Source organism: Capsicum annuum, chromosome 9 (assembly GCF_002878395.1).
Source record: "Capsicum annuum cultivar UCD-10X-F1 chromosome 9, UCD10Xv1.1, whole genome shotgun sequence".
NCBI classification, from domain to species: domain Eukaryota; kingdom Viridiplantae; phylum Streptophyta; class Magnoliopsida; order Solanales; family Solanaceae; genus Capsicum; species Capsicum annuum.
The window spans coordinates 200976606-201048694 of record NC_061119.1 but is presented as its reverse complement, the minus strand read 5'-3'; the positions used below and the strand labels follow the sequence as shown (position 1 = coordinate 201048694).

The window sequence follows — 72089 nt, the reverse complement described above, 5'->3', positions numbered from 1 at the left end:
CCTGCTTCAGCTGCTTGTTCAGTGATTTTACTATATTACCCTAATTAATTATTAGACGTTATTTAAATATTAAAAAATTAATAATATTTAATAAGAAAAAAGTAAAATGGATATTTATGATATGTCTGCTTCAACTGCTTCAATCGTAATTTTACTTAATATCACCCTAATTAATTATTATAAATCATCTAAATATTAAAAAAATAATATTTAATAAAAAAATAAAATAGATATAAAATGATAAGTTAACTCTTGATGTTTTAAATTAACTTCACGCCTTACATGAAACCCACTTAAATTTTTTCACAAGTATTTTTTATAGTAATTTTGCTATATCAATAGTTGTTGTGAGCCATTTAAGACATGTCTGCTTCGGTGCTTCAATTTACTATATCACCTCTAATTAATTATTATGGTAATCTAAGTATTATGCCACTTAAATTGAATAGACGATAAAATTTTATAAATCACAATAATTAAAAACTTACATTATTTAAAAAATATTATTAACTATCAATGTCACAAAAGTTTGGACAAGGAAAGTAACATATATTATTTAAAAATTATAAATTCTAATTGTGTTGCATAAATTGAAATAAATAAATAATAGATATTGAGCCCGTATTATCAGAAAAACTATAATATAGGCCCATCGAATTTTTCTTTTCATCCTCTTTATTAATTCATACATTTGTAGAGTTTAATTTTGACAGAAAATTAAATTTTTGAAATAAAATTATATATTTAAATAATAAATCACAATCATTGATAATTTAAAATATTTTAAGAATATATGTAAAAATTATCCTAAAAAATAAATTTATTTAAATTTTAAAATTTAAAAAATATCATACTAATTGATATGGTTATTGTTATAATATTAATATAGGATAGATATTGGATCGGTGCTTTGCACAAGCTTTTTCTAGCTAGTTTTATAATAATTGGCACTTGTCATACATAATTGTTTTTCTATTTTTTGATTCTATATAGATTTTATGATATTAACAGTTTTGTTATATTCTTTTTTTTGTTTCAAAATTTGGAATTGTGATTCATATAAATCAATTTAACTTTATATAGCTTTTTAAGTTTTCTATTCAAATTTAAAAATTAGTAGCTCAAAATTTGAAATAGACATAAAATATATTATTATTATTATATAATTTCTTTGTTATATTTGTTAGACAAAAATTAATAGATTTGTACATTAAAAAACAAGATTTTTATAAATAATAATATGTTAGAAAAAACACAAAGACCAATTGGGTAAAGAAAAATCTTTTCACACACTATTCCTCCTGCCACCACACCCTTCTCCATTTAGATCAAAACCTCAAAATTTCCCCCAATTAAAAATTGCAAAAATCTAAAATTTCCCTCCAATATTTTAAATCCCCATTAAATAACCTTCCCTCTTTCTCACTTAACAAATACCTACAACACTTTCTCCCTTTTTCCTATTCCTTTTCTTCCGCCCCTTACCCATCCAAATTTATAATTTTTTGTTCAATTTGAGTTCTTATTTGTGATGTTTTGTTAATTAATTTATTTTCATTTTTGTAGGTTTTTAAACATGAAATTCTTCAAGCAAATGAGATAAGTTGTTACAATATGAATATTATATTGGATTGTATATGTATTTTTATTAATGTTAAGGTTATTTTCTGCTCACGTAGGCTTTAAAATTGATATTGAACTTTGAGAATTATATTTATCAATTTTAAGAAGTTCTAAACATCTACAAGTTTGTTTACGTCATTGATTGTTTTGCATTTTTTAGGTTTTCATCTTAAAGATTTTAGTGAATTTCTTTTCTCATTGTTCTATATATGCAGATACTTATCTTTTGGTGATAAAATATCTTACTTTTATTGACAGGTGTAGTAGTGGAATAAAAACATTTAAATGACGAACTAAGATGTAGATATTGATCAAGTTAAGGTGCGATTGAAGACCATGGAAGGAGAGATAAGAGACCACTATGTTTTTTTGACCCAAACAAAATGTAGTCTTAAAAGAATTATATATTTTAACTATTATTAAATTATAAAATGCAATTATATGTAAATCTTGTTACTAGCAATACTTATGGAAAGTTCTTTAATAAGTAGTAATATAATGGTTGAAATCTATTTAAAAAATATTTAGTGATATTATAGAAATTTTTGTAATTAATAAATTAATAATGTTTATGACATTTTCTTCACTTTGTGGCAACAAATTATTGTAGCTGTGGCAAAACCGATGTATAATTATCAAAAATTGGCTTGATACACTTTTACTGTCAATAGCAAATTCAAGTAATAAACTATAACTAATTTATTTTGTGGCAGAAAAAAATAAATTCTTACCCATGTATAAAAATATTTGTGGCAATTTTTTAGTTAATAGAGGTAGCTTTGGTCAGAACAAGTTGGTACGAAGGCAAGCCAACACCCAGTTTTCGGCAAGTTCCAGAGGACACTCCGACGTCATTCCGGTGACTCTTTTGTAGACTTGTTCCGACGACCTATTCCAGCAGCACACAGGAGTATTCCGGAGAGAGATAGTGGCACCATTTCCTGTCTACCGTCGAGCACTATAACCAGATCAAAAATCACCAAAGTATCATTGAGATCTTGCCGTCCTGACCAGGTTCCAACATTTCTCTTGTTCGTGATTTGGGTTTATATTTTCTGAAATCTTTCTTGTCCGTCTTTTTTCTTTCTTATTCTTTAGTTGTATTCTACCTTGTTATCCATCTCTAAATTCTTAAATCTTTCTTATTGGTAGTATATTTCTTTTTGTTAATTTTTGGCTATCGGATTTTGGACTCAAGTAAATTGGTTGTACAGTTTCTTATTCCTTGTTTTGTCCACTGTTTCTGGTGTGTTTTGATAATCTGTTGTGCATCTGGTTTGCGTTAGCATATATTCAATTGTTGTACTTGTAAGAAGCTAGAGGTACAAGAATTTAGGAATAGATTTCTTGATTAATTTCTACTAGTCTGTTGCTTAAAAGTTTTGTAGAAATTTGTATTATTTTTCCAATTTGATTTTTAGCTTCTAACCGGTAGTGGTGACTACTGCACATTGAGCCCTAACTTTAGATTTCTGGTTCCCTTCTTGCTATTATAGTGGTGATTGGCTGCTTTGCTTGTTGGCAGATTATTGTTGTGTTGTTCTAGCTGTTGGGCTGGATTGTATACTTTGTGTGTGCCTTCTTTTACTATTTTCGTACTATTGTTGTGTTCGTTTGTTTGTTGGTTTAGAGGATTCGCGTTGGTTTTTGAGTAGTGACAGGGGGGCTTGATGGTGGATTAGCATCATGTCCGAGTGGGTTGGGGGCGAGGGCTATTTTAGAAGGTGGTGAGGAGGGAAGAGCAGGGGTGGGTGTGGGGTATAAGTTGAGCGTTAGGGCTGGGGCGGTGAGGGGTGTTAGAGGTAGGCGAGAGGTAAGAGAATATAGGTTAAGGGTATGGTCTTGGAACATTGGGACCCTTCAGGGCAAGTTCGTAGAGTTGGTTAAGATTATTAAGAAGATGAGCATTAATATTGCTTGTGTTCAGGAGACTAGGTGGGTTGGTTATAAGGCTAGGGATGTGGATGGGTACAAGCTGTGGTACTTAGAAAGAGAGAGGCGTCGAAATGGTATAGGCATCTTAGTAGATGAGGAGCTTTGAGGATAAGTGGTAGAGGTTAAGAGGGTCAGTAATAGGATGATGAAGATTAAGTTGGTTATTGGGGGTTTTATGCTGCATGTGTGTAGTGTTTATGTGCCGCAGGTGGGCTTGGAAGAGGAGGTGAAAGTGAAATTTTGGGAGGATTAGGATGAGGTGGTGAGAAGCGTGCCTAACTCAGAGAATATTATCATAGAAGGGGACTTCAATGGGCACATTGGGGTCTTACCGGGAGGCTATGACGATGTGCATGGAGGATTTAGTTTCTGTAATACCCCGAGAATTTCAACCGATAGTATAACCATGCTTCAAACTCATGAGAAATAAATTTTAGTGATTTGGTAGTTTTATGATCAAGTTTGATGTTTATGAAGGCCTCAAATATGTCCGAGCTTTTAGGCGAATCAAAACATCCCTTACCGATTGAATTCTTGAGAAGGATATTGGTACAGTCATCTTCAAACAAGCATATCTTTTGTTATACTACGAATTTTTTAGCTCATAACCTACCAACAGATAGATAATTGAATTAGCTTTCCAAAGATACCAATTTCTCCAAAATCTTGTATCGGGCAAAAAAGTTATGACTGTTTTACAATGAGCTATTCGGACTGCCAAAGTGGGACGGGAAGGCCGACCGACCGTCGCCCAAAGCATTGCAACTAAGGCAGTAAGCCTATTTTCTGGCCAAAAAGCGACGGGTTGAAGGGACGGTCCGTCCCTAGGGCGACGGTTCATCTCCCAAACCATCGGGGATCTCTGTTTAACGATTTTAAGCCATTTTTAAAAGGATTTGTTGGTATTTTCCACCTTTTTTAACACCTAATTACATCAAATCAAAGCACATAACTTCATATTTATCAATAACATCAAAATTAGGGTTTCTTTCAAGATCAACCCTCAAGAACAAGGTTCAAACCCTTATTCAAGAAAACTCAAGAATCAAAATATCATCATTCAAGAACCTCCAAGAACTTTCTCAAGGCTTCAAAAGTCAACTTGTTCCATTGAATCAAGCCAAATAAGGTATGTGGGATTTGAACAAGAATAATTATTTCGTTCTTGTGCCCAAAAGCTTACTTTAAGTTACAAATTTTTGAATTTTGATATGATTTCCATGAAATTAAAGTTAGGGTTTATACCCCATGTTACTAATTGCATGATTTTGAGATTTTAAGTGGTTTGGATATTGAGTTACATGTCTACTTTTGAATATTTATGCACATGATCATATTTTCTAGATTTTAAGTTGAATTATGAATAATTGTGTTATAAAGCTTGAGCCTTATGGTATTTGATATGAAATTGAAGCATGGTTCATTAAGCTCTAGTTAGTATATAGAAACTTCAAGAATGATCATGATTTAAGCATTCCATGATTAGCTATTTTCAGATTTTGATAAAGAAAGTTGATCCTTTGAACCAAGCTAAGATAGGAATCCACATTATTCATACAGTTTATGATTTAAAGCAAAGATAAGCATAATTGGTTTTCTTTATAAACCCTTGTGCTATTTTAAGGTGGATTTCCTAAAATTTCTAAGCCTAAGTATGGGAGTAGTATTAACACCGAGTTGGATATGATTCCAAGGTCTCATGCCCCAGAACTACGTGCCACCGTAGGTTTCTGATTTGCCCATAGTGGGCTAAGATAGTGATCACTAAAGTTAAAGGTTCTATTCCGATGGCAAAGGTAGAACAACTCTCCCCAATGTGGGCAAGACATTGGACTCCATGTTAGCTCACATGGTTTATATCGGTTAGAAGAAACTTTCAAAGTTCTATAATCCCTAAGTTTCAAAAGAAGTCCCCTATTCTCCTTAAGATGAATGTGTATGTTTTGAAAGCTATTGTTTTAAGATTTTCCAAGTTCCCAGAGTCTCCAAAGTCTTATATTTCTAAAGTTCCCAAGTCCTTGAGTTCTCAAAGTCCTATCCTCCTCAAGATAAAAACATAAGTTTTGAAAGTTATTGTTTTAAGATTTCTTTTTGCTTACAAGCTTTGATAAAAAGAGCAGAATACAGATTTTAGAACTAAGTATAATAAATCATGAGATTTATGCTACACGTTTCATTATTCATGATTTATGATATTTAGATTTTAGATTTATTCAAGCTACGTGAGTCATTTATATCAGCATGCATTGTTTTATAAAGAGTAATAATATTGTTGATTTAATGTATACACCCCCATATACTCAGTACATCCTCAAAGTACTGATCCACATATATGTTTATGTGATATATTATCTCATAATGTAGGTACAAGATCTAGTAGGCACATTCAGACTCAGACAGTTGCAGATTCCAGCCAGCAAGGTGATGACTCCTCCTACTTCGGGGACTTCAGTTGGATTTATTTATGTTGTGTCTTTTTTTCTTTATATGTATTGATTAGTGATAGTTGGAGTAGCTTCCCAACTATTTATAGTCAGTATAGTAGAGGCTTCACAGATGTCAGCTAGAGTCAGTATTGTAATTTTAGTCCCTCTCCTCAAACTTTATTAGAATGTAAAAGTGGTATCAGTATTGTGTTTTACAGATTTCAACATTTCTCTATGTTTCCACACCGTAAACTCCATTATTCATTCATATTTAATCAGTTGCTACCCAAGAAGCTTATGCGCCCTTCACTATTCCACTGGGTACCTAATGTCTCCCACCAACACAGGTACCATGTTGGCTTAGGCAGATGGGAAGCTAGGCTTTGAACCCGAAACCTCATTTTCTTCTCCCACTTCATTGACCACTAAGCCACACCCTTGGGTGCCACTTTGGTTTAGTGTTAATGTTTACATCCTTTTAATTTCTTCAACAACAACATACTCAGTGTATTCCCACAAATTGGGGTCTGGATCCTTTTAATTTCTTAACTTTAGATTTTTGATTACATTTTATCATTAAATGTGTATAATTTTAGACACAAGTTTAGTAGTTTTATTCAAGTGTCCTAGGGTATCTGTGAAGCCATGTCTAGTAGAGTCTTGAGGAATGGTATGGAGACGCCTGTACTTTTCTTTGAGAGGCTACAAGGCATTTAGGAAATGTCTCCCTTCTTTTAAGTCTCAGATCGTGCTATAGAAAGGTTCTCTAAGAAACTTAAACAACTTCTCATCCTATTATATTCAGGCCATCTCTGCCTCATTTTCAAGGTACCAAAAATAGTTAAGTTTAATTCTCCACAGATAGTTATGGGATTATAAGAAGGCTAGAGATTATCCCATCAGTGCTTTTGAGTTCTGAAGATTGAAGTATTTATTGTTTACTAAGCCCAACTCATATGTGCTTTCAGATTCCTCCTCATAATCCATAATGTTAATCTATACTTCTCTATCTATATAATGTTCTGGAGATAACATGATCGGCAAGTTCTAATTTCTTTCCCTGATAATGCTCTCAAATTTGCTAGCAAAAAGTTTTAAAATTTACTCAAAGGGTTTGAGAAGAGCTCTTTAGTATGTCATAAGTCCCTCAAGATAAAAGTTATGTCCTCATTCTTATGTGTTGTTCAGTTGATGCAGAATTACATATATATTCAGATTGCCCATTGACCCTTTTAATATAGATAATGCTCATGAGAAGATATGGTATAAACCTAGACTGTTAAGTATAGTGTAAATTCGAGGGATATTATGAACTTCAGTGTTATGATTTATGAATAGTAGAACCTTATTAAAATTGGAAGTATGGGTATAGAAGAGTAGTGTCAAGAAGATGTGGGAATGATGATTGGTAGGAAGTATAGATGTAAGCTTATTCATGTTATCGAGATGTTTTAAGGTGATATGTCCTTGTGTGTTAGTTTAGTGGAAGGTAGAGACGGAGTGATTAGTAAGGTGAATTGTTGTTGCTTGAAGTACGGGAAGAGTTATTGATAGTATTTATTGTGTCTAAAAAGTATAGGATATTAATAACGCGTCTGGTAGTCTAGTGGCATTAATTTAGGTTTCCCTTGAGGCGGCAAAGAGGGTGTTTAGTTGAGACTTATAGAGCTATAATAGTAATTCAGATGTATAAAAGGGTAAATAGTAATGAGATGTAGAAGGAGGATATGTTAATGGATTATGATAAGATAGGCCATATGATTTTCACAATTATTGTTGCTCGAAAATTCTAATGAAAGTGTTTCTAGAGGTTATATTTTATAGTTTTCAAGGGAAAATTATATGTAAGGTGAGTTGTCAAATCATGCTTGACACTAGACATTAAGTTTGAACAGTGGATGGTTACCAAGGTGGGTGTAATGATTCCCTGGTTAGTGAGGCTAATTTTATGGGAGTGATCTTGTAGGATTAAACCATGTATGAAAGAGTTTGAGTTTAGTTATTCTTCATTAAGTATGGTGTTGCAAGTATAATATGCAAATGTATGCTCAAGGTAATATAGTGTTGCTTTATCTTTCTAAGGTTATTACATGTTGTGTATGGTTGGTAATACCCTTCAGTTGATAAGTATGAATGAGGTTGTGTAGTATATGGTGTTCTCGTCAGTTAACTTATGGGTTACAGGTCGGGGATATGGTAAGTTAGAGATGTGATATTAGCAGAGTATGAGGGAAGTTCAACAAAGGTTTAGAGATATCCATGTTTAGTGTTACAATCTAAGTTGGAAAGTGTTTAAGCTCTTATATGATGGCTTATGAGGCTATAGAAATCTAAGAGTTGAATCTTAGAAGGAGGTTTTAGCATTAAGTGTTATATGTGAAGATACAGTCCTTCAGGGTAATTTTAGTTTTATGTGTTTGATTTTATCCCAGACTCTAGAATAAAGTGATTGCGGTTTAGATTAAAGTTATATAGTGGTTCACAGACTGAGAGTGATGTATTAAGTCTAAGAGGGAGATGACAGAAGGAGTAACCGAGTCAGACTTCTAGATTCTTGTTGAAATGCCTGTGTAGTGTAGAAAACCCGTAAGAGAGGATGATGCCTGACCCATTCTTATTTTAGTATTTCCAGTTATCCCAATACCTACTCATGCCTTATGTTTCAGTTCCATGATCATAGTTTTTGTTCATGCATATGAGAGAGAATCATGTACCCTCCTAGTTCTCAAAATGAGGAGTTCTAGTTCTTTCAGCAGTTAGAATCACATTCCATAAGTAATGAACTCCAAATTTAGGTCATGCAGATCATGACTCATGTACTTAAGCTTTATAGTATGTTCAGTTCAAGCACATAAGCAATACTCTTAATGTTCAGCGAAATTTAGATTTAGATCATGCATGTCCTCAGATCAGACCTCTTTGATGAGTTCATGATGTTAAATATTCTATTACTCAAGCCTCAGTTGAGTGTCAAGTTATACACTGTATCCCTTCATGTTTTAGGTCCTCATACTCTAACCTGTTATTACCTTTTCTTAGGTTAAAATAATAATGACGAATAGTTGTCTGGATGGGAGAGAGTAAACATTTCTTGTTAATAAAAGATTGTTGTATACTTAATTTAGCTAAGGCTATAAGTGTGAAGTAGGATAGAGGCCAAGTTGTCGATACACGTCATGGTTAGTTAAAGTTTTATATGCTATTATGAGTAGTTGAAATTTTATGTATGTCTTCTTAAGAAAGTGCATGGAAGTTGTTCTTAATAAAGGTTTGTAGGACATAGAAAAGATGTTTTATGAGCGTTTGTTTAGAAGTGCATATGGGGTCATGAAGATAGGATTGAATTTCATATTTGTATACACGCGGAGGGATGCATTGAGCGTTAGTGTATGTCTAGTACTAGGTGGATTGTAGTTGTAGGAGTGGTAATGAGGATTATTCAGGAAATAAAAAGTTGTGAAAAATGCAGATGTGTGTGAATTCATGATTCCGACTGGTGTTATGTTATGCTATTATGTTATGGTGTTATGTGTGATACCTTCTAATTTCTAGTTAGGCTTTACCATAACAAGAGAGTTGGGTTCAGTTAGACTTTGGTAGATGGATTTGCCAACGGCCATGTGAGATAAGTTGAGTCAATGATTATGTTGCATTGCTTGAGGCCTAGTACTTTTATCCCGACTTATGATTCATAGGTCTATGTTCCATGCTATATTTGGAGCAATGTTGTAATTCCTTATTCTGAGGTCTTGTTCAGATCATGCCCAGAGTCCCTTACTCCCTAATGGCCTTAGAAATTTCTTAGAAATGTGTTGAAGAAATACCCTATTTGGGGGAGAGCATTCAGCATGATTCAGTCTGTGCAGCCAGAAATCTAGTTTACATCTTCTGATTTAGTCTAGTTTCACTACCTAAAATTTTGTGAGTATGGCCATTTCAAGAGATAGTTTGTTCGCATCCAAGTAGATTGCGAAATTTAGTTCAGTACATGCATCATGCATCAGTTTTAGATTTTGATTATAGTTTGTTCGCATCCAAGTAGATTGCGAAATTTAGTTCAGTACATGCATCATGCATCAGTTTTAGATTTTGATATTAAGTCATGGTTCAGTCTGTACGTATCCTGTATATCATCTTAGACTTTTATAGATTTCAACCAAATCAGTATCATTCGGGAACGAATAATCCCAAGGAGGGGGTGTTGTAATACTCCGAGTTTTAATGTCACAAACCTCTTATCTCTTCTCTGCAAACTCAGATCCAGCCGAAGGTGATAGTCTTCCTTAATTCAGTTCTTTTATAATCAAAGATTCAACTATATAGCTATTCTTATTATAAGTTCATGCATTCCTAGAAGTACTCAAAGGATTAGAATGATGTAGAATCAGTTTAGTAATTTATTTCAGCTGTGCATCCTCAATTTTCTCAGCTATCCAACCTTATTCGAGGATAAATGTTCCTAAAGGGGAGATATTGTAATACCCCAAGATTCCAACCGATAGTAGAACCATGCTTCAAACTCATGAGAAATAAATTTTAGTGATTTGGTAGTTTTATGATCAAGTTTGATGTGTATTAAGGCCTCAAATATGTCCTATCTATTAGGCGAATCAAAACATCCCTTACCGACTGAATTATTGAAAAGGATATTGGTACAGTCATCCTCAAACGAGCATATCATTTGTTAGACTATGAATTTATGAGCTCACGACCCACTAACAGATAGATAATTGAAATAGATTTCCAATGATACAAATTTCACCAAAATTCGGTATCGGGGTAAAAGGTTATGGCCGTTTTACAGTGAGTTATCCGAACTGCCAAAGTGCGATGGAAAAGCCGAGAGACCGTCGCACCTGCAATGAACCATCGTCCAAACCATCGCAACTGAGGCAGTAAGCCTGTTTTCTGGCCAAAAACCGACAAGTTGAATGGACGGTCCATCCCCAAGGCGATGGCTCGTCGCCCAAACCTTCAAGGACCTCCGTTTAACGATTTTAAGTCATTTTTAAAAAGATTTTTGGGTCCTTTCCACCCTTTTTAACACTTAATTACATCAAATCAAAGCACATAACTTCATATTCATTAATAGCATCAAAATTAGGGTTCCTTTCAAGATCAACCCTCAAGAACAAGGTTCAAACCCTTCTTCAAGAAAACTCAAGAATCAAAACATCACCATTCAAGAACCTTCAAGAAAAGCCTCCAAGAACATTCTCAAGGCTTCAAAAGTCAACTTGTTCCATTGAATCAAGCCAAATAAGGTATGTGGGGGTTAGAACAAGAACAATTCTTTCGTTCTTATGCCCAAAAGCTTACTTTAAGTTATAAATTTCTAGATTTTGATATGATTTCCATGAAATTAAAGTTAGGTTTATACCCCATGTTGCTAATTGCATGATTTTGAGATTTTAAGTGGTTTGGATATTGAGTTACATGTCTACTTTCGAATATCTATGCACATGATCATATTTTTCCAGATTTTAAGTTGAATTATGAATAATTGTGTTATAAAGCATGAGCCTTATGGTGTTTGATATGAAATTAAAGCATGGGTCATTAAGATTTAGTTAGTATGTTCAAACTTCAAGAATGATCATGATTTAAGCATTCCATGATTAGCTATTTTCAGATTTTGATAAAGAAAGTTGATCCTTTGAACCAAGCTAAGATAGGAATCCAAATTATTCATACAGTTTATGATTTAAAGAAAAGATAAGCATATTTGCTTTTCTTTATAAACCCATGTGTTGTTTTAAGGTGGATTTTCTAAAAGTTCTGAGCCTAAGTATGGAAATAGTATTTAGCATCAAGTTGGGTATGATTCCAAGGTCTCATTCCACAAAACTACGTGCTACCGTAGGTTTTTGATTTGCCCATAGTGGGCTAAGATAGTGATCACTAAAGTTAAGGTTCCGATGGCAAGGGTAAAACATCTCTCCCCAACGTGGCAAGACATTGGACTCTATGTCAGCTTACATGGTTCATATAGGTTAGAAGAAACTTCCAAAGTTGTACAATCCCTAAGTTTCAAAAGAAGTCCTAGGAGAATATGTATGTTTTGAAAGCTATTGTTTTAAGATTTCCCAAGTTCCCAGAGTCTCCAAAGTCTTATAGTCCTAAAGTTCCCAAGTCCTTGAGTTCCCAAAGTCCTATCCCCCTCAATATAAAAGCATAAGTTTTGAAAGTTATTGTTTTAAGATTCCTTTTTGCTTACGAGCTTTGAGATAAAAAGGGGAATACAGATTTTAGAAATAAGTATAATGAATCATGAGATTTATGCTACACGTTTCATTATTCATGATTTATGAAATTTAGATTTCAGATTTATTCAAGCTTTGTGAGTCATTTATATCAGCATGCATTGTTTTATAAAGAGTAATGATATTGTTGATTTAACGTATACACCCCCATATACTCAGTACATCCTTAAAGTACCGATCCACATATATGTCTATGTGCTACATTATCTCATAATGTAGGTACAATATCTAGTAGACAAATTCAGACTCAGACAGTTGCAGATTCCATCCAGCAAGGTGATGATTCCAACTACTTCAGGAATTCAGTTGGATTTATTTATGTTGTGTATTTTCTTTTTCATATGTATTGATTAGAAATAGTTGGAGTAGCTTCCCAACTATTTATAGTTAGTATAGTAGAGGTACCAGTGCCACCAATATGTATACACTGTGATAACCAATAGGGCAGGGAGCATGATGTACAACGGTAAATCTCATCACATACAACGGATACATAACACCATTTGGGAACTTCTCTCTAGTATAATTTTCACTGTTGAATATGTAAAGTCAAAGGATAATGTGTCATATCCACTTACAAAAGGCCTATATAGAGAAGGAGTGGAAAGGACATCCAAGGGAATGGATTTAAGGCCTAGGGCAAGTCATCATGACGGTAAATCTACCTAGCAGACTGGGGATCCCAAGAGCTACGTTCAAGGATATAAAACAAAGTTGTGTCTGACAGGTTCAAAATTATCAATTAACCAACCCATTCTCATGATGTAGACAATGTTCAGTAAATAAGGATAAGACTTAAGGTGAAAAGTCTTTTAGAGATTATCTAAATTTGACAGATTTGACCAAATAATTTAATATATAGGATTGAACATTTATAAATCACCTATGTGAGAATGAAGTGGAAGCCGTTTCAAGGAGAATGTTAGTAAAGGTCTCTTCTCTAAGATCTCACAAAATCGGGACGTATTCATGGCTAAAAACACAAAACTGTGAGAATCATAAATGGTAAAAGGCCGGTTGTGTGACATGTGTTTACTAGGTGTACACTAAAGCTTGAGGTTAAAAGATATTAAATCTACCAATTGACCGAGTGCATCCGATGGATGTTCACTACGGAAAATTCAAAGGGAAATCCACTTATCCAGATGCAATCAGTCTTTGCTTGATGATCACATACTTGTCCATAAATTTTTTACGAAAAATAGTCATTTCTCATTCATGTGAGGGATTGTTGGGTTCAAAGTATATGAAAAAAAGTATGAATAAAAAATGGAGGAAAAATGGTGGAGTAGGGAGACACCAATTTAGAAAGTGTACTCCCAAATTGGAAAGTTCACTCTTTCTCCCAAATTGGTAAAAGAAAATAACTTGTGAGTGTTTAAAATAAGGGACACTTACTCCACATGGTAAGTGAGGCAAGAAATAATAGATGCCTCGCGCCGTTGTCGTCATTGCTCGGCTCGGCTTCGGCTTTAGATTTGAATTTGGATTTGGAAAATGATCGATTGATGAGATCTATCTTTTTGGACAAAGTTTATTTGACAGAAATTCAGAAATTCAGTGTGAAAATACCAAAGGGAAAAACACAACTTTTTTTTGTGTTTTGATACTCCATTTATATATATGCATGCAGATTTCGAAACAGTGTTTCGAAATAGTGCAGTGCTGAAACGAAGGGATGCAACCCTTCAACGAAATGACATACTGATTCATGAAATGGTATTCCTATTAGGAAAAAACACATTCTTTGGACGAACAAACATGGCTTTTCCAGAAAGGTCACACCTTTTAATTGAACCATTGCCACTTTTCAGAAGAGGCAAATGTTGGTTATATAAACCTGCTTTCATCCACAAGTTTAGGTATGAATTTTCTGAAATAAAAACTCTCTTCTTGCCTTGAAAAAATTTCTGTGTGATTTATTAAATGGTTGAGTGAGTTCGCTGAATCCAATAATTTGAGGTACCGCTATTGTTTGGATTAAAGGTCATTTTATCCTGGGAGGAAGATTCCAAAACCTTGGGTACAGTGAGGGGAATTATTTCTTAAGGACACTCTATGAATTCGGAGGACTTGGTCTTAAATTCTGTTTCATCTCTTTTCTGAATCTTAACACACTTCTTAGATAGATTATTTATAATCTAGTGTTGAAAGTGTTACAGAACTTTATAAGTATTCTTGTCTTGGACTTGAACTAGTGTTGAAGTTTGTGTTTCTTATTTACATATTCTTGTTCCCGAATACATAAAAGATAACATTAACTTCGTTTATACTAATTTTGGTATGTGATTATGCTATTTTGGTTTATCAAGTAATTTTGTTAAGCTTATCTATTAATTTGTTCATCAATTGTAGGATCAATCCTTGTCATTCTAAAAATAAAAAAATTGGTAATAAAAACAATAAAGAATGTCTATTTATATTCTCCTGGACTAGACAATTTTCTTCGATCTCTTTAATCAAATTAACTAGGTTGAGAATGACTGAGATAAGTTGCGGTTTTATTCAAAACATGTTGTTATTGATAAAAGAAAAGAGAGGAAAAAAACATTAATAAGGGTGCGGGATAAGCTGCGGATTAACCAAAAACGCATTATAAATTTGAGAAGAAAAAGTGAAAAAATTGATAAGATAAAATTGTCGCGAGTTTACGACAGATGAACGAATGCCTTTTAATGCTAGATAAGCTTTAGGTACGTTTAATATATTTGTCTCAATTAAGAATGTGACGTACGCATCTTTTTGAGATATTAAAAAATAATTCGAGGATGCAATAATGAACCTCAAAAAAGATCGTCCTAAAAATTAGTTAACTTTGACTAGTTTAATGCAAGAGGTATAGACAACAGACATTAAAGATGAACGATTTAAGTCCTGCAAACATAATTTATCCAAAATAGTTAAAGCCAAGTATAAGTTGATAAAAGTGACCGTACTTGAACCACGGGAGTCGAGGGGTCCCTCACACTTTCACCTTGGTCAACAAAATTCTTTATCCAATCTTCTGTTTTTGCAGACCAACAAAGAGTCATTTTCTTTTGATTAGGGATTCAATAAGGTGACTTGAAACACCATAACTCAATTTCAAGTGGCGACTCTATAAATAAAATAATCTCTATTCAAAACTGTCACTTTAATTGAAAAACCCTTCGATTTCGATTCCTTCGAACGAAAAAGAGGTGTGACATCTCTGGCAACTCTGCTGGGGATAACCAGAATTCGAGCTTTTAATATTGAATTTTACTTGCTTTAATTACTTTTATGTTGTTTTTGTTGGCTTAATATGCTACTTGTTGCTCATTTATTGCTTTGATATTATTGAACTATATTTATAAACTTTCTTCTCTTGCGCACCCCCTCTGAGTCTCTTCAATAGGATAGAAGGAATGCAGTGTATGCATCCTACCTTCTTTTTCAGATATCTGGAATGTCAAGGCACCTGATGAAGGATCATTAGTCACACATGTTAGGCAAGGTTCAGATCGACAACGAAGGTGGACTAGCACTGCTACTAAATAAGTTGTCCCTCCCCGACTCGAGTGTCTGCTCGGGTAAGCTAGTCTAGACACCTATCCCTATTAAGCTAAACTTAGAAGAATTGAATACTCAGAATCTGGTTATCCCTATTAGGTTTCGCTTTATTTGCATCATATGTATTTGACTTAGCGAGACTCAGCACGGGGGCCGGGTCTGTCTAGGATAGGTGTCCCTTTTTATAACAACCAACATGTGCATCTTACGTGCTCTTTGATATTTATTTGGAAGTCCATTTGATTCTTGGTCAACTTTATAAAACTTGGTGAAACGCAAGAGAGTATTTTATCCTCAAATTTAACGAATCATTTTTCAAAGAAATTAAGGGTCTGATTCTCACTCTTTAGTGAGATACGTAGGAAATCCTTCCCAGGATAAGACCTTATCTTTTGAAAAATTATTCATAGATTTATTAGGGAATATTTTAAAAATATGATTACTTTCATAATTATTTTTCTTATCCTCAAGTTCAATTTAAATATATATATATATATACATATATATATATATATATATATATATATATTAATAGCCCTGAATCTCTAGGGATCATGGGACTAAGTTTTACAAAATAATATATATATATATATATATAAATCTTAATAGCCGTGAACCTTTAGGGGTCTTGAGACTGAATTTTATATGACATATATTTCAAGAACTACGCACACCTTATTCTCATCTTAGTGAGATACATAAAGAGTCCTTCATAGATTTGGTGGTCTTAAAAAATAATTTTAAACTCTGACACAGTAGTTTTCTCCAAAATTAAAATAGTACTAAGGTGGTTAGTCTGTGGCTAAGTTGGCTTCTCAATCCATGCAGCAGAGGTTCAAAGAAAAGAGAAAGATGACCCGCAAAAAGGGTGTGGGTTATGACAGTGAGGAAGAGCAAAATCAATTGATTTCGCAAGAACCAACATTAATGGAATAAAAGAAGTTATCAAAACAACAGATAGGGGAGATGTACCAAGCTTGGTTGAATGGACAAGCCCCGTCTTCCTTAATTCCTAGACTTTCTAATACGAATGATTCAAATTCTGCTCAAGCTCAAACTGGCGATCCGCTATACCCACCTGGATTCAGCCCATATGCTAATGTGTTTGGCCCTGCTGGTACTTCTACCATGCACCCACCAAATTCATCTGTCATGAATAACCTGCTTTTCACTCTTATAGCACCAGATACTGCGGGTCCTCAATTGATAGTACAGAAGAATATAGGTGAATCAAGTCATGATCAATTGTATCCTCCCGAAATGACTTTCAAACCCCCAAATACATATTATCATGCTTATCCACACAATTCTCCTATCACGGTTGAAAATATTATTAAAAATAAAGAACAGGAAGAGATGACCAGGAAAGTAAGAATCTTAGAGTAGAGTATGAGAAATATGCAAGGATTAGGAGGACCAAAAAGTGTTTCATACAAAGATTTATGTATGTTTCTTGATGTTCATTTGCCGCTAGGGTTCAAAATACCAAAGTTTGACAAGTACGAAGGGCACGGTGATCCAGTGGCACACTTGAGCCATTACCGTAACTAATTAAGAGGTGCCATAGGTAAAGAAGAATTGCTCATGGATTATTTCGGTGAGAGCCTTTTGATTCTAGCCTCAGAGTGATTTATGGATCAGGACATCGACAAGTGGAGTAGTTTGGATGACTTGGCTAGCGAATTCGTCCAATAATTTCAGTACAATGTGGAGCTGATTCCTGATGAGAAATCCCTAACTAATATGAAGAAGAAGAAGAACAATGAAAATTTCAAGGAGTATGCGATTAGATGGAGTGAACAAGCTACTAGGGTGAAACTACCAATGAAATAAAGCAAGATAGTGGAGGTGTTTATTCAAGCACAAGATGAAACATACTATCGACACTTGTTACCTGCATTAGGCACTCCATTTATTGAGGTCCTTCGAATGGGAGAGATGATAGAGAATGGAATTAAGACTAGTCGCATCGTGAGTTTTGCAATATTAAAAGCGAATATTCAAGCAATTCAGAAGAGTTCAGGAAATATTGGAGAGAAGAAGAATGAGGAAAATGTAGTTGTTATTCTAGATGAACAACGTGCACATCAAAGGAGACTACGTCGTCGTTACCCTCAGTCTCAAACCCAAGTTCATGCCCAAGATCCACATAATCACTTTCAAAATCCATAATACTCCATTCCCCCACCTCCATATCCAGTATATAAGGCATAACCACATGTTCAACCCCCATCTTACCTATAATAGAATGCATCAACTGCTCAGAGTCATCCTCCAATTCCACAAATATACCAAAGCCCTTCTAGACTGATTTTTTATCCAAGCCAAACAATGAAATAAGGCAGAAGTCGAGGGATAATTTCACACCAATTAGAGAATCGTATGCTAGATTATTCCAGAGATTAGTACAGTGGGGCATGATTACTCCTCTCCTTGGGTACACTCCTAATCGACGTTCAAAAAATATTAATCCTAATATACGATGTGCATATCATTCTGATATTCAGGGTCATAGTATTGAAGATTGTTGGGATTTGAAAAGAGAAATTGAAAAGATGATTCAAGATAAATCAATTATGGTGTAGAACAATGACAGTGAGGAAAGCTCTAGTCATGCTGATATGCAAACCAGTGGCTAAGATGTCAAGCTCAGCAATTGAGATGTCACTCCTCTCATTGCTAGGATGAATGTTTAGTAGTTTGTTTTATTTTCCTTTCTATTTTCTGAATTATTTCAAGGTTGTAATTCTAAATATATCTTGTTTTGTTTCTTTGTCGTCTTTGTTTAAACCCTTCTATTTTTCCTTTCAATGAAATGTAGTGTCCCTTGTTGTTTTGTCTTATTTTAAGTTTGTTTGTTTGTCTTTTTTCATGCAATTCATTTTATGTTGATTCTAGTGCTATGACATGCTAGCAAAATTTTCAGCCAGAAATAAAAATCTAGTTTAATCATGAAACATTGAATTAGAGGGCTAAAGTTAGAAGAAAAAGATATATGAGAAGTAGGTAGAATATTAAGACATTTGGTGACCATGTTGAAGCCTTCTTTGAAAATTAAGCTAATTATTTTGAGAATCACAAGAATAAATTGGTCATCAATTAAAGGACATGTCTCAATTAGGTCAAATAGTGGATGTGAGATCCTTATTTAAGAGAAAAAAGAAGATTATCAGCTCCACAAAAGCATGAGTCATTCGATATGAGGGATGCACAACAAAGGTAGAGTTGTAGGTTTGACAAGTGTAAAAGAAGAAGTGGTAAACATGCTCAGTTAAAGTTAGTGTTGTTAAAGTGTCACACATGATCTTTATCTCCTACCTTCATATTGCATATTATGTACTTGCATTTTCAAGGATTGATATGACGAAGGCATTTTATTTTGCTATCCAAATATTGTGTCATTCTTTGTTTACCTCATTTGAGCTTTAGTATTATTTTCTTTCATACCCCTCTTTTGGAATCAAGATAGAGTCAGAAAGCTCGAAAGAAAAGTGTCGAGCAAAAGACTAGAGTCAGAAAAGTTTTTAAAAAAAAGTAAAGAAAAATGTGGCAAGAAGAAAGAAAAGAGAAAAAGAGTCAATAACAACTTAAAAAATAGAATCAAGCAAAATAACAAGTTATCGAAACTATGTGTGACCTATTTCTCCCCTCTCGAGGGTGAGATATGTAGGATTCCCTACTCTGGGCTCGGTCCAACCAAATAAATAATTTAGAATTACTCAGTTAAAGAAACTGGGGCATGGGTTAATTTTCATTGTTTGAGTTAATTCCAAAAGTTGTAAGTCCTACACCACTTTAAGTGTTGTTTGAGTCTCATGCCATCCTTTCTTTCTAACCTTATCCAAAAGCCAAGTTACAGCCAAAGAATGACCTTCACATCAATTTTTGAGAATGTTAAGGTTACTCATGCAATGCATATGATGATACATTTTGGGAACCACTTGTCTTCCTCAGCATAAGGAGCCAGGAGAGAAATAAAAATGAGAGAGTCTTATTGGTTAAAACCCTCACGGGCACCGTAAGATGATGGTGAGTTAAGAAAAATGAAATGAGAGAGTCTTATTGGTGACGCTAGTGAGTTAAAAAATAAGAATAAGAGAGTCTCATTGGTGAAAATCCTCACAAACACCATAGGGCAATGGTTAGATGAGACAAAGAAAATAAGGAAATCTTATTGGCGAAAACCCTTCAAGATGTCACTAGTTGAATGGGATCTATAAGTGCAATTGACCTAAGGAACAACTCAGTTTCAGGGTCATTAACTCAACAAAAATTAGTGGAAAGTTTGGATGAAAAGATCAGGCAGCTTAATCCAAAAATGCATGGCATAGTCATTAGAGTTGACTATTATTTTGTTTTTTTGTTTGAAATGGGGACATTTATTTTCCTTTTATTTCTTCTTTATATCTTTGTTTTCTTGAGTCAGTTATTAAAAAAAATCATCATTGTCATTTTTCTCGTGTCTTTGAGTCGAGTTCGTGTCATAACAAGTGAGAAAAGATTTCAAAACCGGCTACTAGCTTCTTCAATTACACAAATCAAAACAAAAAGCCAACACATGAAAGAGGCATGATTATGAGATGAAATAAGGCATGCAGAAAGTTTTGTCAACAGAAGAGTCTGGGAACTCATGAAAATACTAAGGTTCAAAGGGTTTATTTGAGGATCATGGCAAAGCAGAGATACTGTGTTTGTTTTAGAGTCATTTCTAATAATATGAGTTTGGATCAACTATGCAGTAAGTCGGTGACAGATGTTAATGGTTGGAAGCAAGGTTAAATGTGACGAGGGCAAGAGTGATTGCCACGGAAGATAAAGCCATAAACCTGCCACCATGTTTTTGAACTCACAAGTTTTCTTTAATGAAATAAGAAACATGTTACCTTCAAATCAAGGACTTCAGAGCATAAATATGAAGGGCTGCAATGCCTCATTTCCAAAAATGCAGGAAGCAATGTTGCTGCACAGGTTTGATAATCTAATTATGGTAAAAATTCATCATCCTATATCCCTCGAAGACATACTTCTTTGTCCAGATATTTCTGTTTTCAATTGCTAGGTGATATACTTCTTAAATTGAACCTTGATTCCTAGAAGACGTACCTTTTAGTCAAGTCATTCCCCTTGAATCCTATAAGATGTACCTTTTAGTCGAGTCATTCTCCTTGATTCCTACAAAACGTACCTTTTAGTTCAGTCATTCCCCTTAATTCCTATAAGACGTACCTTTTAGTCGATTCATTCCCCTTGATTCCTATAAGACGTACCTTTTAGTTGAGTCATTCCCCTTGATTCCTATAAGACGTACCTTTTAGACGAGTCACTCCCCTTGATTCCTATAAGACGTACCTTTTAGACCAGTCACTCCCCTTGATTCCTATAAGACGTACCTTTTAAATGAGTCACTCCCCTAGATTCCAATAAGACGTAACTTTTAGTCGAGTCATTCCCCTTGATTCCTATAAGACGTACCTTTTAGTCAAGTCATTCCCCTAGATTCCTATAAGACGTGACTTTTAGTTAAGTCATTCCCCTTGATTCCTATAAGACGTACCTTTTAGTCGAGTCATTCCACTTGATTCCTATAAGACGTACCTTTTAGTTGAGTTATTCACCTTGATTCCTATAAGACGTACCTTTTAGTTGAGTCATTCCCCTTGATTCCTATAAGACGTACCTTTTAGTCGAGTTATTCACCTTGATTTCTATAAGATGTACCTTTTAGTTGAGTCATTCCCCTTGATTCCTATAGATGTACCTTTTAGTAGAGCCATTCCCTTTGATTTTTAGAATATAACTTTCTGACCCCCAAAATGCGTACTTTGGACATTGAACCAGAAAAGAAAAAGAAAGAGAGAAAAACAGAGAGAATATCAGCCAGAGAAAACGGAAAAAAAGATATCAAACATTGCAGAGGAAAAACAGAGACAGAAGAGCAAAAGAAGTGAAAAAGAATTGAGAAAAAGTGTGAGAGTTTGTGGTCGGGTCTTCGTTTAGAGTTTCCGGTGAAAACTTTCTTTATTTTATATTCAATTTAGTTCTTCACATAGGTTCATATCCAATCTCTGTACTATTATTCTTTTAGTTTCGTTGTGAAACGAAGTATGAATAAAGTTAGAACTCCATAAAATACTTTGGTAGAATAATGGCTTTTCATATATCAGGAACTTGCTATTTAAAAGGTGTCATTAATACCTGTGTTCTCAAAGTAGTACTGTTTATAATTTGTTTTGTTGAAATCATGTTATAGGTGTATTTCAGATTGACAACTCTGCTAACTGACTGTGAATCTTATTTATAATGAACAAAGTTGCTTTCAATAGGCTTAATTTATGTAACAAATTGTAATTTTGAGTATGTCTAAGGACGTATCACATTTTTATAATTAAAATAATAACTTTAGGATTTTCTTTTCTTCTCCTTAATATTCTGTTTGCAAGTATATTGAATTGCGTGGTCAATAGTCATTTATCAACATGTAGTAATAAGCACTAAGCAGTGCCTGAAAAAACTAAATTCTGGCATTATATTGTCGAATATAAAAAACTTTGAAGTACTATAAGTAAGTAACATGGGTACATGAACCAAAGAATTGAAGTTTTAAAAGTTAAGTATTTAATTGAGTACCGTATATGTATCATTACTAACATGAACGAAAAAGAAAAAAAAGAAGAAAAACAGTGAGAAGATTGGAAAGAAACTCTTAGCAAAGTTTAAAAAAAAAATAACAAAGATAAAAGAAGAATAAGAGAAGAAAATCAAAAGGTTAGAAAAAAATGCAAGAATAACTAAAAAAAAAAAAAAAAAATTAAAAAATGTGCGAAGGTTTTAAAAAAAATGTACAAAAAAATAAAAATATAAAAAAAATAGCTTTAAAAAAAAGATAAAAAAACTAAAATTTTAACGAAAACAAATTTGTTACGTGATTATATAATTTTTTTTCTTCTTTCTTTTCTTGTTTACTTCGTTATTATTAATTAACTTTGGTATGTGATTATGTTATTTTGGTTTATCAAGTAATTTTGTCAAGCTTTTATATTAATTTGTTGGTCAATTGTGGGATCAATCCTTGTTGTTCTAAAAATAAAAAAAGGGTAATACAAAAATAAAGAATGTCTATTTATATTCTTCTGGCCTAGACAATTTTCTTCGATCTCTTTAATCAAATTAACTAGGCTGAGAATGACTGAGATAAGTTGCGATTTTATTGAAAATATGTTGTTATTGATAAAAGAAAAGAGAGGAAAAAACATTTGCAAGGGTGCGGGATAAGTTGCGGATTAACCCAAAACTCATTATAAATTTGAGAAGAAAGAGTGAAAAATTGATAAGATAAAATTGTCGCGAGTTTACGAGAGACGAACGAATGTCTTTTAATGCTAGATAAGTTTTAGGCACGTTTAATATATTTGTCTTAATTAAGAATGCGGTGTACGCATCTTTTTGAGACATTAAAAAATAATTCGAGGATGCAATAATGCACCTCGACAAAGATCGTCCTAAAAATTAGTTAACTTTCACTAGTTTAATGCAAGAGGTATAGACAATAGACATTGAAGATGAGCGATTTAAGGTCAGCAAATATAATTTATCCAAAATAGTTAAAGCCAAGTATATGTTGATAAAAGAGACTGTGCTTGAACCACGGGACTCGAGGGGTACCTCAATTTTCGTCAGTCAACATAATTTCTTACCTAGCCTTCTATTTTCGCTGACCAATAAAGAGTCATTTCCTTTTGATTAGAAATTCAATAAGGTGACTTGCAACACCATAACTCAATTTCAAGTGGCGACTCTGTAAATTAAATAATCTCTATTCAAAATCGTTACTTTAATTGAAAAAATCCTTCTGAGCTTTATGGGACTTTACTTTTCAGCTCAGGACTCTCCTGAATAATAAGATTTTACTTTCTGCTCAGGACCCTCCTGAATAATGGGAATTTATTTTCTACTTAGGATCCTCCTGGATAATGGAACTTTTCATTTCTAGTTCACCTTTTATTTTGAGTTCAGGAGCCCGCCTGAAGAACAGGGTGAAGAAATAATAAGTCAGGAGCCCGTCTGAAGAACAAGGTGAAGAAATAACAAGTCAGAAGCCCGTCTGAAGAACAGGGTGAAGAAATAACAAGACAGGAGCCCGCCTGAAGAATAGGGTGAAGAAATAACAAGTCAGGTACCCGCCTGAAGAATAGGGTGAAAAACTTGTAAGTCCAGGAGCCCGCCTGAAAAACAGAGTGAAGAAGCTGAAAGTCCAGGAGCCCACCTGAAGAATAGGGTGAGCATTATCAGTTGCAAGTCAGGAGTCCGCCTGAAGAATAGGGTGAACATTATCAATTGTAAGTTCAGGAGCCCGCTTGAAGAATAGGGTTAAGATTTTCAAGTTCAAGTCAAGATTTAAGAAAGTTGCATAGATAGGATCTTTTACTTGTATCTTCATTTTCTATTTGGGAGAATACTCACAAAAATACCTGAAGTTTGGCCGGATTTCTAGTTGAGCATATGGAACTTTGTGGGGGTCCTATTACCCCCTGAACTTTTTTTTTCATAGTTTAAAGGCATATATCTACCTACGTCGACAAGTGCATGTAATTCACACACATTCAGCGTATGAGAGTGTAAAAAATCGTTATAAAATTTTTTTTTGTCACATAACCCCTCAATTTTTTGAATTTTAATAAATTTATATTTTTATTTGCTTTCACTTCTCTCTTCTTTTTTCTTCTCTTCAACAAACAATCGAGGCTTCAACAAAGTACCATGGTTTCTCCATTGTTGAATTGAAATTAAACACAATTTCATCACACACACCCAAATGGGTTATCTTCAACACGACCAATTCATTTTCATCAATTTGATTCAATTTCAATATACACACCAAATGGGTATTCTACAATTCCATTAAAATAGCAAAATTAATCTTGTTCAATTCTATCAAAATAGCAACCAACAAAGATTTGAGACGAAAACAAGAAGTTTATTACGTTCTTCTGATATGAACTTTTGTATGTGGATTTTGCAGAGATGCGGGACAAAGCTTCAGTAGACTATATCTTATGAAGGCTCTACACGAGCTTCAACATAGAAGTGTCTTATAGTGGAAATCAAATTCTTATGGCTAGATATGTGATTGGACAATTGTAAGTTGGAAATATGAAGTATGTTGATTAATGTTGGGGTATAGACAAGTAGTGTCTTTAAGTTTAAGTCTTTTCATTTTATCTTATGAGATGGAGAATCTTATCTCATGTCTTGTACCAATCTTAATCAGGCCGATGACTCTCAGGAAAAAATCATGTGTTACAATGTTTTGATCATGTTCCATAAAACACATGCCAAGATCATGTCGATGTCAAGTTTCGTTATCTCAGGTTTCATGCTTACCTGTCCCTAGGGGTTATCATGAAGATCGTGATGGCTTTTCATAATGTCGTTGAGGAAAAATGTTCAAATCATTATTACATTCTTTATTCTTCACTTTTGTTGCTTCAATAAGTCCCTACCCATCATTCGGGGATGAATGATCCCAAGGGGGAGATAATATAACACCCCGTACTTTCGGGCTAGAATCTAGACCATCATTTCTATGCGTATAGACCCTAACTAGACGATTTCTTGTTGATATACATGTGGTGACCAATCCTATAGTATGGTAAAACCTTTAAACATGGATTGAGGTAACAAAAATCTCCTAACTCCAAGACGAGTTGGAAACATTTCTACTGATTAAGTTTTAGTGGATGTTAAAACTTAGGTTAACTTCTATCAACCATAGCTCTTGGTATATGATGAATTAAAGGGCCTACTATATATCAAATGAAAGGTCTTCTAATTAGCTTTCCAACTATACCAATTTCGTCTTAATTCAATACAGGACCAAAAAGTTACAGCCATTTTCGTGAGAGAGGCAGTAGTTGCGCGCGATTAGCGTGCAACGCATGCTCTGTCGCACGCACCAAATTTTCAGATTCTGTTTTCACATTTTTAAGGGAAAATTAGGTATTTCCACCCCCTTATCAACTTTAACATGGGATTATACTCCCAAAACACCTCATTATTGATATGTTCATCAAAATTCATCAAGAACACCCCTTAGGGTTTCAACCCAAAGATCAATATATCTTAAGATTTCACCATGAGTTTTTAATAATTCTTCGAGATTTGAAATTCCCATTATGAGGGATACAAAAAGCACCCATCAATTGTTCGAATAGCATCTCTAAAGCACGAGTTCATTCAAGAATCATAATTTAAGATACGTGGGGTTTATCCTAAAACTACATGGGCTTGTTGAAACACTTGAATATATTTTAAAGTTTATCAAGCATGAAATTATAAAAAGGGTCTTGGAATCCATGATTTCAATTATGCATCATGAATGTTTTAATGATAATGTTGCTTTGGCCTTTAGTCCTTTCCCCCTTAAATTGATTTATATTCATATGTATATGCACGAAACTAAAGATTTGATTGAGAGCATCATTATGAAATCTCTCTCTTTGATGAATTAAAGTTTATGAACTTATTGAGAACGATTCGAAATACATATTTTATGATTTGAACATGGTCTTTTCAATATCCTAGTATTTGACATGATTTAGATATGATGAGAGGGAGTTTCTTATTATACCTATATGCTTGTTTTAAAGAGAGAATTGCATGTGATTGAGTAAATTGACATGACCACCTTATGTTACTGAAATTTTGAAAAAGAAAAAGTTTCTTACATGTGTTTACATGAATTTAAAAGAAAGAATTCTTTGAATTGATTTATTATTATGGTGGTCCCAAACTACATGTTTTGAAAGAAGAGATGATAATATGCTATAAGTGGCTCAGAAATATGACTTGCAAGTCAATGGTATGATAATATCGTATAAATGTATGTCATAACAGAGTTAGAGTTTTCAGAGTCTGATTTCAAAGAATACATGTTTTAAAGAGTTAAACACTGGGTTAAATATGAGTTAGGTGGTTTTCCGAAGAAAGCACGAGTCAAATGACTTTATGCTGGAAATCGTGATTTGCTGACACGGGAACTTGGTACCTTGCTATGTGATCTTGTGTACCTATTACTTTGTCATCCCAAATCGGGACTTATGGTTTGGAGCCCTGCTTTGTGATCTTGAGCCCAACCATGACATAATGACTTGATTGGGGTTGTGGCACCCAGCTGTTTGATCTTGTGTGCTCTTCCCTTACTAGTTCTCCTATCTTGGCGGCAACCGAGATAAGGTAGTTGGTGAAAGCTGTGAAATTGTAGGGTATACCACCTAGCGCAGAAGTAAAACAATGAATGTCGCAGAGTTCAAATGATTTTATAGAGTTTTTAAAATATGTCTATGTGATTTCTTACCATATGATGTATTTATGAACTGTTTTACATTGCTCTCATATATGTTGAATAAAAACTATTATTTTGGATTTGCTCTGCGTACCAGTACAACTGTATTGACCCCCTACCTCTCAGGTTCTGAGACTCAATCTAAGGATCCTGATAAGCAGTAGATTTCTTTGGACATCAGTGCAGAGTTCAGTTGGTGAGCCTTCTATATTTCAAAAGGCCTAACTTCTTTCAGTCATTTATCATTATTATGGTATTGGTCTACTGGGGGCCTTTTCCCAGTTTCAGATAGTTGTTATTTTCACATGTAGTAGAGATTTTGCAGACTGATTTAGATATTGCCTAGATGTTGTTGGATGTCTTTCTTTATTGTAAAATTGAACCTAGAGTATGACCATGGTTCCGTCATGATTTATTTTCTGCATCTTTTCTTTATTGCATAAATGTTGCGCATGATTACCAAACAGAGAAGGGCATCTGGGCCTTCGTGGCTCGGGATGCTCGTTACGGCTAGGGACCCAGCTCGGGCCATGACAGGCGCGGATACCCTGGTTCGTAGGTGTGAGAGGCTAGCATTGGATGGTTTCAGGAGGAGTAGAGGTAGGCTGAAGAAATACTGGAGGGATGTAATTAGACATGACATGGAGCAGCTTCAGCTTACTGAGGACATGACCCTAGATAGGAAGGTGTGGAGGTCGAGGATAAGGGTAGAAGGCTAGTGTTAGTGTGTGGGTTGTAGCAAGCAGTCAGGAGAGTTCTTGTGTAGACGAGTTAGTAATCATAGGACAATGTACATAGGTGTCTTTGGTATGTGAGTGTATGTTACTACTGGGTGGGTGTCCTATTTCTTATTTCTTAGTTCCTATTTTTCTTATTCCGTGTTGCTCTTATTTCCCGTATTTCATATGTCTCTGATTTTTATTTTATTATTTCTTATTCTTTATTTCAATTATGTCATCCATCCCCTTATTTACTATCCTTTATCTTGAGCCGCGGGTCTATCGAAAACAGTCTCTCTACTTCTTCGGAGGTAGCGGTATGGACTGCATACATCTTACCCTCCCCAGATCCCACGTTGTGGGAATACACTGAGTTTGTTGTTGTTGTTGTTGTTGTTGTTTTGGTTGTTGTTGTTGTTATTGCCACGGTAGAATACATTGTGACAATAATATAAACATTGCTACAAATTTTATTTATTGTGGCAAAAGAGCAAAATTATTTGCTACAAGTATAAATTTTATAGCAAGAATTTTACTATCATCACAGCTATAATACAATCTTCTTATAGCTGTAAGTATTGGTTCTTTGCCACGAACCAGATAAACATTGTAGCTAAATTTTAGTTACGCCACTTCTTGCTACGAATGCTACAGAAAAAAATTTGGTGGCTAAAGTGTTTAGCCATGAAATTTTTTACATCTAGCTATGATGTGTTCTGTAGCTAGATATGCATTTTGTTGTAGTGGGGCTCATATATATATATATATATAAAGGTAGAGTCAGAATATACAAGTGAATTGCCCAAACGAAAATGGGATTCAAAAATAAAAGTCATGTGCCATTAGAATTACTTTGCATTTTTTTTCTTTTATCCCTTCATTCACTATATTGAGTAACTCACTCTTCCCTTTTCTCATAGTAACTGAGATGTACATGTTTTTTCTTAATAGGAATAACGTTTTTTTTTTCTATTAATACTAATTTTATTTATTCATTAAGTTACGAGACTTAAGTGTAATTTCAATGTAAAATTTAAAGGAATTTTTCCCAGTTAAATCTTGAACATCACTAATTCACTATATATACTCTGACAAGTCAATTGAATAGCTAGCTTTTGTGTATTAAAATTATGAGTGTGAGTAAAGACAATAGGAATATTTATATCTGTTTTTCTTTAAAAGTAATGCAATGAGTTTCACGTATTTCTTAACTTCTAACACATTTTTCCTTAGAGATACTTTTAGAGCCTTTGGTCTAATTCTACTAGAGAATTTGAAAAATGATTGCATCGCTGGCCATTTACTCAAAGAAAATTTAATTTTCTTCTTTCTTTTTCAAAAATCAATATTTTGAATATTTATTGTTTGAGAATTATAAAAAAAAACACTATTTTTTGTAGAATAAAGTTTACTACCACGCGAAGCGCGATTAAATTCACTAATTTTAGATTAAAGCATGGACAATTCAAAAGTATATCAAAAGTGCACCCTACGTATTTTTGATTTATATATGTTCTTTAACCATTTATCAACTCATAAAGGCCTCCATCTTTGTCTTTTTCTTCGAATGTATCTTTAAATTAGGGGAAAAGATATGAGCTGATCATGTAAAAAAATAGACCATAATTTGAAAATGTGGATTACTGTAGTCAATCGGATCAATTTATTTTTCTTTTTTAGTCATTGGCCCAGTCGGACATATGCAGTTTCTATACTTAATTGATACATTTTTATACTATATTGATACACCTTTTTAAAAAGAAAGAGGGGATCATATACCTAATTAATACTCTTTTATACCACATTAATACACTTTTATAATAAGATAGAAAGAGAATCTATGCATGCATATGTAGTGTTCGTATATCTATTTGATACTCTTTTCTAATAGATTGATACACTTTTATACCGCATTGATACAGTATGTGCAAGCATATACAATAGCTATTTTTTATTAGCCGTCCAGCTAAGACAAATAATAATTGTAAAAAAAAAAAGATAAAAATGGGGAGTATATTTTTACTCCGTAGTTTGATATCAACAAATCTTCTTTTGTTACACTTTTTCTACCGTATAACCTACCTAAAAATCGTTAATTTACTTTAAAATTCTCTATTTGATTTTGAGAGTTTTGTTGAAAATGATGGAAAAATCGGGTCCATCGAATGGAAAAGCAAGCAAGAAAGTAGTGAAAGACGATCCTTTATCTGCTTATGAATCTATTGAGGATGATTTAACATTTATAACTACATGAAGCTAATTGAATGCAGATTCTTAGAGATTTATACAAAAATTTGTAGAGTGAAAAAGGTAAAGATTACTATCAGAAAAGGTAATGGCACGGAGAATTATGAGTTTGAATGAAAAGAAAATTGTGAATGAAAAAAGGAAAGAAACAAAGAAAGATAATGTTATATTTTGATTTTAACCTATTTTTTATATTAAATATTTATATTTTTGTCCAATATTTATTTAACTCTTATTTTATTTTAATAAAAAAATTTAGTTAAAAATAAATAAATAAATAAAGTTATATTTGAAATATTTTATTTTTATTTTTAAAATAATACAAAAAATAAAATTTTTTTTAAAAAAAATAAATTAATTAATAAGCTATAGTTTTAGTACTATTTTAATTATATTTATTTTTGATTATTTATAATTTTATTATTGTATTTTTTAAAAAATTAATTAGTTGTTATTATATTTATTATTATTATTATTTTATTTATTTATTATTATTATCTTTTATAATAGTAATTTTATATATATATATATAAAAAAAAAGAGTTTCAAAATTTAAATTTCCCTATCAGATAATTTCTTTTAACTGTTCCCCCTCCTAACTATTCCCCCCAAATATCTTATATTTAAGGATTTTCCCCATCCCAGACAACCTAGAGACTACGTACATTCTACACACCTACAGATTATCACTTTGACTATCAGACAAAAAGGACATTGAGAGAAAAATAGAGAGACAGGCACTGGGAAAGAAAACATAAGACAAAAAGAAAATCAAGAGTGAAGATCAATATAAGTTCAAACTAAAGAGAGTGAAGTCGAATCAGAATCACGTTCAAATTTTCGATAACAATATTCGAAGTTTCTGCTTCAGATTATCAACAGGTTTTATTCTATTGTGTATTATTCACTTTATGAATTTTTATAGTGAAAATTCAAATCATGTTCAAATTTATGTGAATGATTATATTTGATTACGTGAACTTTTATTGTCACATATTAAACAGTAAATATATCAAATGCTTTTATATATATATACATATATATATGTGTGTGTGTGTGTGTGTGTGTGTGTGTGTTCAGTAAATGTAAATGTGTTTAGGCATTAAAATTCAGTATGTAAATATCATCAAGTAAAATAAAAAAGAAAAAAAAAGGCGGACATAACAAGATATATTGAGATATAGAGGTGGGCATTCGGATTGTTCGAATTGAATATTTAATATCGATTCGATTTTTCAGTTTTCAGATTGACGAAAATGACAACCATAACCAAACCGAAACAAATTTTATTAAGTTCGATTTTTACAATTTCGTTTCAGTTATTTCAAATTTCTATTTCGATTTTAAAGATTAAAGTAGTGAGCATTTAAAATTAGTAATATTTCTAGAAAAATAATTTCTTTTCAAACCTATTTTTTATTTTCAAATATAATTAATTCAACATGCATGAAATCACCGTGATAAAATTTAAATACACCAAACAACTTCATTTCAAACAATATTTCCAAGTAGCAACAACAAATAAAAGACTCACCCATAATCAATCTCAATCTAAGTGCTAATTTCTAATTACTCTGTTAGATACTTAGTAGGTGTTTGACCATAAAAACTAAAAAAAAATGAAGTTAAAGTTGAAATTATGTTTGACCATGTATTTTTGAAAGATGTGTTTTGACTTTTGAAAAGTCTTTCTTAAATTTAATTTTATACTCCAAATTTTTTAAAACTACCAAAATTGACCAACTAATTTATCTACTGATTTTACTCATGAATGAAAAGAATTTCACATCAATAATGGAAAGGGTCCTGAGCTTAAAAATGAAAATATTTCTACAAATAATGAAAATATATCAATCTTTTAGCTTAAAAATCTTTATTTGTTATTTGAAAATGTCTTTTACCGAAAACAATATCTTTCAAAAATATATCCGAACTTGATTTGTTGTCCATCAAAAATGTCTCCAAAACTCATATAAACCATTTAAGAACCTTTTATGTAATATTATAAAAAATAAGGTTATATCTAATAAAAAAAAACTTGGAATTAAAGTTGAAAAAAAGTGAAAACAACTCAAAAAAAAATTAAAATGTTTTTGAACTATCTATGACCAAATACCATGATTCCATAAAGTGAAAAAAAAATCCGAAAAAAATAAAAAATAACTATGGCCAAACGGCCTCTTAGATTTAGCCTTTAGGGTTTCTAAATATATATATATATGTAAATTATAATATATTATTTACTCACTATTCGAATTTTCGGATTATTCGAAAATTTTTTTTGGAAATCCGAACATTGAATCATTTAACGAATTTCTAAAATTAAAAATCAAAATTAAAAATTCAAATCAAAATAAAATTTCGATTCAATTTTTTGATTTAAATCAAAATATGCCCCACACTACTGATGTATGCCTATGCCTGTAATTACGGTGCAAATACAAAATTCACCCTTCCTCACAGTTCACTCACATATCTTCAAAATAAGGTACACATACCACACAAACCCGTATTCACAAAATTCATCTTTTACACACACTAAACATCCCCAGTTGAAAAAAAATATGCACAGCTTCACATCTCACACGCAAATACACATCAAAATGTAAATCAGTGAACGGAGAGAATTGAGAAGAGGAGGAAAACAGTGTTAATTGACCACTCCCCGGAAAATCCATTAAAATCAACCCCCGTGGTTGATTCCAGTGAAACCCACCGGAAAACTCTCAAATATTCTTCAACTGGCAAACTGACTCCCCATCGGCGCTATTCCGGCGAATTGTCGCCGAAAATCTCCCTCAAATCTCGCCGGAATCCGCTTCTATGCCGGCGTCGCACCCCTCTCCCCTCTCCAGCGCCAGATCTGGCCAGAACCACCACCACCGACGAAGCCCCATGGCTGCCGCCCCTTTCCCGTCGTTGGTGAACCCCCCTCTCCCCATTCCCGGCGAAACCAGTCGGTAACCAATTCAAAACCGGCGACCCACAGCCCGCACACACCAATCTGCGCACAAACCCACCGAAAAATGTACGCACGCATTGATTTACGCACTGCTACACATATATACAGTGATCAACGCACATAGTAACACATACATACAGTAAAACGATGGGAATCGAAATGAACAAATTTTGTTAATTATTCTTGAATTATATTGGATGAAATTTGTTTTCTTAAAGATGATGTTGGTAACTTTGGGCGGTTTAGTGGTTCCACAGTGTAATGTGTGAAAGGGAAATTTTATTTTAAAAGTAGAGTTGTTGCTAGTAGATATTAATCTTTAGGCATTTAAAAGTGATTTTTATTTATTTCTATTCATTGTCATTAATAAGGTTTGATAATTATTTAATTTATTATAAATATATTTACATTATAGAAATGTTTATTAAGATCTAATAAGATCGATCAAAATTTAAGTGATTTGAATTATTTATTTTTTAGTCAGAAATTTGATTTAAATTATCTGTCTTTTAGATAGAAACTAGTTTCTCTTATAAAGAAAAGGATTTTATTTATTGTATTTCAATCAAGAATCAAGATGATTTCTCGTCACTTTAAGAGAAATAATAATTACTTTTCTATTCTCTCTATTCTTCTTTTTTATTCTTTGTTATTTTATATTGAAGAATTAAAAAATTCTTCATTATTTTTAATGTTGCTTGTTCTCGTAATAAATTGGTTGGATCAGCTAATATTGAGATTAGATCCCTTAAAATTTGAAAAGTATAAAAGGTGAATATGGGTCCGTTCACCTATCATGTGATATCTTGAAAAGATGTATCAATAAGATGATTACATGCTCATTCATTGTCAATCTGCATTTGACATTCATAAAGTTGTTTGTTCAATAAAATTGAGTTAAGAACATAAATTTCAGACTGTGTAATCAAGACAATTCATCTTGATGACGATGGTTTGGCATTAAATGCCTTCGATACATAGCTAAATCATTACTAATGAGAACAAAGTTTTATGTGTTGGTCTGAAATATGATATGTTGCATACAATAGCACTTGTATGCATTAGATCAATAAATTATAATTATTTCTTCTCTCTCAATTGGTTCAAGGTCAAGAACCAAATATTTCATCTAATAATTTTGATGTGCGGTATACGATTAATGAATATACCATGATGCATAAAGATGGATTCTCAAAGAAGATGAAGAATATATGTTAGTTTTCCTAACATAAAGGGAAGATTATAAGTGGCTATGAAATATGTTAGGAATTATCACCAGATCCTCATTCAAAAGATAATTTCTTTGATACAATATTGGCGTAATATTATAAAAGATTACGAGGATCTGAATTTTACGTTTATTTAAGTATACTGACATAGAAACATTTATCAAGTGATATGAAAGAATGCATCTTGATAAGCATAACACTTATTTGATTTGCAATCCAGACACTTGAAGATGTTACACATGTTGACATTGTCACTTGACAATAATCTATATGAAAATCCCTAAAGAATTCAAAATGCCTAAGCATATAAAGTTTCTGAAAAACTTGTTTATTATCCTTGTAAGGGATAAATTGATGGTCTGAATATTGTTGAAACTCTTGAAGAGTTTTCAAAAGTAATAAATTATTTGTTGAAATGAGAAATATACCAAATCGGTTTGGTTATGAAGTATCATATCTTAGTGCAGTTAGTGCACTCATGTATCTTGCAAATGCTACAAAGCTTGATATAACCTTTTCAATCAATTTGTTAGCAAGATATATTTCTGCTCCTATTAGGAGATATCGAAATGGGATAAAATACATGAGCTTATGTTATTCTAAAGAATGCAATCCCGATCTTATTGATCATGCTGATGTTTGATACTTATCTGACCTGCATAAATCTTGGTCTCAAACATGCAATGTGTTCACATGTGGGGCTACTGTCATATCTTGGAGATATATAAAACAGTCTATCTAGCTACTTCATTGAACCATGATGAAATAATAGTTATTCATGAAGCTAACCGAGAATGTTTATGGTTAAGGTCCATGATACATCTCATTCGAGAAAAATATAGTTTGAAATGTGACAATGTACCCATAGTTTTATACATAGATAATGCATCATGCATAGTACATCTTAATGGAGGATTCATAAAAGGAGATAGAATGAAACACATTTCATCAAAGCTTTTCTACATACACGAGTTACAAAAGAATGGTGATATTAACGTGCAACAGATTCGTTCAAGTGACAATGTGACTGATTTATTCACCAAGTCTCCTCCAATTGCAACTTTCAAGAAGATGGTGCACAAGATCGAGATGCAAAGGTTCAAGGATGTTCTTATTAGGGGGAGTTAATACGGGCACTGTACTCTTTTTTTCTTACGAGATTTTGTCCCATTGGGTTTTCCTTGCAAGGTTTTAATGAGGCAGCCTATATGCATATTATTAGAGATGTGTACTCTTTTTTCTTTACTCAATTTTTTTTCCATTGAGTTTTTTCTTGTAAGGTTTTAACGATGCACATTATCTATCTAGATATTTAAAGGGGTGCTATAAATGTATTTACATTATAGTGAATGTCTATCAAGATCTAATAAGATCTATCAAGATCTAACTGATATCTATCAGAATTTGAATTATCTGTCTTTTAGTTAGAAACTAGAAGTATTTTTTCCTATAAATAGAAGAATTTTATTCAATGTATTCTCAACCAAGAATCAAGATGATTTATCATCACTTTAAGAGAAATAATAATTACTCTCTCTATTCTCTCTACTCTTCTTCTTTATTCTTTATTGTTTTATAACATAATCGCTTTAATTGAATATTGTTCAAGTATATTATTAAGCTTAAATATTATTTCAAATAAATAAATTTATTACGAATTTACAAGAGATAAACTAACGCCTTTAACCTTAGGCACAAATTTTAAATAATGTTTAAAGTTTTCGTCTCAATTAAGAATGCGATGTACACGTCTTTTAGAGACATTTTAAAATAACTCAAGGATGCAATAATGCACCTTAACAAATATGTTGTAAAATTAATTTTTCATCGATTTAATACAAGAGTTTTTAATAATTTTAGTATAATAAAATGAGCGAATTTAGGTCTTTAAACATAATTTATCAAAATAGTTTGAGTCAAGATATGTCAATAAAAGCGACCGTGCTAGAACCACGAGACTCGAGGGGTGTCTCACACCTTCCCCTCGGTCAACAGAATTCCTTACCCGGTCCTCTGTTTTCGCAGACCAATAAAAGAGTCATTTCCTTTTGACCAGGAATTCAAAAAGGTGACTTGGAACACCATAACTCAATTCCAAGTGACGACTCTGTAATAAAAATAATCTCTATTCAAAACCGTCGCTTTAATTAAAAAAATCCTTTGACTTTGAACTTCCTTCGAGCGAAAAGGGGTGTGACATGTAGTTAAACGTATGGAAGTGACTATTTACCGGGTTTTTAGTTTTACGTGCTCTTTTCGTAAAATTATTTTAGTTTTAGGTATTATTTTTATCCTTTTTCCTTTAAATTATTCGAAGATGAGTCTTGGAATAACTAATAAAATTGTTGCCCATATAATTAGGAGGTTATGTATTCACGGCGTGAAAATAGCAAATGAAAGAAATACAAATATTATACAAAATTTTAATAACAATTAATTATAATATCTAAGTGTAATAACCAACGTACGTAATAAAAGAAATGGGATAAGACACAAATACTTTCAAACTATACTTAAATCTCAATGATTCACCTAAAGCTTACACTGGTACTATTATCCCCTAAATTTATATTTTTTATCTTTGTGCTCTTTTATATTAACGTGGTTGACAAATTACAAAATATTTTGTGCTTCTTTTGTGCTGACATGACAGTTATATTAGCACAAGAAGAATATAAAATACGAAAAAAATGAGCTTAAAGGGTAACAGAATTCACGTAAAGTCTAGATGTTTCAGTGAGATTTTAAGAATAGTTAGGAGTGATACTTGTGTCTTATCTCTAATAATATTAAGTCGACAAATTCTAAATTGTAGTTTAAAAAGATTCTTAATGTATTAATTTGTTTTTCTGATTTTAACTTAATATGAAGTTTGATTAAAAAAAAATGAATTTTCTGATTCTTAAATAAAAGATATGTAGAATATATTAACATATACTTTAATCTTTTAATACTCTCTCCGTTTTATAATAAATGAATTTTTGAATTTTGACACACATATTAAGAAAAAAGCATTAAAGACATAAATTTAACACAACTTTCATTTTTATCCCCCCAAAAGAAAAAGTTTACTTTGTAATACCTTTTCAAAAGTTAATGATTGTCAAATCATAAGGGTAAATTTGAAAAAAAATTCAATGATTCACTTATTTTGAAACACCAATAAATACCCTAACAATTTACTTATTCCGAAACGGAGGAAGTATTAAATATATCATATGAAAATTTAAAATTAATATCAATAAAAGAAAAAGATATTTTTATTTTATACGGATTAAGAAAAACAAATAAATCAAAGCTGATTTAGTATGGTATGTTATATAAGTTAGAACTAAAGAAAATAAATAAATATCAAGAAGATACGTAATTAGGGACGGAGCTAGTGTGAATTGTGGGGTTTGGACGAATGTAATAACTTTTTCGTAGACTCTGTATTTATATTAGAGAATTCAATAAATATATATAAATAATAACGTCTGAATCCCCAAAGATGATGACTCAGTGATTAGGAACAAGGCGAAAAAGCCTTCTGCTGTATGAGGATGTGGGTTCAGACCTTGTCCTTACCAATGTTTATCCTTTTTAGCTTGAAATCATTGTTCCATCTTAAATTGAGAACCCTCAAACATCAAATTCTGAAATTTTTTTACATACACGACGAATGTAAAATATGAATCGGACATTACGAGTACGAAGAGTTTAAAATTTATCTCATTTTTGCTTTTTGTTTTTTCACCGATATCCGAATTCTATTTTATGACTGATAAATTTTGAGTTTGTGCTGAAAAATTTTACATAAGAGAAGTTCCTATTTCTCACCTGAACAAATATTCAACTTTATTTATTTTCTCCATCGCAATTTATATGACATAAATAATATCTAAAGGTCAATTTTTTTAATCATGATTCTAGAGATATAACATTTAATATTTTTGAAAAATAATTACATATTTAAAAATTATATAAAAATATTATAAATTATAAAAATTAATAATTTAAAATATTTTAAAATTATGCATATAAATGATGAGATTTTTTTTTTTTTTTTTACCTCTTCAAATTTAAGCTATGTGTATAAATTGGGATTTAAGCAATTATTAAAATACTGACATAAACTGCATAGTTGGTAGGTAATGACGGCGATTGGTGTTGCATTTCTTTAATGACCTTCACCACTCTTTACATTTCGGTTATACTATTTTAACTTGTAGAATCCAAAAAGGTATAGATAATCATAAAGAAAATGGACCAATTGAGATACGACACCAAACTTGAATTTGTTTATGTAGCCAAATTGAATACTTCGACCATCCAGGAAAAACAAAAATCAAAATTTAAAGTTTTTAAATTTTTGTAGTTAGTTTGAACAAATATCAATAATTAAATTTATATAAATTCTTATAAATTTTTATAAAAAAATTGAATACGCAAAGTAAGTTTGAATCAAAATTCTTATATTCTTGTGAACTCGTAGATTACATTTTGAATCCATCTTGTTCAAAATAACTCGACTTCCAAGTTTAAACTTTGAAAATAGAAAAAAATAACTCGACTTCCAAGTTTAAACTTTGAAAATAGAAAAAAATTATTGATAGAGAAGACTTTTTTCTATAAGTAGCTCAATACAACACAAAATCAAAATTAATCAAATCAATATTTTTAAATACTAACAAAAATTTATTGCACTAAAGCTCTTTTTGTGTGCGAGATTCAGAAATAGATTGGATCATAAAAATTTATTATATGTAGTTCTATCTTATACTTCTGTCAAAGGTATTTCGATGATTTTAATCGGAACATCATAATGACATGACAATAAAATAGACTAATGATTGCATTACTTATGTAAGCATTATAAATATATTATGTTTTAGATTATACTTATGCACTCTATCAAATAATCCCTAAAAACCATACAATATAACACAATATCATATAATATCATACATTATGAAATCGTTCGAAACAAACATCCAAACAGAAGTGTCGGGTAGGAGCAACATAGTTCACTCAGACCTCATTCTACAAAAAGTTGTACTCTTTCTATGTTCACTTTTCACATTTTAGTTGTATTCATAAAAATTCTATTTCCGCCACTGAAGATCCAGACTATTATTGATATGTTTCAAAATTTTTATTTTTTTCATTTCATAATAATTCAATTATTGAAATATTTTTTAGTGTTCAAAATAATTAGTTTGTTACTTTTCAAGATAGATATTAAATTTTTTTTTTAATTTTATTTCTCATTAATTAAATTTTCAAGTTTGAGTTTCAAGAAAAGTTAGTATGATTATTATTAAGTTTTTAGAGTTTAAAAAGGATAAAAATAAAAAAATATAATTAATTTATATATATTTTTATTTTTAATATGTGTGTCAAATTTTAATAATTCAATTATCGTGGAATCGGGCAGTAATAATCTACATAAGCACTGACGTTTGTTTGTTTTGTTTCCTCTATATGTATCTATACTCACTATTACTACTACATTACAAGATTCTCCCATCTTTCTCTTCATTCTCCAGTCGCCGGAATCAATGGCTTCTCTGGTAGACGACATTTACGAGCCATTTCTATCGCCTCAATTATCCGAAACTCACAATATCGAATCGAGCAACGAGCTTGAAAGTGTTCTTGTAAATCCTGAAATAACTCTATGGAATAAACTCCGGTTAGCTACATGGATCGAAATGAAGCTCCTCTTCTACCTCGCTGCTCCGGCAGTTATGGTTTACATGATTAATTATTTCATGTCTATGTCGACTCAGATATTCTCCGGTCATCTGGGTAACCTTGAGCTTGCTGCTGCATCACTTGGAAATACAGGGATTCAAGTTTTTGCTTATGGGCTTATGGTAAGTGTTGTTTTTGTTATTGTAGATAATGTATTTGATATATTGTGTGAGTGGAGAAATTGGAATTGTTATAAAAAAAAAGGAGAGGAAGTTGATATCGGTTGATGAAAATAGGTTCTTTGAGTAGGAAGGAATTCATGATTTAAAGATTATGAATTTCTTTATTCTATTGACAATTATATATTTGTATGTAATCTGTGAATTTCTTTGTAGAAATATATGATTTGTGCAAAATTTAGTGAATTCAAAATTTGGTCATGAATTGTTTCACTTCTTTTCCGGAGTTTGAACTTGGGAAAACATGTTTGGCCATAAAATTTTATGAAATTGAACTGAAAGTTGAATTACGAAATGTTCATAAATTTGAAAAATACTAAAAAGTTGTTTTCAATCCAAATTACTCACAGAAATTGAAAAATAACTCCAATCATCAAATATCATTTTTTACTTTGAAACAAAAATTACTTTAATCAAATGCTCACAATTTTTATGGCCAAATGCCCGCTAAATATGAGTGAAATTGTACTAGGGAACAAATTTTGGGCCTTTGAGCATGAAGAAACATAGGTGGATTCATGATCCGAAGTTTATGAGTTTCCTATATTCATTCACACCACACATTTATATACTATAATTTATGAATTTCTTAGTACAAATAGAGGATTTATGCTAAAGTTACTGAGTTCGAACAAATTCAGAAATTATAGTATTTTGTGATTTATGTTCATTAACATGCATGTTTTTTTTTGTATTGTAAATGACAGTTGGGCATGGGAAGTGCAGTAGAAACACTATGTGGGCAAGCATTTGGAGCAAAGAAATACGACATGTTAGGAGTTTATCTTCAAAGATCAGCAGTCCTGTTAACTTTAACAGGAATTTTACTTACGGTTGCATACATTTTTTGCAAACCAATTCTACTCTTTTTAGGCCAAACTGAGCGAATCGCAGCAGCAGCATCAGTATTTGTGTACGGTTTGATCCCTCAGATATTTGCGTACGCTATCAATTTCCCAATCCAGAAGTTCCTTCAAGCGCAGAGCATTGTAGCACCTAGCGCGTACATTTCCGCAGCTACATTAGTGTTGCATTTGGTACTTAGCTGGGTGGCGGTATATAAGATCGGACTAGGGCTACTAGGTGCATCGCTCGTGTTGAGTATGTCATGGTGGATAATTGTTATAGGACAATTTGTGTACATTGTGAAAACTGAAAAGTGTAAACAGACATGGAAAGGGTTTAGTTTACGGGCATTTTCTGGCCTACCGGAGTTCTTCAAGTTATCGGCAGCCTCAGCAGTGATGTTGTGCTTGGAGACATGGTATTTTCAGATTGTGGTTTTGCTTGCTGGTTTGCTTGAAAATCCTGAGTTGGCTTTGGATGCCCTTTCTATTTGGTAAGACCAAATACCTCTGTCTATTACTTTGGGTAAATTTCATGAAGCCCCTTTTCGGCTTTGTATTTGAAAAATAATCATTGTCATCGGGTTTCAAATTTCACAGTACTGTGATTATTTTTAAATACAAAGCTGAAATGTGGTCTGGCTGCGTACTTATTTGAATTCCGTACATAGCAGGAGTTTTAGTTCACCGGACTACACTTTTTAAGGTTGAAATGTGGTTATTTTTGGGCCACAAGATAGCTTAGGTTTACAATAAATTGTTATAATTGGGGTGTCTTTAGTTTGAGAAGATATCGAGTTAAGGGAAAATCAGAAATACTATAAAAATATCTTTTGAAATTTTAAACCAAATTAAGTAAGTTAATTTGGTTAAAATACATGTTTTTTTTTTAATCAAGTTTCACGATAAGTTCTTTTGTTTTTAATCAATGCATTATGAATAAATTCGCTCAAGTACAATGAATCGAAACTTTTTGTTTTTTTGTATCAAGTTTCACAATAAATTGCTTGTCGCTATTTATCATATCTTTACGGTCTACAAATTAAAATTCTGATTGATTGCGCTTATCCTCTTTTATCGTATCTTCCTTCTTAATGTGACATTTTATTTTTCTTTATTTGACATTAAAAATACTTACATAATAATATATTAAAAATCCATTATGAATAATTTTGTTAAATTTGATAATCGAAAATAAATAATAAGCAATCTATCGTTAGAAAAAAAGTAGTTCAGTGTACTAAGCTTCTGCTATATATAAGGTTCGATGAAGGACAAATCACAAAAATCTATTTAATGTAGCTTTATCTTGTATTTTTAAACTGTTTTCACGATTAGAATCTACGATCTTCTGGTCACATATTAAATGATATTTGTATAAATTATTTTTTCACAATGTCAGTATATATAATTTAATTTTTTAAAATAACTAATGGTCACCTGTACGAGACACTTAGGACAAAAAATACCAGCCTGTGTCTGTTTGCAAATAGTAGAAAAATAACTTTTGGATCCATTTTTTTCTTCAACCAAACAGCAACGGAGAAAAACTTTTTCTATGTTTGCACAGAAAAAACGTTAGACCTACTTGGCCAACCTGCCAAAATAAGTTCATTTTATATTTTCTTTTTGAAAAAAAAATGCTGGGTGAATATGTTTTGTTTTTTGCTAAATTATTTGAAAAGTTCTTTCACTAATAGGTTGTGTTTGACCAATATTTTCAAAAAATATTTTATGAACAAGGAATTTGATATTAATTAATTTGATAAATATGAATTTTGATATGGTAATCTTGTCTTACACCGGGTACATTTTTTTGATATGTTAATCTTGTCATAAAAATGAAATACATTTTTTTTAGCTTCTGTTAAAAGCTGAAAAACAGCTTATATTACTAGAAATTAATTGCTTTTCACCAAAAGCTTAGTCAAACACTTTTTAGTGATTAAATGTTATATATATATATATATATTTTTTTTTTTTCCTTTAAAGCAAACATTCCCTTGTATAACTTGTCATGTTCTGTGGATGTAGAATTGTTCTAATAGTTTAATTTCTCTCTTTTCAAAGCGGAAAATGAATAATAATATAGCGAGTCAATACATAAAAATGACCCTAAACTTGATACCAAATTATAACTTTAACCTTAAACTTTGACAGTGCACAAATATGACCTTTAACTGTTCAAAACTGCACAAATATGACCTCCAATCATACGAGGCAAAACGCGTGTTCAACACGCAAAACTGAGTGCGTCCAGCTTAAAATCTAAGGGCATAATACATAAATATGATCTTAAACTTTGACAGTGCACAAATATGACTTTTAACTATTCAAAACTGCAAAAATATGACCTTTAAATGATCCTTCATTATTATTTTTTTATTATTTTTGGCTCAAAAATGAAAATGACATCTAATTTCTTTTGTCATTGCGAAAAAAGAGCAATATTGAAGATTTATTAATTAGGCAGGTTAGCCTCATATGAAAAAATCGAGCGGGTATGTATATATATTATAAAGCAGAGGACGAATTTAAGTTATATAATATATCTAAATATTATTTATTTAAATATTAAATTAAAGATGAAACTATACTAATAATAAAAAAATTATAGTTTTAATAAAATATTATTAAATTAATGTTATTAAGGATAGAAGTAGTATATTAAATTAACGTTATCAAATTAAAGTAATTAAAATGTTATTAAATTAACATTATTAAAATGTTATTACATTAACGAGGGGCGGACCTACGTGGTTGCCATGGGGTTCACCCGAACCTCCTCGGTAAAAAAATTACGTTGTATATATATAAGATAGAAAATGTATATTTGTGTATGTATATTAATGTTGAACCACATGAAATAAGACACTTAGATAGCCTAGTGGTGTTATTTGCTCTTTTTGGGCGTTTCCTTCAGCCTACTGTGCGGGTTTGATCCTGTTAGTGGCTGTTTTTTTTCTAATTAAAAAAAAGTTAGGTGCTGCTGCTATAGAAATAAATAAATAAATAAAAACTAATAATAATAATTTTTTTAAATTAAAAAAAAGTTAGGTGCTGCTATTATAGAAATAAATAATAAAATTATTATTATAATAATAATAATAATGAAAACGAGTTGTTTTAACACAAAAAATAAAACTTTGACAGTGCACAAATATGACTTTTAACTATTCAAAACTGAACAAATATGACCTCTTTCCAAGTCAGCCCTTTTAACGACGTGGCACCGTGTGATTGGATTATCTTCCACATGGGCGCGAGTGAGACTCACGCATGGGATTGCAAAATCGGAGGTCATATTTGTTCAGGTTTTGAATAGTTAAAAGTCCTATTTGTGCACTATCAAAGTTTAAGGTCAAAGTTATAATTTGATGTCAAGTTTAGGGTCATTTTTATGTATTAACTACTCTAATATAGCAATAGAGAAACAGTACTAAAAGCAAGTCTGCTTTAGTACTAACACTACAGCTTATAAATATTAAACTTATGTTAGAAAAAACAGTGCCATAGCATCTAGATTTGTGTACTACTAGCTCCCCGTCCCATTTTATGTGTCATCATTTCCTTTTTACCCCGTCTACTATTTTTTTAGTACTATTTTTTTATTTGATTGCAATATTATTCAAAAAGTATTTGAGTTATACACCGATAATAATTAATAAATGATATTTTGACATGACAGAAATACAAGGTAAGACTGCTTACACACCCTTGTGGTGAGGCCTTTCCTGGACCCTGCGAGCTATGCGCACCGGGTTGCCCTTCTATATTTTGACATGGTCAATGTGATCAAACTGTTATAGCAAGTTACTTATCATTCATCCTAGGTTACCGACCAACGTTGACTATAATTATTTTTTAAGTGATGTGATTATATATGTAAATGTTGTTTATATTTATATTATTTGAACTATCCAAAAATATTACCGCACCTGTGTCGGATCCTCCAAAAATGCACTCAACACTTTTGAAGAGTTTGAGCAACATAGGTCTACATGTTGGTGTATAAAACTTATCTCTTCAAAAAATATTGTATACAAGAAAATAGGATCCAACTTACAAATGTTGTTCAAAATTAATTGTTGTTCAATGAACTAAAGCTCCTGCTATACGCTGGGTCCGATTCAAAATTAACTGCTCTTTTAGCTAGCATTTGGCCATAGATTCCCAAATAAATTAATTGCTTTGGGTGAAGTTTCACCATGTGTTTGACTATAGTATTTTGGGAAACAAATTTCACTTTCAAAAGTTCACAACAAATGAAATTTGGCCCAAATACTAGTTTTTTCCGGTATTTGGGAATTTGAAATATTTGCCAAATAATGGCAAATTGTATGGCCAAACATTATTTGCCTAAGTTTTTTCCCAAAAACTACTTGGGAAATCTATGGCCAAACGAGTCCTTGGTAAAATCAGTTAAACCTACTAATGAACATCAGTGAATAATAGAAAAAGTAGTACTTTATAGGATGGTTCTTTCATTACTTAGAGGTAAGTTTAATTATTTGTAGGTTACAAATTTTCAATTGCTAACCATTTTGCCTTTTCCTTTTGTGTTTGGTGGGGAATAACTCAAGCATGACAATCTCTGGTTGGGTCTTCATGATATCAGTTGGATTCAATGCAGCAGCAAGGTCAGTTTTTGGTTTTAACTTTATTTTTTATTGTTGTTCATTTGTATAACAATAGAAACAACAACAGATCCAGTGTATTCCCATAAAGTGTGGTCTGGAGAGTGTAAAGTGTACGCTATCCATATTGTTGTTCGTTTGTATTTTTGAAATAAACTTTTGGTTACATAATCTTTTTGTTTCTGCAAATGATCGTGTTTTCATCAATGCTGTTCTTTTGTAAAGAAGTAATGGCATCAAACTGGCGCATATGTTTTACGTACTTACTTTAATGCGACATACTGATGAACAGTGTGAGAGTGAGCAATGAACTAGGAGCAAGACATCCAAAATCAGCAGCTTTTTCTGTTGTCGTGGTTACATCGTGGTCTTTCATTCTCTCAGTCATTGCTGCAGTCATCATTCTTGCATTGCGTCATCTCATCAGTTATGCCTTCACTGAAGGTGAAGTTGTGGCTGAAGCTGTCTCGGATCTTTGTCCATTGCTTGCGTTTTCCCTCATACTCAATGGAATTCAGCCTGTCTTGTCAGGTAAGCAGTTTACTAAACATCCTCCTTTACAATTTGACCCTTTGTTTTACTTGAGAGCAACTGGAGTGATACTATGCTGTCGGTGATACACTTAATGAATCGCTTCTCCCATGGACAAAAAGAAAAGGGAAGCCGGTGCACTAAGCTCCCGCTGTGTGTGGGGTCCGGGGAAGGGGTGAATCACAAGGTCCATTGTACGCAGCCTTACTCTGCATTTCTGCAAGAGGCTGTTTCCACAGCTCGAACCCCTGACCTTCTGGTCGCATGGTCAGACACAATTCTTTGAATTCCTAACTAGTTTTATCACCGAGAACAAATCAATTTTTCTTATAGACCATAGGTACTATATTGAATTTGACTCAGATTTAGGATCGATATATATTGAGTTTGATGTAGAGAACTAGAGATGAAATAGTTATCCCGGACTGGAGGAGACAGATTTCCTGCATATGTAATGAAGTGTAGCACATATCATAACAGAATTGATCTGTGATGAAATTTGTAGATTTAAATCTTTGGCCCTCAAGTTTCTCAGCAAATGCCCTCCTTCATATACTAATATAGTATTACTACATTGTCGGACACTGTCAAACGGACGATTCTGAACAAGGTCTAAAGGCAATGCAATCAACTGATCATTCTTTGAATACATCAAATAACAAACGTCCATTCAAAAATAACAAATTGAAGAGATAAAGGAAAAAGGAAGCACAAGCAGAGGAAAAAGATTTCGTTAAAGAAAGAGAGTAAACTTCTTTGGTTAGAGGAAACTAATGAAATTGTCAATGGTGGTACTACTACACAAGTATAGTCATCTAAATGCTTCTCCGTAATTAGGTCTGAATACGAACAACATGCTTTATTCTCAAGGATACTTTCTTGGAGTCTCAAATTCATAGCACCTGTTGACAACATGATTGAGAAACACTGCCATTTTTAACATATCTGATGAAATTCATGTACATAATTCTTGAAGGTGTGGCCGTTGGCTGTGGATGGCAAACCTTCGTGGCCTATGTCAATGTAGGCTGCTATTACGTTGTCGGAGTTCCATTGGGTGCTCTTCTCGGCTTTTACTTCAAACTTGGCGCTAAGGTAATTTCACCAATTTCCGTTAATGTTCTCCACAACCAAATCGTTAGTTCCAGTCTTGTCATTATAGAAAAAATTACAACATTGCTCTGGTGCATACAGGGTATATGGTCGGGAATGCTCGGAGGGACTGTGATGCAAACAATCATTTTAATATGGATCACTGCTCGAACTGATTGGAATAAAGAGGTAAAACTCTTTAATTTGTCTAGTGCTTGTAATCATCCTGTTAGAAGTACACAGCATTTTTTCAAAATATCATTTGGTTACAAAAGCAGAGGGTCTATCGGAAACAACCTCTCAGTCTTCACAAAGTAGGGGTAAGGCTACGTACACACCATCTTCTCTAAACCCCACTTGTGGGATTACATTACATTGGATATGCTGTTACCATTTGGTTACATAACTCCTTATGTTTATTATAAAGTCATCTTGTTGCCTATCTATTATAGATCATTTTTTGGAATACGTTGGTACTTGGTATAACTAGGAAATTAAGTTCAAATGTAAGTTAGTTAACAACATACATAGTGTAATCCATAGGTGGAGTATGAGGAGGGTAGAACGTATGATACCTTCCCCTACCCCGTGAAGGTAGAGAGATTGTTTCCAAAAGTTCCTCGGCACAAGTAACACATATCAAAGCAGTTTTAAAAAGAAAAATACGGAAGTTCAATATAGTTAGGATATCCTTAATATATCATTACCAATGTTGAAAAGGATCTCTACTTTTTTACTAGTTATTATCAATATAAAACAATGAATTTAGATGAACAGGCTCTTAGAATACAAAAATATGGTGCGAGCATCCGTAACATGAATTGAGATTTGAGGCGAATCTAGAGTAGGTTCAATGGTTCAACTGAACTTGTTTTCAGCTTAACCCATAAGGGGGTCGTGCCAAAAGAATAATAAAACTATAATTGTGTGTAGATTAGAGTCATTCTGAATCTATTGATCATAAACCCTACATTCGCCTTTGATTGCAGGTGGAATCAGCTCAGAGTAGGTTGAAAAAGTGGGATGATAAGAAAGAATCAATTCTAGAGGAATAGATAAATTTTGGATGGACAAAAAGGAGGTTCATGCCAAGAGGTTTCTCTATGTTCTCTCACAAATGAGGTTTCAACAAAGCAAATAATGCAGGACTAATACCATTTTTGAAATGAAGATGACCAAGAATCAAGATTAATCATGCAGGTGATGTAGAAAATGTTGTCAAGGTCCAAAAAGTATTTAGATTATTATTATTGTTATTATTTTTTGGGTTTTGAGGAGGGGGTGTTGTGGAAGAAATGATGGTTTCTTTGGACTTAGGAAGATAGTATGTATGTTGAATATTTGTACTACTGGATGGGCCAAGAGAGACCCAAAACTAAATTAGATGGAAGAAATAATGGGAGGACCTCAAGCTATTGTTGGGTAACGCCAATATTCTGTCTATCGCAACACCCAATTGATGAGTAGAGGATGGCCCGTGTTGAAGTCATGATCTATCATGGTACTCGTTTGATAGGTTTGATTACGAAATATAGTCGTGCTCTTGTTATCAATTATATATTTGGGAATGATGATTGACGATTGCTCCTTAATAAACAGTATCAGAACAACTAAGGTCATATGTTCACTTAGCCAATATCTACATTTATCATTTTCATACCACAGTTGGTCTAATCAAAGTCGATCAACAACTTATTACAAGAAAGAAATAACAAGAATATAATTATTATTTTTATTTCATAATTAATCCCATCAAATACAGCCAGCTACCTCTTACACGAGAGAAATGGCAAAGTAAACATACAATTACTTTCTTTCTGTTATGAAATATAAAGTAACAACAAAAAGAATGGAGAGAAAAGAGAGCACTTTTTGGAGAGAAAAGAGAGTACTTCTTGTTCTCTTGAGGAATTTCTTGAGGGGTGAATAACAATGAAAGAAATCCCTTTATTTATGGGGGAAAACTAACTTTGTCCTAAAGTTAGGGTGTTAAAACTTTTTAAAAAATAGGCATTCACTATATATGACAATACGTTTATAACACTCTCCCTTGAATGTCTATTTGACGGATAATGTGGCTTATTAAAATCTTACTAAAAAAACTCAGTGAAAAAAAATCCAATGAAGGAAAAAGAGTACACATCTCTAATAATACGCATATAGGCTGCCTCATTAAAAACCTTACAAGGAAAATTCAGTGAGACAAAACCTCGTAAGGAAGAAAGAGTACAACACGTATTAACTCCTCCTAATGAGAACATCCTTGAACCTTTACATCTCGATCATTCGCACCATCTTCTTGAAAGTTGTAGTTGAAAGAAACTTGATTAGTATATCAGTTACGTTGTCATTTGAACAAATCTGTTGCACGTTAATATCACTATCCTTTTGGAGCTCATGTGTATAGAAAAACTTTGGCGAAATGTGCTTCGTTTTGTCTCCTTTTATGAATCTTTTCGTAAGTTGTGCTTTGCATGCTGCATTATCTTCATATAAAATTATGAGTACTTTATCACATTTCAAATCATATTTTTCTCGAATGAGATGTAGACCTCAACCACACACTCTCAGCTTGCTTTATGAATAGTTATATCTCAACATGGTTTAATGAAATGGCTATGATAGAATGCTTTTGTAGATCTCCAAGACATGGCAGTACCCTTACATATGAACACATAACCTGTTTGAGATCGAGTTTTATGCGGATCAAATAAATACCCAATATCAGCATAACCAACAAGAACAGAACTACAATCTTTAGAATAAAATAAGCTCATATCGATAGTCCCTTTTAGGTACCGCAATATGTGTTTGATCCCATTTCAATGTCTCTTAGTAGGAGCAGAACTATATCTTTCTAATACATTGACCGAAAAGGCTATATCATGACTTGTAGTATTTACAAGATACATTAGTACATCAATTGCATTAAGATATATATATATATATAAATATAAAATCAATCTAATTCGATATATTTCTCATTTCAGCAAATAGTCTATTGTTTCTGGAAACTCTCCAAGAGTTCCAATAATTTTCAAGTTATAAATTTATGTGATATAAGGATTATAAATAAGTTTCCTAGAAACTTTATATACTTCAAACATTTTAAATCTTTAAAAAGTTTTCTTATAAATTTTATGAAGTGACAATATTTAGCATTTCATGTGTGACATCTTCAAGTGTCTGGACTACAAATCAAATAAGTTTTATGCTTACTAAGATGCATCCTTTCATGTTACTTGATAAATATTTCCATGTCAGCATGCTTAAATAAACGTAGAATTCAGATCATTGTAATCTTACGCCAATATTGTATCAAAGATATTATCAATAATATATTATTTTGTATCGGTTCACAATGTGATATAACATTTTGAGATCTCATCAATTTATTATTTTCAGGTACCTGAACCTTTCATAAGGTTTCATGAAGTGTTATGTCGTAAGCTCTTTAAGAGCATACTATCTCTTTATTATGATTAATTGCTCATTCTTTTCCTTTTCAAGAATTATTACTTTTAGAACCGATTGATCTACCATACTTCATACATGTAGTCGACTTTGTCCATCAAGGACATCCAATTGAAGCATTTACAGCTAAACACAATATTAATTTTTGGGTTAGCAAATGCTCCTAACATTTGAACTTGAATTATCTTCTAAATGAGAATCATATTGATGATAATTCACAAATTATTTCTTAGTCATTTATTATCTCCCCCCCCCCCCCCCCCCCATATTAGCAAAGCTAACATACATCTCAATTTACTTTAAAGAATCCATCTTTGTGCATCATTGTATATCCATTAATCATATACTTCACATAAAAATTATTAGATGAAAAATATGTGATTTCTGACCCTGAACCAACTTTGAGGAGGAATTAATCATAGTTTATTAGTTTGATGCATATAAGTACTTTTGTATATAATAATATCATATTTCAAACCAACATATAAAACTTTATTCTCATTAGCAATGATACTGTTATTTATATTAAGATGAATTGTCTTGATTACACAATTTGGAAATTATGCTTTTAACTCAATTTTATTGAGCAGAAAACTTTGTGAATGCCAACTACAGGTTGACAATAAATGTACGTGTGATCATCTTATTGATGCATCTTTTCAACATATAACATGATAGGTGAACGAGCCTATATTAACCTTTTATGCTTTCTAGATTTTAAAGGATCCAATCCCAATATTAGTTGGTCCAACCATCTTATCATGAGAACAAACAACATAAATAATTCTTGAAGAACCTTCTAGTTCTTCAATACATGTCTAATACTCAATATGCACTTCTTCGAGATGTCATGATTAATTATGTCAACTTATGAATTTTTATACTAGTAAACTTCAAGTTTATCATAACATGTTCCTTTGATTTAGTAAATTTCTAATTTAATATGACATGAATTATATATCAATTGTCATGACCTGAATCGAAGTCCTGGCCGTGACGAACACCTCAAGCCTACCAAGTCATGAGATGATCGCTTTGCCTTTCATCATAAGCATAATGAATAAGAAACATGCAGAAGCTGTCCCATAATATAAAGAGTTTGATAAATGATAAAGTGAAGTTGGAAAATCAAATTCAATCTAGAAACAATAACCCTAAACTGTCTACAAGTCTCTATCTATAAATATCTACTGAGTTTGGACATGACCCCCGACTATGCCAAAAGAATCAAAAGAACGGGTATGATAAAGTGACTGAAGAGTCTCAGGGCCTTCCGAATGATGGAGGGCTCACTACTTCTCACCAGCTGTCTAATAGGATATCGAACCACTTAACGTTGCACAAGGCCACAAGAAAAGACCTCCGAACCTACATCATGAAATGATGTAACATTCGGGGATGATACGCATAGTAAGTTTTAACATACAGCCCAAGAAAATAGAGAAAATATACATGTACCAAAAGCAGTCGTAAAACACATGATCACACTCCATAATAATAATAAAGTAAGGAACGAGGAATAGGGAACATAAAGATACAATGATTTAAAACTTAATCCTAAACTATGTAGCTTTCACCATCATCCAGTAACCCAGATGCTATATGGGTTCGGTACTCTCCAACCGGCGGAGCCTCAGTCCATGTTTTTCTCACATACTAAGATTACGCAAAAATCATCAATAGACTAGAGCTATCATATTATCCTCATATTAAGGACATTATTTCATCATTCAATTAAGGTGCGGTATCTTTATGTCGGCAAACATAGGTTTCGAGCGTTGGCCATGAGGACATATGCCTTTACGATAAAACTATATAATTTCCTTTAGATACTAATTAAAATATTTTAAAAATCTTTAACCATTGAGTCTTTTATTAATGCATTCCCACATTGGTATAGTCATACCAAGACTTGCAAGCCTTTCATATTATGCCATGCCATCCTTATTAAAATAGTTAAACTAAAAAATTTCTATTTAAATCCATAATCATAGCCCCCAAGGGCATTTCAAGAGTAATTAAATCCTTCTAATACTTTATGACTTGCAATATTTCGATAGGAGGAATAAACACGATAGAATTCTCATTTAAAACCAAAACATGAAGTGGGTTGAGGTTCATAACTTTATTGTACAAACCCATAATTGTTGTTAAACCATAATATCACTACCACCATTCAAATACGATGCATTCCAGTCCAAAATATCACCAATCATACATAAAAATCCATTAAGACAAAAGAAAGCCAATTTGAGGCTTTCATAATTAAATTTCCTTAACTCTAGTTCAAATCAATTATTCGACAACACATAAATAACAAGTAAATAGACACAATATAATAATCATTAATATAGGAGTGTTCAACATACCTTTTTGATGAGGATTTCTTCTGAAAATTGCCAAGGATATGAGCCCTAACCTTGAACCCTATCTTTAATGCTTTCAATAGTTATCTGGAATACGAGAATAACACTTTTTGAGTGATTACAAATATTTAAGGAGTAAAAATAGGTTAAGTGAAGGTAGGACGGTTGATAAGATGTGAAAGGATCCAAATACACTTAAAAATAAGTTAAAATAATGTTTCGTTGACTAAAATAGGAGGGGTCATGGAGCGAACCCCAATGCAGAGGCCCAACTTCACAGTGCGAGACCCATCGTGAGGCTCCCACTTTGCAGCGCGATGTCTGATAAGGAGGCAAGAAAGTGACCCCTTGCGGGGTGCCTAGCGGTGCGGGGAAATCCCAAAGTGGCCCCTTCACCATGCACGATCTATTTTTCATGCCCAAACTTACCCCAACACATTTGAACCCATCTCGGGGCATCTTACACTATATCTGGGGACCATGTAGGTTCATTTTTAAGCTCGATTTAGGCTCTCCAAAGACCCGAAGTATTACATTATCTCCCTTTTGGGATAATTCATCCTTGAATGAGAGATTAGGGCACCCTTAGCACGATGTAAGGAAAAACATAAATGAAATCAAGAATAAACTCGAAATGCATTAAGAAAGAGAGTAAGATTCATATCTCAAGCACCCTTGTACAACGATGGGAACAAGAATAAATATTTAGCTTTTATGAACTCCTCCGATTCCTACGTAACTTTCTCTACCCTTTGGTTCCTTCATAGAACCTTCATTGAAGTTATTTCTTAGTTCTCAATTTCCAAACTTGTCTATCCAAAATCTTAATTGGAACTTCTTCAGAAAACGAATCTGTCACTCCAATATTCTCAATGGGAACTAATAAGGAAGGATCACCTACACATTTCATAGCATAGACACATGAAAATCAGGATAAACCGATGCCAAACTCGTTGTTATGTCCAATTCATACACAAACTTTTCAATTCTCCTTAAAATTTGATACTGACCAATGTAACAGGGACTAAGCTTCCCCTTTTTCTAAATCTCATAACTCCTTTCATAGGAAAAACCTTCAGGAACACCCAATCATCAACCTCAAACTCTAGCTCTCTTTACCTCATATATGCGTAACACTTTTAAAGACTTTGAGCAGTCTTAAGCCTTTCTCGGATAATATTTATCTTCTCCCTTGCTTGATTTATCAAGTCAGGTTCAAAAAATCTAGTCTCACCCACCTCATACCATTCAATTGGCGATCTACATCTCCTACTATATAAGGCCTTAAAAGTAGCCATATGGATGCTGGAATGATAACTATTATTGTATGCAAATTCAATAAGTGACAAATTATCAACCCAACTTCCAAGTCAATTACACAGGACATTAGCATATATTCTAAAGTATAATTAGTATTCTCTACTTGTTTATCCATTTGAGGATGGAAAGCGGCACTAAGGTTTACTGGAGAACCCAACTACTTTGATATAAAATTAAACTATGCTAACTAGAATTAAATATGAAAGGTAAAGCAATAATCGATAAGGGATAGAAGTTAGACATAAGAAGAAGGAATAACTAAGAACAAAAGGATATATTAAATCTAATACCCTCGATTACAACTTAATATAACACCAAACTCTTAAGGTGACCAAGAGGGAATTGAACGTCCTCTAAACCAACGTTTCCAAACCAAATCTCAATATAGGTTTTCCAACCCTCTCTCACCCAATGGAGAAGTTATAATCAATAATCAAGAAAAATATAAGAAAATAAGAAAGCTCTCAAGTATTTATAGTTTAGGTTAATTATTACACATTTAGGGCCCAAAAGTGACCCAATTGTAAGAAAAGGTCCGCAAGGGGCTGTTTTGACCCGCTCTTGAAATGCTAAAACATATCAAAGGTGGATCCAAAGTGCCTTGGGCATATGTCTATTCCAAGGGTCTTTCTAGCCTTTTTTTACATTTCTTTTTCTCCTTCATCGATCTTTGACCCAATGAGAGTGGTATCATCAAGAAATAACATCCTCTTGATGATGAGAAGACTTCTTCAAGTACCTCACACATCATGAACAATCCTAGGATCCTTTGGAGCTCTCAGGCTTGACTTCTAGTAAATGGCTTAGAGTTAATTCGAATTGTATCATCCTCTCAATCTTGAGAAAAAATTGACCTTAAATTCAAAGGGTGATCATCTTCGATTATGTCAAAGATTGAAATATCGCACACATTGAAGGTATTGTGCATTTGATATTACAAAGGAAGGTCGATCTTGTAGGCATTATCATTTATCCTTTTAAGTACTTTAAATGGACCATCACCTCGTGGAATTAATTTGGCTTTTCTTTGGGTTAAAAACCTATTCTTCCAAAGGTTCACCCATACCCAATCACCTAGTTCAAGCATAAGTTGCTTTCTTCCCTTATTTACTCTTTATAAACCTTGTGATTCTTCTTCTCAAGGTGAATCCTCACCTTCTCATGGATATTCTTCATAGTTTTTGCCCTCTTATTTCTACCTAAGATTGTCACAACATCACTAGGCAAAGGAGTGAGATCTAAAGGGGTAAGGGGTTTAAAATCATAAACATATTTAAAGGGATTCATACCAATAGTTGAATGGATAACATGATTATAACCAAATTCAATTAGAGGTAGGTGGTCCTCCCAAGAGGCCATTTTTCCTTTAACTAAGGTGTGAAACATCGAACCCACGGTTTTATTTACCACCTCTATTTTCCCATCCATTTATGGGTGGCAAGATGTTGAAAAAAGCAATTTGATGCCAAGCCGACCCACAAAGACCTCTAAACGTGATTATGGAACTTAGAGTCCCTATCACTAATAATGGTTCGAGGAATTCCATTTATTTTGAGAATATGCTCAATAAATAAAGAAGCCACATTAGAAGTATTATCAATTTTATGACACAGAATGAGATGGGCAATTTTTGAGAACCGATCAACCATAACAAAAATACAATCTCTTTCCCTCCTCGTCTAGGCAAGCCCAAAACAAAATCCATAGAGATTTCAAGATATGGGCATTGGGTAGTGGGTAGTGGGGTGTATAATCTTAGAGAGAGAAGGCAGGATTTTGCACTTCTATAATCCATGCATTGGCCACAAATTCTAACCACATCTTGGTATATCTTGGGCCAATAAAATTGTTCCTCTAGAATTCCAATGGTCTTGTCAATTCCAAAGTGAACCATCAAACCACCATTATGTGCCTCTTTTACAAGAAATTCTCTCCATTAGCTAGAGAAAACACACAACCTTCTTTATTTGAAAGAAAAACTATCGAACTCGAAGTAGGGCATAAAAGCATTATCCCTTTCCCACCTTTCCCTACCACATGTCTCACAATCTTGGTAGATTTGAGGTCCTCGGGGTACATTGCCTTTAGACTCTCAAATCCAATCTAAGCATATGCTTGCTAGATAATGCATCGGCTACCGTATTTTCTTTTCCCTTTTTGTATTAAATTACATAAGGGAAAGTTTCTATAAAGTAATCAATTTGAAATATATTTTATTTAGTTTATATTGGGTCCAGAGATGTTTTAAGAATTCATGGTCGGTTCTGATCACAAACTCCTTGGGCCACAAATAATATTGCCAATTACCCAAGGCTCTAATCAAGACATATAACTCTAGATCATAGGTGGAATAATTTAGAGTTGCACCTTTGATCCTTTTACTAAAATAGGCAATAGGTTTATGATCTTGCATTAAGACAATATCTATTCCCACCTTACTTGCATCACACTCAATTTCAAACATCTTATCAAAATTGGACAATTTTAACAAAGGGGTGAAGCTAAACATAGCCTTCAAAGCTTCAAATGTATTTTCTTGCTGATCACTCCATTTAAAAGGTTTATCCTTACAAATGACCTCGGTTAACGGAGTGGAAATGGTACTAAATCCTTTTACAAATTGCCTATAAAAACTAGCCAACCCATGGAAGCTTCGTACTTCACCAATGGATTTTGGAGTTGCCCAATTCTTGATGGCGTCTATTTTAGATTCATCCACCCTGACTCCTCTTGAGGTTACAGGAAATCTCAAGAACACAACTGTATTCACACCAAAAGAACATTTTTCAAGATTAGCATAAAACTTCTCTTTTCTAAGCACTTCAAACATATTTTGCAAATGTAAGACATGTTCTTAAAGGGATTTTCTATAAAGTAGAACATCATCAAAATATACCAAAACAAACTTCCCTATGAACGGTTTCATCACTTTACCAACCATTCATATGGACCAAACTTATTCTTGAATACGGTCTTCCGCTCATCACCTGGTTACATCAAGATTTGGTGGTACCTGCTCCTAAGATCTATCTTAGAAAACATAAAAAGAACCATTAAAATCATCAAGAATATCATCCAAATAGGGAATTGAGTGGCGATACTTTACCATTATTTTGTTGGTGGCTCAGCAATCAACACACATGCACCATATCCCATTTTTCTTTGGAACTAGCAATATCGGGACCGCACATGGATTCATGCTCTCTTTGATGTATCCCTTATTGGGAAGTTCCTCAACTTAGCTTTGGATCTCTTTTGTGTTCATTGGATTACTTGGGTAGGTTGGTTTGTTGGGTAATTTAGAACCCAACACAAAATCAATTTGATGCTCAATTCCCTGAAGTAGGGGTAATATTTGGGGAATCTCCCTCGAGAACACATCTTTATAATCCTGCAAAATTAGGGAAATAGAATGGGAAATAGAAGAAGTAAAATAGTTAGCATGAAAAGTATGACCTAGGAGGAGCATGAGTGTTTTTTCATCATGCTCTCTTAAAAGATCTTTGTTCCTAGCCAATATCGCCAAGGGACTCTTCCCTTTCAACTTCCTCTTCTCCTCTTATTCATCCCCCTCCTCGGTTAGTTCCTTTTTCTCACTTTGTTTCTTACCTTTCTTTTTCAATTCTCTCAACTTTTGGTGACCCTCATTTAGTTGAGATATTAAAAATGGATGGAGAGTGAATTTCTGACCCTTCAACTCAAAAGAATACCGATTGGTCCTCCTATAATATTTTTTCAACAATCATATTGCCATGGCCTCCCAATCAAGAGATAACAACCTTGTATAGGTATCACATCACAATGCACCTTATTATGATGATTCCCGACTTTAAACTGAATCACCACTTGCTTAGTCACCTTCAACTCAGCACAATTATTTAACCATTAAAGCTAGTATGGTGTGGTATGTTTGGTTGTAGGCAATGTCAAGAAATCAACTAAAGTAGTACTATCCATAACTTTCACTATCAATGATCAAAGCTCACACATTTTTCTTGATAAGACATTTAGTAAGGAATAGATTATCCCTTTGACTAGGATCATCTATAGCCTTACTAATCATTTCATGCCTCACAACAAAGTTCAAAACCTCATACTCTCTATCTTGAGGCCAAGCATCATCATTGTCCAGCTCTACTTGCTTATCTTCTTCGGGCCTTTCTCTATCTTGGGATTTTTCATTATTCTCATCTTGTAGTCCCACTTCTTCTCTAAGGTAATAAAATTTCCCTTCCCTAAGGATCATATTTCTCTGATTGGTACATTCATTTGCCTTATGTCCCCATTCTTGACATTTAAAACATTGAAAATCTTTATGATTGAGAGTAGGGTATTTTTTACCTTCATTCCTTGGTGGGTACTTCAGAGTGGTTTACTCTACCGACTTCTTATTATTGGACTTGTATTCTTTGTTCTTGTTCTTGTTCTATCCCAATGACGATTGAGCTACCTCCTCATTCTTACTCTAAATATTAGAGTACCTATTTGGTTTGTAAGTTGCCCTTTGTTTGAGATCCCTCTCAATTTCCAAGGCCGCTTAGAAGATTTCTTCTATGGTATCAAACTTGTGAATGGTCATACACTAGGATATTTCTTGTTCAGCCCAAACTTGAAGCGTATGATGTCATGGTTCACGTTCTCGTAATGATCAAGCTTCAAGATCAATTATTAGAATTTAGTATATTAGGACAAGACACTCTTGCTTCCTTTTCTAAAGTTGTATAATATGGAAGGTAGCTTATATTTATACCTCTCTGGCATATATCTTTGTCTCATGAATCCCTTCAATGCATCCTATGGGGGTGGTTGTCTGTCATTTAATGTATTTCCAAACCTCTTGACAGAATCTCACCAAGTATTGGCATAACCATCAAAGTGGGCTATGGCATAACAACTCTTCTTCTGTTTGGTGATATCATTGACTTAGAAGATCATTTCACAAGAGGACTTCCACGAGAGATAATCTTTGGAATCACTCTCGCCTTTGAAAGTTGAAAGACTAACCTTGATTGAATTGATACCCATATCTCGATCCCTATTACCTTGTTGGTTCCATTGATCATAACCTTGAGGTTAGTTTCCCTATTTTCCTTCAAAAGACTAACCTTGATTGAATTGATTTCCACATCTCGATCTCTATTACCTTGTTGGTTTTATTGATCATAACCTTGGGGTTGGTTTATATTTTCCTCTACCATTAGGCATCATACCAAATCTTCCTCCTTGACTTTGATAACCTCTTTGATCCATTGGTCTACCTCTAATTTTCTCTACCAATATATTGGCTTCATCAAATGCTCCAAACTCTATTTGTTGTTCTTTCTTCTATTCTTCTTTGATTTGGATGGGTTGGTTTTGGTTAAGGGGTGCTTAGAATGGGGGAATTTTATTTAGTGTAAGTTAGGGTATTCATTTTTTAGGTTCATCTTGTTGGGTTTGGTTGAATTGAGGTTGTAGTGGTAGAACAATATTAAGGTTTTATGGATAGGTAGTGGCTTGAGGAATGGAATCATAGGCTTTTATTGATGGATTGATCATTTGGTGGAGGTTTTATGTGGAAATGCGAACAAAAGAATTTGGGGCATGCCCACTAATCGAAGCATGGTAGTGTTGAGGTGTGGATAGGGATGAGTTTATTTAACCTTCGATGTTATCCACTTTTCCACCTATGTTGGACACACCCTCCTCTAGTAAATCCACCTTAAGGTCAAGTGAATTTATCTTAACGTCCGTGGAATAAATTTTATGGTTGAGAGTTTCAATGGTCACTAAAATAACTCTTGTTGGGTGGTTTTCCATGGTTTGTGAAGTTTCTCACTCCGTAGCCATTATACCTATTAAGAAACACACTTACAAAGAAAAAAACACGTTAACGTTATAGAAATTAACCTTACAACTCTTTACACCTTTGTTTACCTCACACTTGGTTCACAAATGTTGAAAAATGGTTTATACTATGTGTGGTAATCAAGGTGTCAAGTGCTAATCTTGAATGGATTTGATTCTTATTTGAAATACTCAATTAAAAATTTAAGGACTTGGATCAAGAACAAAAAATGATATGGAAAAAAAGAGAAAAAGTTTGAAAGAAATCGTACGATGAAAAATTCAGACTCAAGAACTAATCAACCAACTTAATAAGTGAATTACTAGTTGTTTGATAGTTTAAGAATCAAGAGATGAATTTAGGAATCAAGAAGTGAAACTATGGAAATAAGAATGAGATAATTGGATTTAAGGAGTGTTAGAATGCATTTGGAACTTGAATTTGATGTTTAAGAGGCTTGATCTACATTTGGGAGGTGTCGCACACCTTGGGCGCAGGCCAAGAGTATTTCCAGCATTTGAGGGGAAGGCTGCTCACTTTCTTTAAATATGGAAGCATACCTCGGAGATATTAAGTGAATATGGAGCGCAGGAAGATCCTTATATACTACCTTGAGGTACGACAGCAGGATGGGAGCAGCTGTAGCACACCTTGGGCGCAGGTCAAGGGCAAGTTTGCCGCCCCTCTCTACTTGAATAGTCGAAGTTTCCCTTGTGGTGGTCCTCTTGGAACTTTCTCTTGGAATATACTCGGAATCCTTTGGAGATGATTTAGTACAAACATTTTTCACCTTTTTTTCTTTATTATTATTGGATCAAACAGCCTTTTGGATGATCTTTCAAGAAGAGGATAACAATCTTTTAAAGAGCACACCAAGAACACCTTACCTCAGCATGAGTTGAAAATTAGAACCTATGTACCTTTCATCATTCTAAACTCATTCCACACATTATTTTTCTCAAATTCCTCAGCCAAAACTTCAAATCTATCAACTCACTTTAAGCTTTTTCTTCAAACCCAAGCTTCCAATAATAGTCTAAGGCTCAATATAACTCCAACTTAGCTTAAAATTGATATTTAGACTCTAACAGTGTAAGGAAACAGAAATATAATGATATAAACACAATAAAACTCAAAATGTGACCTAATACCTAAAACATTAATAGTTATATTATTTTTGGGATCTTCAATTATAATACCCCGCACTTTTCCTAGCTAAAATTCATTCCTAGAATGTTAAGAAATAGCTTCCAAAATGAAAAATATTTATTTTATGTAGAATTTTCTAGATTTAGACTTCCCATTGTGTGGTAAATTGAATAAGCTTTCTATCGATACCAAATTCGCCCAATTCCGACACTCGGTGAAGGAGTTAGAGTATTTTTAGCAAGACAGTGTGCCACCTGAGCACTTGGCGCATCACAAAGGCAAGAAAATTCATAATTTTCAAATTCCAGTGGCCCTCCATGATATCCCTGTATCACAGAGAAGTTCAAATTCCCAATTGTCCCATTCCAGTAGACTGACGCGATATTGGCGTATTGCGGAGAGGGCCAATTTCCCAATTGCTAATTTCCAGTAGCTCGATGTGATATTGGCACGTCGCGCTAGTGGATAAAATGGAAAAACTATAGGGAACCACTATAGCTTTGCATCGCGGAGAAAAACCTGTTCCCACTCATCATTTTTCAGTGAACCACCGTGATAGTGGCGCGTCGCGGTGGCCAACCAAATCAAAAAATGTTGCTTTTTTCTTGTTCCACTTAGAAGTTTGAAAAGGGTATTTTGGTCAATTCCCAAGCCCCCAGTCAATCCAAAACATAATATTTATCATATTCAAAGCACTTTGTGCTCATTATTCATCATTTTCTTCAAAAGCAAAACCCTAGAGCTCTAAAACCTCTTCTCTAAGAAATCAAAATCCTCTATTGATTCTCCAAGAAAGCTTAAGATTGAGGATTCCCAAGGCAATATAAGCAAGAATCCATCTTCAAGAACTCAAATAAGAATCAATAATTCAAGTTTCTCCTTCTAATCATCTACCAAGGTATGTGGGGTTTGTGAACAAGGATTTTCTTTCATTCTTGTGCCCAAATTCAAGTTTTTATTTAAAAGTTACATGATTTTGAATAATTATTCATGAGATTTGAATTAGGGTTCATACCCATTATTTCTCTTTTCAAGATTATGAGATTTCAAGTATTTTAGAAGTTGAATTGTATGTCTATTTTCATATTTGCATGCCTATTGCAGTAATTTACAGATTTTGAGATGAATTATCATTGTTTTCAATATCAAGCATGATTTTTATGATATTTTGACATGAGATTGAAGCATGGGTTATTACCCTAAGATTGAATGTTATTATTTCAAGAAATATGATGCTTAAGCATCCTATTATCAGATTATGTATAAAATTTTAGCAAAGCTTTAATCTTTTGATCATCGGATTAGCTATGGAATCCATTTTTCAGATTATTACAGATTACAGAATTCAGATCATTTTTATTTATAGTTTTTATCAGATAAATGCATAATTGGTTTTAGATAAACCCTTATGCTAGTTTTCGTATATTTCTAAAAGAATGAGCGTAGCAATAAAAAGGGAGTAGTATTTAGCACTGAGCGAAAAATGTAGGATTAGCGTGCCCTATCTTCCAAAGAACTACGTATCCAACGTAGATACAGATTATGAGATTATTCCCATTTCTATATGGATGATAGATTTAGCTTGTGATCAATCAAATGGAAAGCAGGCTATACTCCCTGGAAAGAGTATGACACCTCTCCCAAACGTGAGGTTTCTTCCTTAGGAGGATGAGATATTGGAATCCATGTAGCTCGCATGATTTATGTCGGTTAAGAGAACCTTCCTTAAGATAAAGTGTTTTCCCTACAGTTTAATAGTAAAGATTTTCAGAAAACTAAGTGTAAAGGCTCACGGTTTACTCAGATTATGCTTTACTGAAAGATAACAGTTATAGACTTCAACTTTTAGATTTCAGATCTCAGAAGTGAGCTCTTTCTACACTTAGACAGTATGATTTACAAATAGAATACAATTATAGCTTTCAGAACTAAATGTTTTGACTCACTAGATTTATCAAGTATGATTGATTTATTATTCATGTTCTTAGTATTTCAGATATTCCAGTTTATGTTAGTCATTTACATTTAGCATGCATTGTTTTATAAATTATGATGATGAGATTATGTTTTACTTATGCATTTCACCCCCATATACTCACTACATCCTCAAAGTACTGATCCACATATATGTCTATGTGTTGCATTGTCTCATAATGTAGGTTCAGGTGCTCAGTATTAGCAGCGTGAGTAGTTCGAGCATCTCCATCTACATCCTACAGTTGGTGAGTCCTCATAGTTTGGGGACTTGTTCATTCAGATTTTATAGCTTATCCGTTTACATTATTTAGTTTTCTTTTTAGACAGTTTGAGTTAGCTGGGGGTTTGTCCTAGTAACTCTCTAGATATTAGTAGTAGAGGCTTGTCAGACTACTAGTTATGATTCAGCTTATTCAGTATTGATGTTTCATACATTATATTCAGGTTATTCTTAGTTATTTCAGACAGTTTCTATATTACGTTGATTATGAGATTTATATCTAGTAGAAGGCAGACAGGGTTAGCTTAAGGCTACTCATAGTCTTGAGCACCGTGTAACATTTTGGGATCAGATTTTGGGGCGTTACACCAATTTTCCAAGACGACTAGACCAAAGATTGACTTCGTAGGAATGAAATCAAGCTCGGCTCTAATACCATATGATATAGAATCGAACTATGCTAACTAAAATTAAATATGAAAGGTAAAGCAATAATCAATAAGTGATATATGTTAGACACAAGAAGAAGAGTAACTAAGAAAAAAAGGATAGAATAAATTCGATTACAACTTAATCTAACACCTAACTCTTACGATGACCAAGAGGGAATTGAACGCCCTCTGTACCAATGTTTTCAACCCGTTTTCAACCCAAAGTTCAACATAAGTTATCCAACTCTCTCTGACTCAATGGAGAAGGTTTCATAAATAATCAAGCAAAATATAAGGAAATAAGCTAGTTCTCATCTATTTATAATTTAGGCTAATTATTACACATTTAAGGCCCAAAAGTGACCCAATTGCAAGAAAAGGCCCACTAGGGGCTATTTTGACCCGCTCTTGAAATGCTAGAGCTGATCAAAAGCGAATCCAAAGTGCCTTGGGCTTTTTTAATCCACTCTTGAAATGCTAAAATGGATCAGAGGTGGATCCAAAATGCTTTGGGTGCATATCCCTTCCAAGGGACTTTCTAGCACCATTTTTCATTCCCTTTGCTCCTCCATTGATCCTTGACCCAATGCGAGTGCGATCATAAACTAATGGTACCCTGTTGATGATAGGAAGACTTCATCAATTTACTCCCATTTCATGAACAATCCTTGGATCCTTTGGAGCTCCCGTGGTTGACTTCTAGTAAACGGCTTGGAGCTAATCCAGATTATATCACCCTTTTGAAAAATCCACCAAAAATAAGTAAAAAACTGCATACCTCAAATAGATATAATAGACACCGGGGATCCATGCCATCGAACTATCTCTTGAATGAATTACTTCACATAATCCTCTCTCAGTAATCCGTTCTCACGAGTAGAAAGTGCACAGACTTGCTCATCTTATCAACAATAACCTAAGTAGAATCATATTAATTTTTATACCGTAGCAAAATCCATGTTAATAATTTCCAACTTCCATATAGGTAAAGCTATTTCTTAGGGTGTCCCACACAATCTCAAAAGTTTAATTTTTACTTACTGACAATTCATACATTTGTCTAGGAAATTCACTACATCTTTCTTCATATTTTTGCACCAGTACATCTTTTTCAAATCATAGTACATCTTTGTCGAACTTGGATGAATCGTATATCTAGACACATGAGCTTCGATCAAAATCCTCTCCTTCAACCCATCTACATCTGGAATGCACAACCATTCTTGATATCTCAGAACACCATCACTCCCCAATTTCAAATGCAACAACTTTTTGTTGGCCCATATCACCCTTGATTTACATAAGTATGGGATCATAGGGTTGTTTTTCCTTAACTTTTGTTCCATAGATGATTTAGCCACTTATTGAACAACCACTTTCCCATCCTCTAAGTTTAGTAGACAAACTCTTAAATTTGCTAACCGATGAATGTCCTTCACTAATCCTCTCATCTCCTTCTCAAAATAAGAAAACTCCCCATAGACAACCTGCTAAGAGCATCAACAATAACATTAGCTTTACCTGGGTGGTAGTGCAGTCTCTTGTAATAATCCTTAAGTAGTTCAAACTACTCCCCTGCATGAATTTTAATTTCTTCTACGTAAACACATACTATAAGCTCTTGTGGTCTGAGTAAATATCCACATGCACCCCATAGAAATATTGATGCCAAATTTTCAATGCAAACACCACAACCGTTAAATCTAGATCATGAGTTGGATAATTTCTTTCATGCACCTTAAGTTGCTTAGAAACATAGGCCACAACCTTACGATGCTGCATCAACACATACGCAAGTCCCATACGAGACATATCATAGTACACTACAAATCCATCATTACCCTCTGGTAGGGTCAAAACACGAGAAAACATCAACCAATCCTTCAATTTCACAAAACTACCCTCACAAGCATCAAACAATAGAAACTTTACTGTCTTTTGAGTTAATCTCGTAAGCAGTGCAGTAATAGACAAAAAGTCTTTTACAAATCTCTTATAATAGCCGACCAGGACTAAGAAGCTCCTAATGTTATTGGATTCATAAGTCTGGGCCATTTCTTTATCGCCTCAATCTTTTGTGGGTCCACTTTAATCTTTTCACTTGGGAAAACATGCTCGAAAATAGTCACAGTACTTAACCAAAATTCACATTTAGAAAATTTTGCATACAACTCTTGAACCTTAAGAGTCTGCTACACAGTTCGGAGGTGATTTGCATGATCCTTCTCACTTTGGGAGTACAACAAGATGTCATTAATAAAACTATGATGAACAAGTCCAGAAACTGTTTAAACACCCAATTCATAAGGTCCATGAAACAGCCAGAGCATTGGTCAACCCAAAGGACATGCCCAAAAATTCATAATGTCCATAGAAGGTTTGGAAAATAGTTTTAGGAATATCAAATTCCCTAATATTTAGCATATGGTAATCCGAGAGAAAAACTTAGCACCCTGAAGCTGATCGAAGTGGTCATCAATCCTAGCAAGGAGAAATTTATTTTTCACAGTGATCTTATTCAACTGAAGATAGTTTATACACATCCTGATAGACCCATCTTTATTTCACTCAAAAAGTACAAGAGCTCCCCAGGAGAAACACTAGTGCAGATAAAACCCTCATCAAGGAGGTCCTTTAATTGATTCTTTAGTTCTTCAGCTCCACTGGAGCCATCCTATTAGGTGGAATAGAAATGGGATGGGTTTCATGTAGAAGATCGATCCCGAAGTCTATTTACTTATCAGGAGAAATGCCTGAAGTATCATTAGGAAAAACTTCAGGGAACTCATTTACCATAGGAACAGACTAAAGGAGGGACTTTTAGAGTTACAATATTTGACCTGAACTAAATGATACAAACACCCTTTGGATATAAATTTTTAAGCTCTAAGATAAGAAATAAACTTCTCCTTGGGTACTAGGAAACTCTCCTCATATTCTATCACCAACTCATTGGGAAAATAAAAAAGTGATATTTCGAGTCCTACAGTCCAAAGAAGCATAACATGAGTGAAGTTAGTCCATTCCTAAGATTATGTCAACGTCCACCATATTAAGTTTTATCAAATATACCACTATTTTCCTAAAAGATATGGACACAACACAACCCTTATATACTTTTCTAGCAATAATAGACTCACCCATTGGGGTGGAAACTGAGAAGGGGTCAAAAAATACTTGCAAGACCAAAACTAAAGTGTATAGCCACATAAAGAGTCACATAGGATAGGGTGGAATCGGAATCAAGAAAGTCATAAACATCACGAGAGAAAAATTATAACATTCCAGTCAAAACATTTGGGGATGCCTCAGATTCCTGATGAGTAGAATGAGCATATAAGCGATTACGACCATTTCCCATCCCTAAAGTAGAACCCTTCGTAGTAGGAGCAGATGAAGTGGCAACCAAATTCTTATTTGCCCCAGATACAACATAGATAAGGGGAAGTCTGGTTTTATATGACTGGGCTGACCACATCCAAAGAATAATTCACTTTTGAAATGACAAAAGCCACAATAAATCTTTCCATAAGTGCGTCAAGGAGAGTAAGATGGTGTCGACTAAGCTACACTGGCATGAGACTGGAGACCCTATGACTTAGGGACATTACTAAGCTAGAAATGTTGATCACCTGAAGTCTTGGGGACTGGACACTAACTGATGGATAAGAATTTCCCCAAGTCTTTCTCTTACACCAATGCCTACCCTCTTTCCCATTATTCTGTTAGCTTATATCTTGCTCGGCATACTTAGTCTTCTTACTCTGCCTTTCCTCTACTTCTTTCTTCTTTTTTTTCTCATCCTTTACCTGCTGCATATAGAACACCAACCTTGATATATCTATATCACTGTTCAGAATAGCAGTCTTACACTCTAATACCAAATCACGAGAAAGACCTGAAGCAAACTTCCTCATCCTGGACCTTATATTAGACATAAGTTCAGGAGCATAATGAGACAACAGGGTGAACTTTAGTGCATACTCCTTGACACTCATTTTCCCTTACCTCAGATTCATTAACTCCCCAACCTTAGCTTCTATCAACTCTTAAGGAAAGAAATGGTCATGAAAGGCGTACTGCTTGCTCAATATTTCCTCCCCTCAATTGCTCTCACTCATAATATAACTATTAATCCACCTTCTTTAACTTATAAGCTGTAAACTCTACCCTCTTTGTATCACTAGCACATATGACCTGGAGGTCTTTTTCATCTCATTTACAAACCCTTGAGGATCCTCCTCAACCTTAAAAGTTGTGAAAATTAAGGTATTTAGTCAAATAAATTGTTCAACCCAAGTAGCGTCAAATGAGTTAGTGACAGGACCAATATAATCAGACCGATGAGACTGCGATACCACAATTTAAGCAAGCATATGAATAAAATAAGGGAACTCAGTATTCGAGATGTCTCTTTGAGAGACTGCATATGGTTAGTATTAGCTTGAAGAGGGATAGTAGCGATCGGTGGAAGCCCAAGAGAATTAGTGAAGTTAGGAGTACGGGCCCTATACTGAGTCTATATTTCTGAGTCAGGCAAACCTCATCAACATTGTCCCTAGTTAGGACAGAGGCTCCAGTTGAGTTTCTGCCACCATCAGTTCTTCGTGGAGGCATGACCTGGAATATAAGAAAGTCATAAGTTAGAGGAAATTCATAGTAACTAAACTCTATAGCACGAAATAGAATATAAAGAAGGAAAAAATTCCTAAATACCTCATAGCCTCCCCCTTATAAGCATTGTGTGCTGCACGCTCATAAATGGGACTCTACTTGACACAACATTATAGACACCCAGTGACCTTGAACCGTGCTTTGATACCAAGCTTTTCATGACCTAAATCGAGGCCTTGGCCATGATAACCCCAAGCCTACCAAGGCATGAGATGACCCATTTTTCTTTAATCATAAGCATAGTAAAATAAGAAATATGTAAAAACCATCCCATAATGTAAAGAGTTTGATAAATATAAAATAAAGTTGGAAAATCAAATTCAATCTAGAAACAATAACCCAATACGCCTACAAGCCTCTATCCATAAAACATCTACTAAGTTGGGACATGACCCCGACTATGCCAAAAAAATCTAAAGAATAGGTATGATAAAGTAACTGAAGAGTATCAAGTTTGGAAATTGATAACTCAAGATTAGTGTCAGCGTTGAATCACTTTAGCTTTTAATTCAATTATATGCTATCCAATATGATATCAAACCACCTAACATTGTACAGGGTTAGAAGATAGGCCTTCGAACCTACATCATAAAATAATATAGCATTTGGAAATGGTCAGTACGGTGAGTACTAGCATGCGACCCAAGAAAAAGAAGAAAATATACAAGTACCAAAAGTAGTCGTAATGCACATGATCACACTCCATAATAATAATAGATTAAGGAAAGGAAACAATGAACATGAACATATAACTATTTAAAACTTAATCCTGAAATATGTAGATTTCACCATCATCCAGTAATACATGATTTATATGGGTTCGGTACTCCTCAATTGGTGGGGCCTCTGTTCATGTTTGCCACATGTACTAAGGTTAGGCACAAATCACCAATTGACTAGAGCCTCCATATTATCCTCACGTTAAGGATACTATTTCATCATCCCATTGTGGTACAACATATCTATGCTGACAAATATATGGTTTGGACGTTGGTCACAAGGACATACACTTTCACAGTGAAGCTATATAATTTCTTTGAGAGCCCAACTAAAATATTTTGAAAACCTTTAATCATTGAGTCTTTCATTAAGAGATTTCCACATTGGTATCATCATACCAAGACTTGCAAGTTGTTCATATTATGTCATGCAATCCGTATTAAACTATTTAAAGTCAAAAATTCCAATTTAAATTCATAACCATAGCCACCAAGACATTGCAAGATTCGTCAATCCTTCTTATATTTTATGCTTTGCAATATTTCAATATAAGGAATAAACACTATAGAATTGTCATTTAAAATAAAAACATAAAGTGAGTTGAGGTTGTTGTTAAACCATAATATCACTACCACCATTAAAATACGATGCATTCCCACCAATCATACATTGAAATTTATTAAGACAAAATAAACTAATTTAAGCTTTCATAACTAAATTTTCTCAACGCTAGTTCAAATCAATTATTCAAAAATATATAAATAACAAGTAAATTGACACAATATAATAGTAATTAAGGTAGGGAGTGTTAAGTATGACTTTTGATGAGGATTTCCCCTAAAAATTGCCAATGATATGAGCCCTAATCTTGAAACATAGCTTTAAAGTTTTCAATAGTTGTTTTGAAGAGGAGAGTAACACTTTTTTAGTAATTAAATGTGTTTTAAGGACTAGAAATGGGTTAAGTGAAGGTAGGATGGTTCATAGGACATGAAAGGACCCAAATACCCTTAAATACAAGTTCAAACAACATCCCATTGATAAGAAGGGTAGGGGTCGCAGTGCAAACCCCAATGCAGAGGCCTAGCCTCAAGTAGTGGGGTCCATCACGAGGCTCTCCCATCGCTGTGAGATCCCTGGCATGGAGGCATGGAAGTGACCCCTCGTGGGGTGCCTCTCTGTGTGGGGCCATCGTTAAGCAGCCCGTTCGAGATGTGTGAACTATTTTTCATACCCAAACTTTCCCCAAAGTATTTGAATCTATTTTGGGGTGTTCTACACTCGATATAGGGACCCCATAGGCCTCGTTTTAAGCTTGATTTGAACTCCCTAAACACCTAGGTTATTACATAAATAAACTTCTGATTTACTATGTAATGTGATCTTATCATGCTGGGATTATGTTTCTCATTCCTTTTTTTAACATAGTATCTTGGAGATATTCGATCTTCCAACTGTTCTTCCTTTTCTGAAGGTCTATTGTGATATCTTCACAGTAAAAATATATGTTTGAATTTATAATCTTTTTTATATAGTCACATTCACCACAGTATATGGAATGTATCTATAACTATCAAAATTCTCATTCTCCAAAAATGAAATATAATCAAGCCTTAAGCATATCAAATTATGATCGCTTAGAACCTCTTTTAAGATATTGTTGCTACAAGTGCAATCGAGGCATATATATAATTCAAAAAACTTTTCTCTAACATATCTTTCAGAGTGTATCACACCTCAAAGCAATTATTTCTACCACATTCACTTCAGGAAATTGAGCATATTGAACGGGATAAATTTTATGACTTTTCATCAAAAATCCATTATTTGCCTTAGTCATCATAAAATGATCAGTATGGTGCATTAAGATTCAAACTCAATATCTTATCCATATAAAGACATTTTAAATCATAAATTGATAGGACTTGAATTCAATATCTTATTATCATAGTGCATCGAAACTTTAACCCAATGTCTTACCCTCTTAATGAGATATGACTTAAATTCATCATCATATCTTTTAATAATTTTGTTCTTCATAAATAAATTTAAAGTATAAATTATTCAAAACCAATCACTTTTCCCCAAATCCAACAAATTCAACCATAATGATATCATTAGTCACAAAATATAAATAACATAAGGAATTAATAACCTTAATAAGCCCCAAATTAATAATGCTCCAGTGAGTCCATATGCCTTTATGTAAAAGTAAGACAATAAATAGATAGTCGTTTTAGCTGGTGGCTTCACATCATTCCACTTTCCATCAATCAAATTTTCATAATTAATAAAATAAATATATAATTGTGAGTAGACCTTATGCTGCTAACCATAATGAAAACACTTGGCCTTTGACAAATAATAATATCCTATAAGGTCGTGCAAAATTTCAACGCATTTATTTTTGACCCTCCCACGTGCATAATGTTAATTTTTGACTTGAATTGTGATTAGGGATGTTAAAAGGGTGTTTTAAAAAGTTTTTAAATTTTTGGAAGGAGTTCGAGGCTATTTCGGGACCCTAAGGCAGTAAGCCTCTGCGTTAGTGGTGTGCCACGCTAATTAACCTCCGTGATAGTAGCGTGTCACGCCTCTATATATTATTCATCCATCTTTTTTTTTTTTTTCACTT

At 33.3% G+C, this 72089-nt stretch overlaps 1 protein-coding gene across 1 annotated transcript; it reads left to right on the top strand.

The window, feature by feature from the left end:
* Positions 1 to 39159: 39159 nt before the first annotated feature.
* On the top strand, positions 39160 to 48884 carry LOC107878233 (protein DETOXIFICATION 40). The gene is made up of 7 exons (XM_016725153.2): positions 39160 to 40134; positions 40899 to 41530; positions 45620 to 45676; positions 45966 to 46204; positions 47181 to 47299; positions 47399 to 47485; positions 48286 to 48884. The coding sequence occupies exons 1-7, from the start codon at positions 39817 to 39819 to the stop codon at positions 48349 to 48351; spliced, it is 1518 nt and encodes a 505-aa protein (XP_016580639.1). The 5' UTR covers positions 39160 to 39816; the 3' UTR covers positions 48352 to 48884.
* The last annotated feature ends 23205 nt before the right edge of the window (positions 48885 to 72089 follow it).

Coding starts and splice junctions, on each gene's coding strand:
- LOC107878233 (XM_016725153.2), top strand. CDS start 39,817: ATGGCTTCTCTGGTAGACGACATTTACGAGCCATTTCTATCGCCTCAA. Junction 46,205..47,180: donor AATTCAGCCTGTCTTGTCAG/GTAAGCAGTTTA, acceptor TAATTCTTGAAG/GTGTGGCCGTTGGCTGTGGA. Junction 47,300..47,398: donor ACTTCAAACTTGGCGCTAAG/GTAATTTCACCA, acceptor TGGTGCATACAG/GGTATATGGTCGGGAATGCT.